This window comes from Melozone crissalis, unplaced genomic scaffold (assembly GCF_028551555.1).
Source record: "Melozone crissalis strain CALT ecotype California unplaced genomic scaffold, PUWL_Pcris_2 ptg000002l_1, whole genome shotgun sequence".
Taxonomy (NCBI): domain Eukaryota; kingdom Metazoa; phylum Chordata; class Aves; order Passeriformes; family Passerellidae; genus Melozone; species Melozone crissalis.
The window spans coordinates 21145741-21217084 of NW_026535780.1; the positions used below are offsets into that span (position 1 = coordinate 21145741).

Genomic DNA, 71344 nt, shown 5'->3' on the forward strand with positions numbered 1-71344 from the left:
ATTTCTGAGCAGATTTGCTAGGATCAGTCCACAGCAAACCCCTTCCTGCAGGGCTCATCTCTATGCAGCATGCCATAGCTCAGGTCTAAAGCTCTGAGACATGTCCACTCAGGCACAAGCAGAGACTCTTGTGGCTCTTGGTGTCAGCTGTGAACAGTGGATCTTCCTCTCTACAATTCCCCAAAAAGCTTTTATGTTGTTTCATTTGAGAACCAACCTCCCCTCCTCCATCTGACAGCTTATAATTACCCAGAGCAACTGATCAGCAACTACACCATTTGCAACATCTGGGAGATCTTAAGGCAGATCCCAGTCCAAGTTGCACTGATGTAATTGTTTTGCTGGGTGAAGGATGATAACTCTTCTCACTTAAGATTATACTCCTTCAAAATAATCCAATGGTTCTTTTGAGGCTCACTTATGTCAACACGTGCTTTATTGTGTCTTATGTGTTTTTAAAGTGCTGGGTGAATCAGCTGGAGGAGAAGTCCCCTTTCAAAGCACACTCCCTCTTGCTCTTTTTGAAGTAGCTTGTTGAATAAGGCTTTAATGGCTTTTTCGGACACGTTCAGGTGCACCACTGGGTTTGATATACTTATGAACAGCTAAGGATGGAAATTCATGAAGGAGACCTTCCAGAGCTCCAAAGGTGAAGGTGACTGCACCCCTCCTTTCCACGAGAAAGAGCAAGAGTCTGTGACCAGATAAAAATCAAAGCTGTACTTCTGAAAGAAAATGTGGTCTGTTACTTTTACTTTTCTCTAGAATTTTTTGTGTGTTGCTGCTATATAAAATATATAAATAAGGCATGTCTAGTTTCTGTCAGTGCAGCCCCATGTCCTGACTTTGCCCTGCCCTAGGTGCCCAGGTCCTCCTAGGCAGGGATGACTGCCTCCATAGAGCTCTGAAATGATGATCTCACCCCTCCTCTGGTACCTTGGCTTTTGCAGTGTGCAGAGCAGGGCTGAGCCAAGCCTCACCTGGCAGCAGGATGCATCTTGCTTTTTAGCAGAGCCACCTCTACCCTGCCATGACACTGTGGGGAGCTGCAGCAGGCTGGCTGAGTGCTGAGGGCTTGTTTGCACATTGATGGAGTTTTCACCCACCTTCTTGAGGATGAGACACTGCACTGAGAAACATGGAGAACTTGGAGAATTTTTTGTTAATTGAAGCAAACCAAACAGATCAAGCTGCTTTTATGACTATTTCATAATAGTATCTTTTTAAACTAATACTCCTCTGGGGAACACAACTTGCAGACAGAAAACCTTCTGCAGTGCCTTGAAGAGATCTGAGCTTTGGACTCCGAACTTTGCTGCTTATAAACAATCATTTCAAGCTGCTAGGCTGCAGTGGGAGTATGAGGCTTCATAAAAGGGCTTAGGTGTTGGAATACTGAGTGCAGCAGTGCTTAACTCCATGTCTCACTATGCAGCCGCCCCTTGAAATCCAGAAGATTTAGACACAAAGAGCCAGATCCATGCAGGCCAGTGGGGAACCACTTTAGGAAGGGCTGAGGAGAGCACAGCCCAGCTGTGCTGAGTTACCTCCTTCTGATCAGGTTTCAGGCTCCAGGTCCTTTCCCAGCACAGGAACCAAAGCAGCACACTCTCATAAAGCAGCAACAACAATTCCAGCGCTTACTTAGGCTTTGGAAGAGAAAGATCCAGTGCTCCTCTTTTGCAGCAGAGATGTGAGCATCCAAAACTCAGACCTACCCTGTAACTGTGGGGGCATCTTCTTGAAGATGTTCTGGTTTTCATGAAAGAAACAGATGAGGTTGGGCCACAGGAGATGGATGCTGAGATCATGTCTGGGCACCCTGGAGGCAGGGCGAGGACAGCTTGGGTTCCACTCACAGTAAGGTTCAGTGGATGATCTTTGAATATTCTTTAGGGAAAACTTAAGCCTCAAAGAGTGCCATGAACTTGGCATTCCCAAAGTTAGAACACACAGGTGTCACTCTCTGCAGTGGCCTGAAAAGCACTTTGCCTTCGTCAAACTACCTCATACCTCTCTCCACATGCTCGTACTCAGTGGTCCCATTTCCCAAAATTTATTAAACCACATGTTTGCACACAAATGCATCAACTCCACCTCATCCTCAGCATGCACCTCCAAAGCAGGCAAAGGGGATTGAGGACAACTTATATCCCTTATACTTCCTTCAGATCCCTGCACATGATTCCCTAATCCTGGGTCTACCTCAAGCCCTCACCCACCCTGCATTCCTCACTCAAGCCCTTGGCCTATCTCCCTGATCCAGTGCCAGGGCTCAAGTACTACAGGAGAGAGCAGGGCAGAAGCTGGTGGGCAGTAATTGCCCAGACAGGCAAGTGCCTCTAGGCAGGTGGAGTCAGGCATTGCCCTTGTTTTGAAGCACATCATTAACCAGCCTAGAGAAAAGCTCTAAGCAACTGATTTGAGTCCTCGTGTCTCCTGGTACAGTTTATCAGATTTTCATAGCAGAAGAGAGAGAGCCAAAAGGATTAATAGTCCCACTTGCACTCCCGAAAAGATGTAAATATTATGTAAAATATGTAAGCATTCACCAAGAAGGGAACTGTGAATCCACACCTTTTGTGAAGAAAAAGTAATTGAGCTGACAGGCTGCCAGCATAACCTAGCATTAAATCACCAGTGAGCAGAAGGCATTGAGGGCTCCTTCTCCAGACATGTCTTAACACATACCTTGCCAGGAAGGCAGAGGTGCAGATGCCTTCTGCACCTTGGGACAGCACACTTGCCTGTCACCTCATCCCAGTAACACCAGCAGAGGTTCTGGCTGAGTCAGGGACTTCTTGACACTGAAGGGAGCTTACAGCTCCACATGGCCTGCAGGGCAGTTTGAGGGAACAGTTTTGGGATCAGGCCCCATGGTATTTAGATGCTAACGCACTGTTTACAATAAAGTTTGTGGCCCACCATTTTTCAAGATGTTGGCCCTTTGGGCCCTAGATAGCCAAGAGAGGTTATGAGAAGTGAAGTCACTCTGGTGTCACCCTGGAGGGGCTGCCTCTGCCTGTTCTGCTGCCCAGGAACAGCCTTTGCCCTGCCCACAGTTTGAGTCCATGAAACCCGACCGCCAACACTGGAGAAATCCTGAAGGTCATCTTTGACCTTTGCTATCTAGAGAGAAAATGCCTCAAGTCACAATGTGTTTACCATACTAATGCTAAAACGCTTCCACTAAAATGACAAGCACTATGTTTCATCAAAATTCTTATGGGATTTGTATCTGCTGTAGCTCTCTTTCAGATGGAAGTTGGATGTAAAACAAGCATATGTTTCTTGTTACAGTGCTGAAAAAAATCCATTGTTTTGGGGTTGACCAATTCAAAATTTAAGGAAATCAGTCTGACATAGCAAACATGATCTTCAGCAATCAAAATGTATTCTTATATTTCATTATGTATTTAATAAAGAGAATTTCAAGTGAAGCACAGGTTTGCTCAAAAGTGATGAAGAATAATTTAAGCTAAAACTATCATCAAACTGCAGACTAGCAATGTCAGCTCAGACTCTTAAATTTTACACACATAATTTGGATGTGATGAACTACAAAAATACCTCAGTAATTTATGGAATCCCTACAAAATTTATATCCAAAAAACTACATTAACAAAGGTGAAGGTTTTGAAATCAGGAACAAGGAGATGCAAGATTTGCTGCTGCACTGTACATGATGATATTACCTTAAATTGCAGGTTCACATTTTAGGCACTCTTCTCATTCAGAAATTGTTTACAATCCTCTTCAGTGCACAACTCATCCTTCCTTTCTGAAAGTACCAGGTACAGGCCACCAATACATCATCTTTTATGCAAGTATTTTTGCACTTACCACCAGAGGAATGAGGATAGTGAGAATCCCTGTGAAATTTGCTCCTGCTACCACCACCTGTAGTAACCATTGTGTGTATGGATAAATAACAACACTTACCCCTAATATTTTCAGAACCAATTAACTGAACCCAGACATAGATGTGATTACTCTGCACTTCTGCAGATGTAGCTCCAAGCACAGATACATTAAGCACTTAGCATAATTCTCACAGAGCTTCTGTGAACCAAGTATCTTGCTTAGTATTACAGAAGAACCTTGCGATAGCAGAATAAAGAAATCCCAGTTCTCCAATGCAGAATGTCCTTTCCTTCCGCACCAGACTCTTTTCTCTTTCCTTTTCTTTTTTCCTTTCCTTTCTCCTTTCCTTTCTCCTTTCCCTCTCCTCTCCTCTCCTCTCCAGCTATCTGACTCCCTTTACTGTTACTAAGCTTTTCCTTAAAATGAGGCAGCTTTGCAGATAGCAAGCTGATGGCTGCACAGGCCAGGATGATTCAGAGGGCAGGATCCACAGAGAGATTCACAGGTGGGGTAGAATCAATACAGTGAAATTGCAGCTCTGAAACTCCATTTTTGCAAATGCATTCTTTCCCATCCCAGACATTTTTAAGCATTCAAAACTGGGAATCAGGTTGACCTTCCAACTTGTCACCAGCAGGATTCAAATCTTACATACAAGAAAACTCCCATTTTTTCTGGCTAAGATTAATGCTTGTCAACTCAGTGTGCACAGAGGGGAACACGAGAAGGTGAAACATGAAATGTCTCCCAAGCTACTCACTCATTAGCCAGTAGCAGAAGCATACACATCTCACACCACATACCCTAGAGAAGAGTTTGGTCTCTAACACAAAGCTGCTATAGCTCCCCATTCCCAGGCAACAGATGCCACTCTTTCACCAACTCCTCCCTATTCCTCATCATTTTTAGATACTCCTAAATACACATCCATCTCTGCCAAAAAATGGCAAATAACATTTTCCTTACTAATAGCCTTCCAAAATACAACTAAACAATAGTAAATTTTTCAAAATGCTTCAACAGACTACTTTGGACATTATGGAAATTTAAAGTTAAAAATTATCAATCCAAATCAGAAGCATCTGAAAACTCATCTAAATGAAGCCTCAGTGAATAGGAAAGCTCTTAACAGGATAGCTTCCTTTTTCCTCTTTCCCTTGAGCTGCCCAAAAGATCACTTGGAAAGATGCTTTTATTAACTTCTACTACTCACCTCTGACTCTTTAAGATGTTATATTTGAGAGTAAAGGGGGTCAGTGATTTCAGATGGTTTAGGCCAGCTGTGGTGTGGCTGCTTTGCACTTCCCTCAAAGGTCAGCCTATTTTTAAGCACCTTATGCCAACAAAGCCCTTTTGTATAAAGCAAGCAATTTTTGAGAGGCTTTTTTCTTAAGCAAAACCTGTGGTCAAATAAGCAGATAAGAGATAAGAGATAAGAGTAATTCCACAGAATTCTATCTTTAGTAGAAATTTGACCAGCTATGCTTTTAAAGTACTACTTTCACTATGTAATTAAGTCTTCTAATATAATTTTAAGAGATAATGAAATAGTTCTAATTTCATTAGAAAGCTATACTCTAATAATTCCATAAAGAGAAGTGTGAAACTTCATGCCCTATTTGTCTCTTGGAAGAAAATCATAAAGTTCCTAAAAACACATCAAGTTAGGTATGGTTCAATCATTAGATTTTACTACAGGAGAAAAATAAAACATCAAATTCTTAATATATTTTCCATGCAGACTTTAGAGGAATATTGGCAATGAAGGTATTTTTGCAAAATTTTGTTTTGCCACATCAGGCTATCAAGTTCTGAGGGATCACTGTATCCATCCTACAGATGTAAGGGACTTAAGCAAGCAAGAGAATGTTGGCAACAGAGTGATGAGCAAAGCTAAAAGCTTCTAATCCAGTATTTTATTATTTGGTCATACCAATTCAAAACTGCAGATGTGGTTTGCTCCTTTTTCTTTTGGTAAACTGAGTGTTGTGGTTGGCAGACAAGCATGCACAACAAAAGGAAAAAAGCAAACCTTGAGGCCATCATGCAAGATTCTGTACTTTATGCAGAAGGTTACACAACAGGCTCTGAATTTCATGCCTTATACCACTATCTGCCTCAAATTCACACCACCATTGAACTACAGAAGACTAAACTCCAGGTTTTCAGCCAGTAATGGCCAGTATTTTCTGGATACAAATCACTAAAAACTAGAGCATGCTTTAGGTGATGAAAAAACCCAGGAGAAGTTAACTATGTTAAGTGCTATGTTGTTTAAAGTACATCAGAATACCACTTTTACTCTTAAAAAGAATAAAAAGTCTCAAAAAGCTGAAGTGAGACAGTCATCATGCTTTACATGAAAATAGTTTTTAAGGCTTAACAATGTATATGGTATAAAAAGTTAGTGAAACATTTCCTATTTTATGATGAAGGAATCATCTACATTTTCCACTTTTACAATATATACCTGCTTGGGTACAGAGAATATTACATTCTGCTGTCTCACAATACCATTGTAACATCAATACTGGTTCAGTATGGTTGTCCACAGTGACAATTGATGAATGAATACCAAATCCTCTTTAACTTAAGAGAGCAACTAGCACTAACAGCCTTGAACATTTCTTACCTCATTCTACTACTGCAGAAAACAGCTGTACGATGAAAAGAGCAAGAATCAAAAGCTGGAATGAAGACTGCATACCACTAAGCTAATGTGTAATGTATATGCTCACAGGAAAGATATGAACATTAGCTTGTTAACATTTAGAAAGAACTCTTCCAAGATTTTTATAGTTTGACATGTTTATTTTAGTTGGATGATCAGACTCAATGAACAAGCTGAAACAGTATTCCTCAGCCCCACAACTGCCTCCCTATGGACTTCTACAACCAAATGTTTAAAATATCAGAAATATCTGGGTATTTGCATGAAGTGGTTCAATAGTTACTTCTTGTTCCATGCTTCCCTTTCTTGTCTTTCACGGATTACTTCTTTTAGGTATGGTTCAAGATAACGGTGATCCTGAAAAAGAAGAGATATATAGAAGAAATATATTTAAGCTTACAGTAAGGTCCAGAAACATCTCAAGACATTCCTACAGATTATTTCTTTCTCATTCATTCCCAGGTTTGCCTGAACACCAACCTATCAAGGAGAACAAACAAACAACCTGCCTTACTTGCTCTGAAAAGGTAAACTTTGTATCTGCCAAGACTGTGATGACAAGTTCTCAACTGCAGCAACCACTAATTCCCAATGCCTCATCAACATTAGCAGGCAAAGTGATGCTTCCAGCTGTGCCTTTAGAATCAGTGTTCCTTTTGGCAGATACTCAAATGTACTAGATCCACTTTAATTAGTTCAAAGTCCAATAATAATACTCCAGATAATCTCTTTTTGAGCTTAACTTCTACACAGCACTGTAAACTTGTATTTGATAGAACACCCTGAGCATATTTATCACTTACAAACCAAACTGCTGCTTGAGGAAATATGTTACCAATTATTCAAAGCAGCAGCTACCTAAATATGACCTGTAAGACCAAAAGAAACAGCCTCTGCTTATTCAGAGATGCATTAATACCTTTATACTCTCCTATAGTCAAAAGTTTGACGATAAAATTCCTGTCTGCCAGGTAATCTGGAGAAAGCTGAAGTGGACAGTGATGCGAAGTCTGTCAACCAATTCATTACCAAAAAATAAAATTTAGTTACATCTGATAAGGAAAGTGCAGTTTGTTTTTCTAAAGTACAAGGTGACACTTATTTTAATGCATTATTTCCCTTCATATTATTCTTCTTTGGCACCTTCATGAATAAAAGCTTTGGCTCAAGATTTTCTGCAAGATTAAGAAATTAATCAGAAAAGCAGGAGACCTTCTTTAAGAATTCCAAAGCTATTTACATTGTACCTCTTTATCCAACAGCTTAGAAGAAATATTTTGTCTGAACACAAACAATGTGCTGTGATTCTGAGGTGCAGCTTAAGCTTCTGTCTTCTTGAGAAAAATTTAGTAATTCAAACAGAAAACCAGATTTTTAAACTGCAATCAGAAGTGTTTTCCAGAGGTATTCCATGAGCTACTGACTCATTCACTACAGAGAACATGTGAATGTGTCTCCCCAGAGAATGCAAATCCCCATCACCAGTCCCAGCAGTGCCATTCAAGAGCTGCACCTTGGGAACACTGCATGCACATACCTCTTCATACTTCACCCACTGGTCTTTGGGAAGGATCTGATGTTTCAAGCTTAGGTCCAGCGCTCGCTTTATGCGGAACACTCTCTCGTTGTACAGGTGCTCTGGAAGTCTCTTCAGTGCCTCCTTCACATCATCATCTTCATACAATGTATCATCCCGCATTAACCCTGCGCCAAGGAGAACGGACAGCGCCACTGAATAAACGCTCTTCAGTGAGATTGAGGAGTGACACATGTACCCTGGGCAAAACACTTCCAGCACAAAATTATTAAGAAAAGTCAAACTAATCCAGGAGAGGCACTGATTGCTCAGAGAGAATGTGCAATCCTAACACAGACTCCGTTTACTTTTTTCACTCCTTTTCTTAAAGAGGAATAAGGAAAATGGGTATTTGATTCAATGTGTTTCATGAGAATATACACAGACAGAACAAAACTTCTCTGGATCTAAGGAGAGAATGTCTGTGCATTTAATTTTGTATCTCTGTTAAAGATGACTGTCCAGGTAAAGGGTTTTTGAGAGCTCTGAATCCATTAGAGTCAGTCAGCCACAGATGGGACTCTTTCAGTGCTGAAGAATTTTACTCTGAACTTGTTCATGATGACCAGATCTCTGCTGACTACACGAAGCTATGGAAACCCAAATCTCTATCTTGGTGTGTGAGCTCCAAATCAGAAGTTAAATCAGAGAGAAACACCCAGACTTCTCAAAGCTGAGCACACTCGCACACCTTCTGTGAAACAAAGGATTCTTGAAACTCAACCAACCTTTCTGTAAGGTTCAGTATTAAGAAAATAGGACAAAACATTACTTCTGTGGCATTCCAAGGTGATTACTACAACATACCTACTGACTTGTGGTTAAATGTTTTCATCTCATGTGACTGATTTGGCAGTAGTGTCTCAATAAAACAAAAATTTCTTTTGAGTCACATATTTTTAAATTCCATTTTGTAATTTAGTGCAAAGGCACAGAGAGTGCTGCTGCTAGTTTAATCACTATATTAAATTTGGTGCTTCTCTAGTTTTTTACTCGCATTTCCAGAGAAGCAGCAGAAGTAAGAATTTCAGCAGACAGGCATTATAAAAGAGGAACTAAAGAGGAATTAAGCACTGCATCTCTGGAGGAAGGATCTAAGCTACTTGTTTACAGTTTTCTTGTAATTCTTTTCTAACTTCTCCAGGGCAGATATGTTAACTTCCTTTAAGAGATTTGTTTGTATTGTGGTGAGCAATAAATTGCAGCATCTGAATATTCAGATTCTTGTCATATAGGAACTGTTTTGCCATCTAAATGGTTGAAATAAACTCAGTAAGAACTTTGAATAAACCAAAGGCAATACCATTTAGGGACCCTCTTCTCCTTAAAAAAGCCCTGTTTTGACACCTATTCCACCCTGTGCAGGCCAGAGTGATGCCAGCTGAAGTTATGGAGACGCAAAGGGCAGAACAACTACAACAATCCTTTCTGCACTTTGGATACTCTGCATAAGCACTGCAGATAGGCTGACTACTATCAGTGGGAACCTCTCCAGCTCCAAGGGCAGTCTGTGGGTTAGAAGACACTGGCCAGTGAAAGTGACTCAGTGGGGAAATGTAAATAATTGAGTTTTCAGGACTGCTTTGTGAAAGCTTTTTCAACTGCCCCAGCTTGGCCTTAGCTGTTATAAGTTAATTCTCTGAAACATGAGCAAACACAGAAATAATGGAAATAACAGAAATAACTGGAGTTATTGTCAACTTTTTTCGCTACAGAAGTAGTAGCTAGTTTTGATCAAAAGGACTTATGCCAACCTGCATGTACATATGCCAGCTATGAACCATAACTAGTTTCAGAACTGTTACATTTGCAATTTTTAAAACTCAATGAAACACTTACCATATTTGTTGAACCCAGCTGCATTATAGTACCACTTGCAAAGCCTCTCAAACAGGCGACCACCTCCTGCAACTGAACATGCAAATGAACATGAACATCAGTTGCACAGCAAGGTAAAATTCAACATTTACACAGTACTGTGCAGTACACAAATATCTGCTGGCCTCCACCACATGCAGCAATGTAACACTGCATCATGTTTGAATTTGACCATACATGACTTGGCCTCCACTTCTCAGTATCCCATAACTGACACTGAACTCATTACATACAACAGTTTAACCCATTTCACTTAATCTGAACGTTAGGCTGCTTTAAGACTTGGAAAAATGCTACCAATTCCTCATCAAAGACAGCAACAAAACTCTTAGACTCTGTAACACTTATATGAGCCAAACCCATAGTGTCTGCATAAAGCAAAACCATCAGGCTTTTCCAATATTTTATCTAGGTTCCTTGGTTGTCGCTATGTGACTTCAAGCTCAGCTATTATTATATTGCTAACCTTCTGCTCTCCTCTCCAGATACTTGAATGCTACTTCTTTTTCTAGGAGCTGCCGAAGTCAATCATGAAATCCACACTAAAACCTCAAAAAAATCCCAACCAAACAAAAGAAAATTAACCAGACAAAAAAACTCCCAGACCTCCATACCACATATAGCACGTTCCTGTGGTTTGGGACGGCAGAGGTGCTTTTACACATAATCAAATACCTCAACAAGGGGTCTAGAAGGCCACGAACGGCACGACACGGGCAACGCAGTGCGGCGAGCTGTTTTACGTGACTTTTAAGTAATCTGTCTTACCAGGTCATCCCCAAAACACCCCAAAAGAGCTCATTAGAGCACTGCCTCAGCAGGTTGCTTAGCTATCCCTTCGTCTTTCAGGGCCAGACAAGGAATAACCTTAGCCCGACTGCGCGCCGAGTGGGTACTCGCGCAGGACAGCAAATCCCGAGGCCCCGCAGGAGCAGCCCAAGGCTTCCCCCAGTGCTCCCGACCGCTCTCTGCACCCACACAGCTCAGCTGTGGGGGCCAGGCTCCCCCCCTGCCGCGGGAAGGCCGCCGAGGAGACTCGCCCGGCGGCTCTGGAACCGGCACTCGCTGTCCCTGTCAAGGGCACACGGTGCACACCGGCTCCCCCTCCCCCGGTCACGGCCCGCCTCGCTGCCCAGCACGGGCCGAGGTGAGCCCAGCACCGCAGGCGGGAGGGGGCCAGGGACAGACTCGGCCCCGCCGCCCCCTCAGCGCCCCTGCTGCCCCTCAGCGCCCCGCCGCCTCACCAGGCGCCCTCGCCGCCATCTTGACCTCGGCGCCGCGCGGCCTCTTGGGTACGGCGCGGGGGGGCGGGCCCGCCAATGCCGGCCCAGCGGCGGCGCCTGCGCTCTGGCCGCGGGGCAGGAATAAGTGACAGAGGAAAACCACAGAAAAATAAAAATTCGCCTTGTAAAGCACGATAAGCAAAGCAACAATGGGTCACGCCAAGGAACAGAAAGCTAGCTCTGCTCAGGTATCGCAGCCGCCAGGTGAGCGGGTGGCACAGAGCGCTGCATCTGCCCAGGCCTTCCTGCAGGAAGGGACCACTGCCGTCTGAAAGAGACAAAATACAGACGTGGGGGGAAGAAATAGGTAATAGGTAACGCAGTGGATAATTTCAGCCAGAAGTTTGTGGTTTATTTTTAATCTTAAAGCCATAAAGTTTTTGTCATGATCCTCAGAAAGTTCTTCGATCCCCTCTCTCCTTCCATTTTAGCACTCCCTTTAAATGTTTTGTGTCCATTCTTCATCGTGGTTCGGGGAAGCTATTTCGGTAGCAGCTTGTGAATTCAACAATTCAAAGAACCTGGTTTCGCTCTGGCAGCAATCATTCCTACATTTAAAATTATTAAAGGAAGTTAAAGCTCAACGTTTGAGACATTCAAAATATACAGACTCTGTAATACAACTTCTGTTCAATGGTTTGTCACATAGTAATAAGGCTAGTGGAGAAAGTCTGCAAAAGTTAACTCCAACATTATGAACCCACATATTTTCTATTAACATTTTTACTGTAAACATTATTTTTTACAATATTATTTGAAAATTACAGTTTATTATTAGCATTTAATACAGTCAAAAATCCAAGTAAGCATATTGGACTTTGGATACTTTTACTTAACAGGAGGAAATGGAGGGAAGTGCTTAGTCAGCACATTTCAGCCACCATGAAATGTGTTATGCATCTCCACCAAGAACAGTCTATTCAATAGAGTATTTCAAGCAATCTTTCCAGGCCAATGGAACAGAAAACATGAGAAAAAAGACAAAAGAGATCATCTCAGATATATATTGCAGACAATGAATGTGGTTTTTTCAATGTGTTTCAAGCATTTATTTTTCTAGTTCTTAATTTGTATGCATAAGAATTTATCCAAAGTATGTGGATTTAGGCAGCTTTTTTGTTTTGTTTGGAAATTTGTTTCACAAATACACTGTGAAGCATTTGATAATTCCATATTAACATGCTTTGTTTAATGATAAGTTTAAGTATTTTCAATATTCCCATGATGCCCAATGTCAGAATTTACTCCAGCTTTTACAACTGACCAACTCTTATCACGTTAATATATACTATAGCCTCTTTTCACATGGTTACTTGTGTATTAAAGCCACATGAATCTCCTTGGTGTGGGGGGGAGAAAAACTGAACACGGGGAAAAGAAAAGTAACTAAAATAAAGTTCTTCTAGATTTCAGGGATAGTAACATCTTTATTTTTTTTCTTTTTATAATTTTCCTAAATTCCATTTGCTGCGGGTTTTTTTGACTTTTCTAACCAGCTTTCAGGATTCCAATTTCAGCGGCCAGCTTTGGCAAGAAACACCTTTGTAACCTATTGATAAAATGCCTTTTTGTATGAGGAGCTTCACATATTAATGGTGTGATTCTTTCCACCATACAAGGGAAAGAATAACATTATTACTATTAGCTCAAGCAAGTAAACACATTACTTCACTATCACACTATCTTGCTATTCTAACTTTTGGGCAAGAGAGTGAAAGGAGAAGATAACAGAGGGCAAGACTGGAAAACTGGCTCGTGACTTATTCCCTATCTCCCAAAATTCTGCCATTATCAAAAGAAAAAAAGAGGAATTTGAATTTACCTTTCTGTTAATGTGCTGCATCATCCACTCTGAATTAAGTTGGTGATTAATTACAAGGCTTGCATTAGTAGCAATCAACATATTGGCTCAATCCTTCTGAAATACATTTTTAGGCTACTATAAGTATTACTGTAATCCTTTAAATCCTACACGCTTCATAAACAATGACTTCTTAAACCAGTAATTAAAAAGTTAAGAGACCTTAAAGGGAAGTAGTTTTATAAAGTATCTTTATTTTGCAACTTAATTCTATAATTTTTTACATGTGTTACTAATCAAAGTGTTTTTAAGAAATTTTCAAAGTCCTGCATAGAGGCTTTGGCAATCTCTGTACAAAACACCTCATCGGGCAGGGATACCAGCTGATCCAGGGAGATGTAGCTGGGCTGGGCTGGGTCATACTGGGCTCTTCCCAAGAAGGCAAGAAACATATGCCTCTCTCTGATTCGTAATAGCTTTGAGTTGAAAACCTAAGAAAGAAAAAAGGGAACCATTTTTTAGGTTGTCTAAATTTCAGACCCCGAGGCATCAAAAATTAGAGCTGTTTTTAGCCAAAATGAAGCTCTAGGAAGCAAACAAATAATATGCTTATTTTCCTTTAGTTTACGTCAAACACCAGGTAGGTTACATTTATATATAAATTATCTAAACTCTAAATAAATACTCCAATACAATATGCTGACATACACAATAAAACCCAGGGAGTGATACAAAAAACCTAATGTGCTTGAGAGTTGTTTCTATATAACAACTATAATACTTTGTAATTACTGTGTAATCACAGCCAAGACAGTGGAGACATTCAGTAACAGGGAGCACCTTCCCTCTAGCTTTAGACAGATTCAAATAACCACTGTTACAAGGAAAAAATGAAGAGGTGACCACAGGGCATAATGCAAATAAACTGGCACGGTGGCAAGGGCAGAGGTGAGTGGATGTGACTCCTGTCATGATAACGTGCCAAAAGGCACAGTGTGGTGGTTCAAAGCAACCATTTGTCTTCTGCTGCACAGCAATGCCTACCTTTGAAGATACCTGCCACAAAAAATAATCTAGACAGACAAAGATGAGAACAATGGTAGGGGAAACACAAAAGAAATCAGCAGAACATTTGAAAAGAGAAGGAAGTGGGGAAGATGAGACGCACAGTTACGTCGTAAAAGCAAAGATCGAAGTTCATTCCTGAGCAGTACAACTGAACAGAGAGAGATGCTATAGAGGCAATATTGATGAACATATGAATGCCACAGGAAGAAGAGATTTTACTAAAAAAGAGACTCCATTGATGGAAGAAGAGTTCCATGAGGATGCAAACTAATTTGAACAAGGAGGGAAAAACAAAACTACTGCTCCTCCTCTGCCTTCTTGAATTTTAAGAGGCAGTCAAAATACAGAAGAAATTAAAAAAAAACACTTAATCACCATTTGTAGCTGACAGAATGGCTACCAGAGCAACTGTAACATCAGATAGAAATTGACAAAAAAAAAAAAACCTGTATACTTCCTATTTTTAACATTACTGTCAATCAGGATAAAAGTGAGTACTGATGGAGATAAATATGTATTTGTGAAGGCACAAGTTAAGGCCCAACCATATGCAGACTGATGTGCACTACCTGTATCCTGGAATTCAGTTTTCAAGGGTGAAAGGGAAGAACAGGAAAGAGAGGGAGAGACTGTGCCAAGAATAAGGAATAGAGGAAACACCTTACCAAACAAAAGGAAGAAAAATAATGAGGTGAACCACCATAAAGCCAACAACAAGACAACTGAGAAGAAGTGAGCAAAACTTGTTGTCGTCATTTACAGATCAAGGAGGGCAAAGTAACAAAGTTGAGCATAAAAGCAAGCATCCTTGTTAAGTAAAGATAGATTAAATAGCAAGATAATAAAAATCCTGAATAGTTTTATTCCTCTGTGCAATTTTGGCTTTCTAGCCACTTAGGTTCTCTACTAGACTTGCTTTAGAAAGAAAATTACTGCAGTTCAGAAGTTGAAATTTCTGCTTTCATTTTTACCTTATAAGAAGATAGTGCAACTGCATGTAGGCATTGAATGAAGTGACTAACACTTTTAGCTTTCAATTTGTGAGGAAATGGCAGTAATGAGGAGGTAGGAAAAAACCCAAAATAGTAATCAAGAAACAAATCTATTTTCAATCCCGTGGTATTTTAGCAATTGCTGCAGCAATAAGAAGACCAAGGATAATCTAATTGTCTAATGGACAGAACTTCTCTTACCTTTACACTGTATTTTCAGATCCTACAATTTCTAAAGGTTATTTTTTAAGTAGACAAACCTGAAAGAAATGTTTATATTTATATATATAATGTTACCTAATGAACAGATCTTCTTCATAATCTGTCTTCTCTTGTGTCTCTTAGGTAAGATTTCAGGACAAGCAAATCCCTAAGCAGGCAGTAATCTCTCTTGCATGAACACAGAAGAGATTAGCATGACTACCTCTGTTAAAAACCTTAAATATCACAAGACTGGGGGTAGTGATGTCACATGTGCTAATGGAAAATAAGCAGCAGTTCCATTGGAAATCTTCAATAGTTTCTGGATTGCTAATAGAAGTTATCCCAATTAGAGTAAAAGCCACAGGCTAGCTGGAGAATTCACTTATGTTCTGCACAGAGCAAGGCTCCACCTTCAGCACATCAGTGAAGTGGCTGTGACAGGAGCACCTACAATTTATTCCCAGATCAATAGCTCACCTGAGGAAAGCGAGTAAGCATGTGGTGGGGAATGCCCATTATGTTGTGTAAGTAGTCAAATGTCTGTTTGAGTCTCTTTTTACTTGCAGTTAAAATCTTGGGAGTTTTACACACTATCTGTTGAATTTCATTACGTTGAAAACCAAGTTCAATTTGACAAACCTGAAAAAGAGCACAATTTTATCTTTGCAAGTCAGTTTATTTTACAAACAGCAAACTCAGCTTATTTTAATGTGCCACTGAAATAAACTAATGCAAAATTCTTCTATTCTTTTTTACACAGCAACAAGAATGAAAACCACAAAAATATCTGCCACTTCAGTTCTTTTCAAGTCAGACAATACAAATTATTTAGTGTTCTAGATTAAAGTGTAATTTTTTTATAAATTATCCCCAAAATAAGGATAACTTCTGTGAATATTATGTATTTTTCAGTTTGTCTGAGACATGAACAAAAAAGCCACGTCTCTATATGTATGGCAGTTAAAAGCATAAAGATTTTCCCCAAAGAGTCCTTTATCATTTTCAATACCAAGCTGTCAAGAGACTTTCTTCCTATGGAGCTACTGAGCTCTGTAAAACACAGCAATTGAATAGCTGGTGCCTACTTTTGCTAATGTATCCAAGGTACATTTTTTAAAATAGAGAGTATAATTTCTATAGTTTTCAACTTAAGACTGCTGAACTTAAAAGAGATGTGTAGAATACATAGGGTATTTGATTTATTCTACAGTTCAATAAAGTCTAAAGTAAGATGTCTTTTTCAGAGACTGACTTGACTTCAATTATGATTTCCCAAAAGGAAAACGAAACACATTTTTTCAATAAAATCATGAGCACTCCTCCCAAAGTGCAGAATGGCAAGCAATTCATTGAGTTGTTGAAAAAGAATTCAGCATACAAGAGTGTCTGTTAACTCAGTCATTTCTTCTATCCTCCAGTGACACTTACAAGCAGCTTGTTTGCAGTCATGAAGTGGGTGTGCTTGCCAGCTAACATAACCAGACTTTCATATCAAACTAAGGTACTTCAATTGGCAAGAAGGTGGTGTTTTTGTTTGCCCAGTTTGACGTGCCAAGACTGTGGCTTTTTTCCAGAACTGCTTGTCAAATATGAAGGGAAGGGCTTAGAATCCGGGTTTTGAATTTACCTTAGGACTTCCAAATCCTTACAGGGAACTGTTTCTAGAGGCAACTATAATCAGGTCTTTCAACTCCTCATTTTAGCTTTTCTGCTTTATAAATATTTGTGCACCACACAAAATACCAATCAACTGAGACAGCGTTCAAGTATGGAAATAGGTGTTTGCACATGAGTGGTACCTTCCACGGACCTGAGCTGGCAGGGGTAACCTCCTGCATCAAGATACACAACCGGAGTTAAGACCCTGTGTTAAATCAGTGCAGAGATAAAGCTGGGCCCACTATAGAGGTAACGGTGGCAAGAATCTTGAGCTTTTATTTTCTACTCTGTGACATGGAACAGCTCCCTCGACATGATCAGTGAGCTCAAGTGTAAGTTGCTTTGACTGCACTCAGTCTGACAGCAAACATGTTTAATATTCAATAACTCTCTAGGCCACACACGCTAATATCCTTATTGCGTAAGCCTCAGCAATAGTCAACAAAGTATGTATTATTCCCACAATACGCAGTGGTAATGAAAGCTTTGACAGGTTTTACCCTGTCAATGAATCTCTAATTGTGCTTGATTAAACCCTCAGAGGATGGACTAAGCAATCCTTCAGCACATTTAGTCCATGACTGGTATCTTACGACAACCAAGATCAGCTACTGTACTTGTTTCTAAATTACAGTCCATGCAGAATGAGGGATGCAACCTGATCACTTCAGAACTGTTGGTATGTGATTTCACTTTCCAAGTACTGTCCAGTTTAGGACATACAGGTCTGAACACAGATTCTGAATCCAACCTCCTGAAAAGCTTGAGCTTTTAAGAATTAGTAGATTCCAACAGTGGGGACCTAAAAATTGCTTCCTTTCTTTCCCTTTCTCACACATTTTAAAAATAGAGGTGCTATGCTGTATTTCTTGGTGGCTAAACAAGATAGTCACATAGAACTAAAGACCTCAAAAACACATTCATTATAATAATGGCTCCCCAGCCTGTGGAAACAATGTGTGTTTAAAAGAAAGCACTATTAATTAGAACAGTCTGCTACTTTCCAGTCTCCTCCCTTACCACACAAGCATTTCAGATTGCAAGACTTCCAGTGTTTAATAGTTTCAGAACAGTGAGTCTGTCTGAAAATTATACATTTTGATTTATAGTTATTTGTTATAGAATAATGGAATTTCACAAATTGTTACACTACATCATGCTGTTTGGCCTCAATGGCTTTACAGCACAGTAATTAAAGCAATACACTTACATTTTCAGAAGGGAAAGGAATCCCCATGGGTTTGAAGTTATTTACCCAACAGTTGTTAATAATGACCATCTGCTATCAGCCAATAGGTGTCAAATGCACATTTTGGCAGGCTAGTTACCTGCCAGGAGAAAAATAATCAACTGCACATTTCTTGCTCCTAAATACTCACGGACAATCCAAGTTAGCAAAAAACCATAATAATTAAGGGGAGGGAAAAAAAGACTTGAGTATTTTTCTACTCATTAAAAGTGGGCAACCATTTATGTCATCATATAGCAACTTTTGGCAGGAAGGCAATGCATCAGAGTAGAAAAGAGAATAAGGTAATGCTCCATGCATTGAGTGAGCTTACATGCTATAGAGGAAAAGATATGGTTTAACAGTTGCTTTATATCACCACCAAAATTATTTCATTAAATTCTTTCTACACAATCCCCTACAAGAATTTTATCTCCTGACAACTCTTCAACTATATAAAATACACTTTTAATATCTATTCATAAGCTCACCTGAAGATTTTCTTTTACAGGCTCTATTTTGCCAGTCAGTAGCCTTGGAAGACGAATTACCAGATCCTTTGTCTACAATCAGAAAAACACATAAATTAATGAGTTTTATGGAAGGCTTTGAAAGAAAGATCCTATATAAACTTTTTTTTTCATTTCGTGTTTCATTTTATCTCTACATCTAAGATGAATTTGCATGAAACAGCAGTATGTTAAGACGCAAAACATTACTCAAATATGTTCTTTTAGAAAACAAAAAATAATACAATGTAAAGCTGATAGGAAGAGGGAGTAAAAGCATGCATCAAAAGGAGGAAGTAAGCTCAAGTACTCAATTTCTCTCAGCCCTCAAGTTGTTTCTTCCTATCTTTTTAAAAAAAGTAAACAACACACCACCCAATGGAAGCTGTAAAAGGGTTTTTAGTGGCAGTGGAGCTAACTTCTGAATCTGGTTAGACCACAGTGTAACAGCACTACAAGAAATACTCCACATTCCCTGAAGTGTCTGATTACTTGCAGTCCACCCTGAGTACAAGGTGGTGGCTAAACCTTTTTCCGAGGAAATGTCTCACCTCAAATATGGAAAGGCCAGCAACAGAGCACTGTAGCAGCTATGACTGTTCATAGCAGCTAATAGAAGAACCCAAGATTCCACTTGGAATTTGGTATTCATTGCAATCCCCACCTACTGCAGGACACAACTAACACTGCCCACTTACTCCAGGCAAGTCCAGCTACTACCTGCCCTGAAGATCCAAAGCAAGGTGCTGAATACCCACTAAGTATGTAATATGGTATGCAACCATGAGCAAACACAGAGGTCACTCTTGGTGAGCTGAGTGTATGATTTGGCATTTATCTTTATAAGATACTCACAAATTAGACTATTTTTATAATTTTTAAGTATGTTGAAGTATCTTGAAGAGATGAAGAGCATCAAATAATTTTCCAGAAGTTAAAAGAGCTGCTTGCTGTTTCAGTAATTAATTCAGTCCTCTGACCCACCTCAAATAACAGAACTGGACATACACATGCTTATTTGATAATAAACTGTAGCAGGTCATCTTCAGAAGCTGTACTTCAGGTCCTCTGAATGTCAGGTGTCCATATCACTTCCACAGACAGTTAAAACCATGTTACCCTCCTATAACCCTCTAGTGACATTGCTGGTGTTAACATAATGTTTGTTGATAATCTCCAAACACTTTGGAGTATTCATATTGCAAGACCTTACAACTGTCACTAACAAAATACCTGAACACTTCAGTCTTTACCTTTTTTACACTGAGACCAAGTTCATTTTTGAAGAAACCCAGTCTGTTATCCAATCTTTCCACTGAAAACAACAGCAAATATGGAGCTCTTGAGACCATCTGAGCAATTTCTGACTTACCAAATTTTTTTGATTTTAGGTAAGCCACTCTAGAAAGAGAACAAAAACAAAATAAAATCCAGTGATGAAAATTATATTGCCTCCATTTATTCAGTGATAACTTAAATTCCTCAATGATATCTTATAAATGGACAGATGTTCTAGCATTAACATGCAACCTTGCCAAAAATAATTAAGGTGAAATCTGAAGTTATCGTAAAAGCAAAATACCCTCCCTTCCAATTAATTAGAAGTAAAATAAACCTCAGAGCAGAATGTCAATACTGAAGACAGATTTTAATTCCTTCCAGCTGTACTTAAGCAGATAACAATGTTAACCTACAGTTAACTACTAGTCTGTCTCCTAGACTGCAAACACATTAATAGGGTATGGACAAGAAGATATATACAGCCTTTTGCTATTTTAATGAATTCCATTTCTACTGCTGAAGGAACGGAGTCTATACCTCATACACTCCTGTTTTGCCAATAGCATCGGAGTAGAAATATCATACAAGGATGCTGTGTGTAGAGATATTGTCGAAAAAGACATTTCTACATCAGCTGAAGTTGTGTTTGCCCTATTTTCAGTCACTGGTCTAAGAAGCGAGCAACAAACATCTGGTTGTCAGAAAGCAAGAGGAGTTGACTAAGGTTTTGATATTTAACAGAGCTTGCTTTCCTTCCTTCTTTCCAAGTCAAAACTTTTTCCAAACTTTGATTTCAGTGAAAGTGAAATCCTATTTCAAGTCCCACTTGCAGTAGATGATTACCACAGCTCCCAGAAGAAAATGCTTGAAGAGGACAAATACAGCACACCAAGTAAAGAGACACAATTAATCCACATACGACCATGTACTAAACAACTAAATTACAATTTGGAGAGGCTTCTTCTGGTTATAGATGAAAGTAGTTGCAATATGAGAAGTATTTGCAGTCAGATCAACTTAGAGCATACAAGAATTGCCTTATCTGGTAGTAATTAAGATAATAAATGGGTTGCAGAATATTCTGCAGAAGCAGATATTCAGTAAAAAATGGGCTTTTTGTTAAACTATGTCTTGTGGAGAGGAAAAAAAATAAAATTACCTTCCAGTCACTCAACTTCCCTCTTTCCACAAATCCTCAGAAATTATCACAAGCCAAAAACTCCCAGATGGAAGATATAAAAACAAGCTCTAGAGGACCAATTCCTAACTGAGCAGGCACCCCAACACAGAAGGTAGCACCCTAGGCTCCAGACAATGACAACGGAATTGGCACAGCTTCCAAGCATCCCAGAAACAGCTAAATGAGCAGAATAAAAATCAAATCTTTTGGCTGTCCCAACTCCACTTCTTTCTGTTAACAAGCCATTAAGATTCACACTTGAAGTGTTTCTTCCTGGAAAGGCAAGAAACTTAAAAGAGGAATGGCAAGATTGTAGTAACTTGACTGTAGAAACTAAAATATTAAAGGAACACAACTATCCAACCTGGCCAAAGCCTGAGATACATCCGTGAGTGCTGGCACCAAGGTCAGCCCTCGTTCCACTACAGGGCTCAGCAGTTCTCTGTAGCATGTTAACAGTTTTAAGTCATCATTAACACCAGCATAAAACAAAGCATCTGGTGCAGCTGCAGTACAGACACTGATTTGCAACTGTCAAAATTGCTAGGAATTATGGAATGTTTTGACTTTTACAGTGTTTATCTGAAGTCAAATGCCAAACCTATTGAAATTTTGTTTTGTTTCCTGGCAACATGGGATCCATAGCAATAAAACATTCCAGAGTGATGTAACCAATACCACGTCCATCTGCACCGAACTGTTTATGCAAAGGTGATACTCAGCTTTCAAAAGACAGCTATTTGAGACACACTCACTTCACAGCCTTTACAGCACACACACTTACTTTAAAGCTTGCAGGAAAGCATTCACCAGTGTCAAACTTACAGAAGAATCATACTGCAGAAAATTAAGAAGAAATTGGATTGCTCTGTTTAGCCCCTTCTTTACTAATCAGCCAGTGCCACAGGAGTGTCACTGAAAAGAAAATCTGACTTAATGGAAGAGTTAGGATATTTATCACAAAAAAAACCCCAAGCGTCTCTTCAGAAGAGCAGTCTGGTCTGATACCTAAACTCAAAACTACTTCTGGAAAAATGACATAGGGTATTTTTTTGGATATTGTTTCTGAAAGGCCACTTATTGAACACAAGATTAGAAGAACAGAGGAGAAAGAAGTTAGGTCTATGTTATACAAGAGTCTACTCTTGTGCCTGTTTCTAAACATTGGTACTTTCAGATTTCTGTTTCAGATAGAAATGCTACTACATGCAAGAGCCAAGATGACAGACTTTTTCTCTGGAGTACTGGGAAGTTTTGAGTTCATTAAACATGCACATACATACACGAGTTGTTCTGGGAAACCAGATCTTCAAGCCAAGGGGCTTTAACACCCTGCTACTACTTGAAAGGCTTACCTGGTTTCTAAAGCTTCCAGATCTTCACCAAGAATGTATGGATTTTTGGTCAGGAATGGTCCTAGTTGATTGTCTTCTACACCCACATCCTTAAGAAACAGAAGTATTTTTTTTACATCTTTTTCAAAGTCCAAGGTCAGTAAGAGCTGACCTGCCTTTTGACGTTTCTCCACTTGGGATAAGTCAACTCCTACAATAAACAAAATTAGAAGTTGTTTTAATTAAACACAGACCCTGCTTTCTCTAACTGTTTCCCAAAGGCATGCTGGAATTTATAGGACTACTCAATTTTTTGCACTGATTTTGCATACTTTAATTACTCAACACAGCAAAGCTATACCTTGTATATTGTGGAAAGACTCCAGATAAAATAAGCAGTCATTTTAGAAGCTTTTGCTGAGTTTATTTTTTGAAGAAAGACCTTTGCAGTGAAACCTGCATGTGCCACATTTAGAGACCTGCTCTTGTTGCACAGAAGTATGTGCACATGAAATTTCCAAATCTGTTATAAAAGGGGAGATGACAATTTTGCAATGAAGGGCCTTTGTACACTGACTCACACATGACAATTTCTTACTATATGGGGACAGATTCCTCCTCTCAAGTATTAATTTCTCCAACCTCTTTCCAGTCTTCCTTGCACGTTTGGGGAACAAGGTGGTGAGAAAGCTTGAACTTGGGCATCTCTGTAGTCCAAGTTTTTTTGACACTTCCCTCTTGCCTCTCCAGTGTGCTGTGCCTCACTCCTAATGTTATGCATAGCAACCATTCTCTTTCTTTCCTTCCAAGGATGAAGAGCTGCAGCTTGTTTTGCAGCAAATCAAAGCATTTTTAACCAGCCCAAAAGAAGAAAGACCAATTAAATTAAATTACACAGTGATTGCCACCTCCTGAACCTGTGGGAGATGCCTCCTTCTAACAGAGCACTAAGGGACTAACACCAGCCAGCTTTGTTTCCCAGCAGTATGGCACTGTTAGTGACACAGTCCCCTCCTTTTGTCTGTTTACCCTGGATAACATTCTGCAGCTTTTCACCATGGGTCACTGTTCCCATTTTCAAGGTAACCAGTAAGAGCAAAGCACAAATGACAGGATCTGTAAAGCTCTGCATAGGCAGAGCACACAAACAAAATCACACATACCTAGGTGGACAAGTTTTGTAAGGGTTTCTGAGTGATCAACGTAATCTCGGAGCGTGGAAGACTGAATGGGGAGAAGTGGTTCTGCAATGATCTGTACAGCTTCTTCCTCAGAAATCACTTCCAGAGCAGATGAAGGTGGGATGTCATCCCAGTCTGAGAAACAAATATAGAAAACCCAAATGCATTTTGTGAAAGACAAAGCTGCTCCCACCAAATGCTATACAGATCTCTTAAAATCCTTTCCAAAATGCAGGAACACTGTGCCATGTGATAAACAGCCAACCTACTATTTGAAAACATGTAAACATAAACTCTGCTCCCAGTTTTTGCCTCTGTTCCATCTCCTGGTCACTGCCCATCAACTTTTACTCATATGGCCAAATCTGAGAGTAGTACCCAGCAAGCCTGCCAGTCTGCTGCCTAGACACTGCAGACAAGAGATCAAATCACCCTCTGTAAAAGGATCCTCTTTCATGTCTTCACAAATGCATCCTAGCCTGATCACAGCCAGATAAAAGGCTACTGCCAAGATTATTTTTCATAACCTGACCAGCCCACTACTTTGTGGCTCTCCTGAAAATGCAGCCTGGAATGCAGCTGTTTTAACTTTCAATGTATTTCACAGCCAACTCCAGCCAGGCTATTATGTCTTATCCATTACAGAAAGGCAGCTGACTGCCACTATCTCTAACAGCAAAAGGAATAACTTCCTACTCACTATGGTTTCAAAGGGAACATTATTATGCTTGTTTTCCCCCAAGTGTTCCAAGTCACAGAACTCAAGGTCTTTAAAGAACAAATTCTCTAAACAGATCTATTTTTCCATAGATATGACTTCACAGCAGCGAGATTAAGATTGCTGTTTGCAGGCTAGCTGCTAGGATCCACATCAATCATCAGTTTGATTACTGATCAGATGCCCTGATTATAACTCTTTGGGAAGGGGATTTTCAGTGCTCTATACCTTTGTATAATGGCCTCTGAGAGACCAGGGCAACACTCTTCCAAGTCAAGAAACAAAGGCACACTAGAACTCTACGTGTAGCTCCAAAGTAATTAGGATGTGCCTAATGCTCCAGGAAGAGTTGCACACACTAGCTTGATAGCTATTGAAGGTCTTGTCTTTTTCTCATAGCCTCAGAAACAAAAGCACAGTACAATGCTTTCAGCAACATTTACACATTGAACAGGAACCCTCTAGGAATATATAGGAATATCAAGTGGTTTTTTTCAACTTGTTGAGGACCAAAGCAATATACAATTAAGTCCATTCCACATGCATACAGGTATTTTATTGCCACTTTAAGGTCCTTACACTTCCTATTGGGAATCACACTTCAAGTTACCAAAACCTCCAAAAATTATCAATTATGTTTACTCCATTATACAGACTGACAACTGGGCAAAATGCTACACACACACATTCTCCAGTCAGTCTGCTGGCTGATAACAATCTGGCAAGTGGATAAACCACATCGCAGGTGCAGCCACAAACCAGCTGGCTGACCCATCACTTTGGTGCAGCACTGTTTCAGAACCAGCTACACACACAGATCTCTGCTGCAGGTCTGAGCCACCCCAAATAATAAGCTCTGTATAATCCAGGCTGGCTGGGCTCAAAGCAGAATCTGAACATACAAAGCTGCTCAGTAATTCAGAGCAGATTTCCTCAGCATACCTAAAGTAATTTGAAAGGATGGAAATATTATACTTTTTGTTTAGATATAAAAGTAGGGGTAAAAAGTGAGTAAATTTCCTCAGGGCAACAACACCAAGGCGCCGCTGCATTTATCTCCTTTCGTGTCCCTTCCTCAGAAGACAGTTGGGTGAGCATTTCTCATCAGAGCAGCGCTTGAGGAGGCTTCACACCACTGCCTCCTGTTGGTCCTTCCTGATCCCTCAAACCGTGGAGTGTGAGCTTCTCCCAGCCTCACTCAAAATAAAAAAAACCACCAAAACAAAAACCCCCACAAAAACAAAACAACGGACCAAACAAAAAAACCACCAAAACAAAAAAAAACTAAGACAAAAAAAAAAGGGCAAAAAACCCCCAAACCAAAAAAAAAAAAAAAATTAAAAAACATCAAAACCAAACGCCCAAAAACCCCCAAACCAAAACCCTTTAGTTGGTACATCTGCGAGGGAAAGGCAAACAGATGCAGGTAGGGTTATGAAAACTCCTTCAAAGAGCAGCTCCAGACCTACATTTCTACCCAAAACATTATACCTTTATCTCACTTTAAAGGTATTCTTTGCATGCCACATCGACCATAACTATCTGAATTAACTACGGAGCTAATCAGAAGTGAAAGTCAGGAAATCCAGACACATATTTTAGGCAAACAGGGCAAAAAAGGAGAACCCAGTTGGGGTTGAACCACAGCATACTTAAAACATAATTTGAGGATTCGGGAGAAATTGTATCCCTTAAAGCCTCTTACCTTCGTCCAGTATTTTTGCATTCAGATCAGGTAATATTTCTGGTTTTGCTTGTTCCTGTTGCACTGAAGGCAGGTTACTTTCGGGAGCAGAGAAGGCCGCATCCTTGGCGCTGTCGGGCGGGGAGCAGCTCCCTGCGGACAGCCGCCTGCGCCCCTGCAGTCCGCACAGAGCCGCCTCCCTTCCAGCGGGCGGCACAGCCCGACGGGCCAGCTCAGGGCAGGCCCGTGCGGGGCAGGCGGCAACCCCGAGCCGCCGAGGAAGCTGAGCAGCAGCACGGGCTGTGCTCAGCAGGCAGCCCCAGCGGGCGGCGTGCCGAGCCCACACGGCCATCACCCACCGCAGCACGGCATCCTACGGGCAGGAAAAAGCCGCGGGGTGATACGGGCGCTGCCCGCCTCGCCGTACAGCCGGGAGCGTGAATCCCCCGGCGTTACAGCAACCCCTCGCTACAAAGCGCCACCTACGGACTTCAGGCTTTAAACGCGCCACAAACGGAGGAGCCGGGTCTGAGGCCACCACCCGCCGCCCTCTAGGACAGCCGTTCCCTCGGGAGCATGGGGAAGCCCAGCCAGGACCTAAGCCCTCCCGGGGGCACGTGGCCCTCCGCGTAAAACCGCACAGGGCGGGGAGGCTGAGTCGGGCCGCGCCCGCCGTCCTCCCCTCGCAGAGCTCCCCACGCCGGTAGCCGCTGCGCGCAGCCTGCGGGAGAAGTGACAGTGCCACCCGGCCCGGGAACAGCGGGACCCACCGGGGGCTCACCTGCGCTGCGCGGCGCTGCGCGGCGCGGCACGGCGCGGCCCACGTGTGCGCCCCGCTCCCCGGCCCGGCCTGGGCGACACCACTCGGAAGGAAACAGGGGGGAGTAGGCAGCAGCGTCCTTCTCTCCGCGTGTTATAAAAGGGCGGTATGGCGCAGCCAACTCCCCTCCCGCGCTCCGTTTCTCTCTCCCTCCCTCGCCTCGTGGGCGCGGCCGGGCGAGCTCCGCCCCTCGGCGCGGCGGGCGAGCTCCGCCCCTCGGCGCGGCGGGCGCGGCGCTGCCCCGCTCGGCCCGCTCGGCTGCGCTCGGCGGGACGCGGCACGGGCGGGCGGCCGGGCTGGTTCGGGCCGCGCCGCCCCGCGCATCTACAGCCGCGCTGAGACGACAGGAGAGAGGGGGCGAGATGGCGTCGTGCGTGGGGAGCCGGACCCTGAGCAAGGACGACGTAAACTACCGCTTGCACTTCCGCATGATCAACGAGCAGCAGGTGGAGGACATCACGCTAGAGTTCTTCTACCGCCCGCACACCATCACCCTACTCAGCTTCACCATCCTCAGCCTCATGGCCTTCGCCTTCACCAGGTGCGCGGCCGCCGCGGGGAGCCGCAGCCCCGCCCCTGGGTGCCGGCAGCCCCGGCGTTCCCGGGCAGGGAATGGGGGGAAGGTCGGTGCCCGGCCCGGGGCGAGCAGGGGCAGCGCGGCTCCGGCCGGGCCGTGCCTGCGGTGCGCTCCCCGGGCGACTCCTGCAGCGCCCCACGCCCCCCGCTCGGCAGGCCCGTGCTGAATGGAGAGCGGGCATCCTGCCCTACTTTCCAGAGCGGGTATCATCCCCACTGGGTTTCCTGGGAACTTGGTCATCGTTCTGGGGATCTCTGCTAAAGTCTCTACTAAAATGTGTGTTTCAAAGAGTTGCCAGAAATGGTCTTTATTAGGCTATCGAGCAGCCCCGCGGTGACATCACTCGTGTAGATGGTTTCCCAAGCATGCGGTGCACGGCAGTGGCTGTTCTGTGGCACCGCTTCTGTACCCCACGCTGTCTGTGGCCAGTCTCGGGTGGGCTCAGGCCCTGGCACGGGGTGGGCTTAGCAGGGCTCAGGCCCTGGCACGGATGTGCTCAGCACGGGTGGGCTTGGCAGGGCTCAGGCCCTGGCACGGGTGAGCTTAGCACGGGTGCGCTTAGCAGGGCTCAGGCCCCTGGCACGGGTGTGCTCAGCACGGGTGCGCTTAGCAGGGCTCAGGCCCTGGCACGGGTGGGCTTGGCAGGGCTCAGGCCCTGGCACGGGTGAGCTTAGCACGGGTGCGCTTAGCAGGGCTCAGGCCCTGGCACGGGTGTGCTCGGCACGGGTGTGCTCAGCACGGGTGCGCTTAGCAGGGCTCAGGCCCTGGCACGGGTGGGCTTGGCAGGGCTCAGGCCCTGGCATGGGTCGGCTCAGCATGGGTGGGTTTAGCAGGGCTCAGGCCCTGGCACGGGTGGGTTTAGCAGGGCTCAGGCCCTGGCACGGGTGGGTTTAGCCACATCCTTGGTGCACCACAGGGAGGCAGGGTTCTGTGGGCATCACCCCTGCAGTCATCCGTGGCCATACTGCCAGGAACGGACAGGTTTTTCAGGAACGTTGCTTTGAAAACAAGGGGTATAGCAGTGCAGTCTGAGGGGTATCCTGCATGTTTTTTGAAGTTGTGTATACTTTTTATTGCCTCCCACTGGATGTGAAGATGATTGTATAATCCTCCTGCAGACTGTGTTGTATGTAGGCAGTGATTCCTGTGAGGTTTTGTCTAGGTAGTGCAGTGCGTTCTAGACTCATTTAAACTTTTGTGGCACGGTGTTTATGCAGTCATGGATTTCAGTGGTCTTGTGGCTTAAACTCTGATTGTGGCTAATCCCCCCTTGAAAGCAACCTTAAAACATTAATTTATGACAACTCTCCATTTGATGTTAGAAGATTATTATTTGTCACTAAGCCTGATACACAGTTCATTGTGTAATCTTGTCTTATTCTAAGAATCAAATGTTTAGTTTTCATCAGCTGTGAAATAATGGCCAAGCCTGGCTTGAGCTGAGACAGGGGCATAAGGAAAAGTAACATAGTGTAACTGCAGAGGGTCTGAGGTGTGCCTTTTCTTGTTTCAACATGTGTATGGCCCCAAGGGAGATACTTTTGGTGAGCACATCCCTTGTTCTACTTGGATCCCTTCTTAACTCCAAAATCAGAGATGTATTTCTGTGCTCTGTTACAATGTTTAATTACAGACCTTTGGTACAAGTGCTCCTCGTCCCTTTGCCTCATCACTTTTCCCCTGAAGGGCTAATTTAGGTCAAAGTTCTGACTCACTAAGAAATTTTCATCACAGTGTCATTCTGGAGGATTAATGGATTGCTCACCTTTGGGGAAGGAATTTTGCCATTAATTCTTTCAAGCAGAGGGTGAGCTAAGAAGCAATTTCAGTGCTTTGGAGTCTTCCAGGCCCAAATAAAATTGCTTCACTTCTGGGATGTTTGTTTGCATTTTTCCAAGAGGATTGCTGGTGTGTGTTTCTAACTGACTTCTTCAGTTTCATTTTCTTCCCTCTGTCTATCTCTGCCTCACTTCCTGTGTTTAAATACCAGTTGACTTCTGTTTAACTCTTCTCTATTTCTCCTCTTCTCAGGTTGTAGAAGGTACTCTGATTTTACTTTCTCCCCTCTCCTCCTTCTGCTATTTTCAACTATTGTAGGAGTTTCATAGATCTGATTGATATCAGAGTGCTGCCTCTGGGCCTCATTTGGGACACTATTCAAACCATATGCACTCTTTGAGAGACTGGGGGAGAGGAGATACTTTCTCACATGCTTTTACAGTCTGTGCTCCTTTCCATCAGCTTATTGCATTGAGTCTACACTGACTCATGCAATTAAGGTGATGTTTAAGTTCATTTTCACACTTCCTGGGCACAAGGCCCTGTAGACTTCCCTGTAAAGTGTCACAAGTGATTCTTTGCTTCCCCTGTGCTCTCAGTTGTTCCATAGCTCTCCTGGGCACTTTGTTGAGTGGGGGACTTTCTATGATTGATTCATGCTGATGTTGTGAAGTAAAATTTATTTTTTCAGGAACTTCGCCATAGACAGAGGAAATTCTGTGTTCCTTAAATTCTTGTCTCTTCTATAATTGCTTTGTGTCAGAATTATGTGGAGAGTTCTGAGGAACTTAGAAAATGCTTTTTCCTTGTGTGTAGCAAGCCATACATATCATGAAGTCCTCCTTAGGATCACTGAGAGCAGCTGCTACTGTCTTTGAGCTGACAGATAAGGGTGAAACTGAACTTCAGATAGCAGGAATCTTCAGGTATGATGATAATAATAATAATAATCCAAAACAAATGTGTTTTTTAATTTTTCTATGTTAAAGTGGGTAATAGAGAGTATTCTGTTCTTTAAAGCACATCCTTCTAGTGCTGCTGACAATGGCTGCAGCTTCCTTGGTTGTTTCCTGCTGAATGAGCCAGACAGAGGCTCCACTGCTTCCATCCTGTGCCTCGGGGCAGTGGTGGGGAGTGGCTTTAGCTTTCCCTGTCCTCTTCCACCCTAAATGGAGGAGTGTGGCCCTCTCTGAGCCCAGAGGCAGCCTGCAGGAGTGAGTCCTGGAGGGGATATTTTGTGGGACACAACAACAGGACTGAGGAGGGTGACAGACTAGTGGCTTCTGGGATGAAGCTGCCTGGGTTTGTGGAAGCATGAGTAGGACCTGTAGGATGTAGGGCTTTTGTCTTGCATGTCCCTTGATTAATGGGCTTGATTAAACTGGATTATTTAGTTGTATTTAGCTTTGGCTGAGTTTATGGAAGATGTTTTTCCTCTTTCTTCCACGTTCCAAATTTAGTGTCCTAGCTATTTTTTCCTCAATTGAGTTCCCTCTCCAGCTTTTTTTTTTGTGACATAACAACTCATTCGTTGACGTTTTTGTAATCTACTGCTCTGGAGAAGAACAGAAGAGTATAAAGATTATGCAGTTTTTATGCTCTTTGTTTTTTTAGATTTCTTCTCTAAAAAGCCACAGAATTGATAAATGCCCTTATAAAGTGGGTTAAAATTGAGAATTTTCATCTGTCCTCCCATGTAAGCATTAGAGACCTTGCTTCTGCTGCATGAATGCTTGTATTTCAAAATCAGAGTCAACAATTCTTGGGCTATGTAAGGAGATGATTTAGTACATTTTCCCAATTGCAGCTTGTTATGATTGCATCTTTCCCTTTGGCATTCCCCAGAATAGTTCTTCCAGGTAAACACTATAATTCTTATACCAGCTAGTGTGCAGCAGCAAGTTTCTTGCTCACACCAGTTCTTACCTGCTTCTGGCAAGAAGATTGGGTGTCTGTCCCTTGTGAAATGTATCTGTAAGCCAAAGCAAAATTTTTGCCACTCACTTGGAATTAATTGCAGCTTAACCCTGCCTACATCTTTGTTGATTTGGGGGGAAGTGGTGCCATCATGACTAGGAGAGCTTTTCTGAAGCTGAGTAGTACTCAGAATCCTGATATGCAAAGGGAGGACCTTTAGTCTCACCTGGTGCAGCAGTTAAGTGATGTGATCACAATGTCTTTCACTTCTTTGTTGGCTGTGATGAATTGATGTGATGCAACTGTACTTATTTGTTCTATCTAGAAGAAAAACAAACCAGTTCATCCTCTTGGTGGCAGCCATGACAATATTTCAGTGTGTTATTTACATGTGTTAAAAGAGGGATATGGTTCTGCTGTCTGGGGCATCAGAGCTGGAGGCTCTGGCCAGGAAGTGCACTGGATGGCATAAGTCTTGGGATTGCCAAGGGAGCCTGAGTTAAGCTCTGGGACCTGGAGTTTATGGCTAGTATAAAGTGTCAGCCTGTGCAGCATGGCTGCTGGAAAATGACTGGTAAGGCTGAACTCAGCTGGTTAAAAAAAATGCTGTGGGAAGTCCCTAAGGCCTGCAGAGAAACCATTTGTGTTTAATGCACTTTTTCCTTCCATACATTTAAACTAACACAGTGCTTAAATGCCTCACAGTGATGAAAGCCTGCTGTGAAGCTGTTAAGGTTCAGTTTTGAGGAAAAGAAAAATAATTTGGCTAAGTGAGAAATATTTTCTAACTGCAGCAAGTATCTAATGTGGAGAGCATTTATGCTGTCATGGATTCTTTACTGAACCACCCAGAAATGTGACAGATGCTCTTCCAGGAAGAGCTTTATACCTTCAAAGTTTGCTAGGAATTATTTTGTTATTGTGTTGTGGATAAATAAACAAATATACACAAATGAATAAACTGATCCTAAGTGCATGCTAACTACCCAGATAGTAAAACTGACTTTAGTTGTAGTGGATATTATGAAATATTCACTGTTTATACTATGATAGACTGAAGTTTGGTTTTTTGTATTACTGAAGTATCCCAGAAACTGTCTGCTGGTTAGTAAAGTTAGGGGAGAGTTATTTTGTCAATCTTCTACCTGCCTGAAAAGAAAGGGCTTTGTCAAGTTTGCCTCAGCATTCCAAACTGAATTCTTAGGTCTGTCTTCTGGCTATAATGTAACAGCAGCCCAACTGATGCATGATGCTACATTCAGAGCTTTGGCTTAATCGATCTTAAAGCAATTGATATTTTTCTTTGGGTCTTTCAAGTTGTGCTGTGTCTCTGTTACAGATTCTAAGCTGTACATTCATTATTTCTAAAGACTGATTATTATAATTATTTCTGCCCTCATCTCAGGCATTTGATGTTGAGGATAGGCAAAAGGAAGTGAAGGATATTGCAAGTAGCACCAAAACAGCAGAAAGAAACCTAGGAATTGCATCCAGGCTTCCAGAGGTTTTAGTTTAGGTGTAAAAGTAAAAGTTTCTGTGTAAAAGTAATTCAATGATGTTTCTGTAAGTATTAAAGCAGGAAGATTTTTTTTCACCTTATGTTAAATTTGATCATTATTTCTACACTCACTTCTAACAATGCTAATGGCTTGCATGTGTTTACTAAATACTTAACCCTCTTGTAAGAAAGAGACACCCAGAAGTGTAGTGTGAAAATCATTCAGTGCAATTACTGTCTTAACTTGTAACATAATGGGCATGCATATTTCTTATATTTAATTTCCTTATATTCTTTATTTAAATAATATATCTTGAGAGCCTTTTGACTTCATCCTTATAATGTACTTTAATACTGTGTTGTCTGTTTCTTTAGGGATGATTCTGTACCAGAGGATAATATTTGGAGGGGTATCCTCTCTGTGATTTTCTTCTTTCTAATCATCAGTGTTCTAGCTTTTCCTAATGGTGAGTAAGGTTTATACAGCTTGGTCTTCGTGTTTTTTAAATGTTTCTCTTTATTGCCACTATATTTACTTGGACTTTTATTGAAATACCAATTTTCAGTGTATTTTTCTTTACTCATTGGAATTCTTTTATGTTAAGGAACAGTCTAAAAATGGGTTGTTGTCATACTGAGCAGAGATAAGTGTTATTTATAGCTTGTTATTTATAGTCTGTGTTTAACAAGGAAGTTAAGTTCTCAAAAATCAGTGTCCTATTTGCAGATGTGCAGTTGCAGCTCAGATTGTAAGTAATGATGCTAACAGACCCTTAAATAGTGTTTAGGAGGACTTTGCCTCAGTGTGTTTCAACAGAAGTGTAATTCTAAAAGTTCTCAGACACAGCACCTTAGCAGAAGATAGTAATACAAATGGTTTAAGTTGCATTTACAGTGTAAATCCTCAGTTGCTCAGTAGAAATTAAAGTTGGACAAAAGTTTTGGTAGTTGCATGAGGAGCAGAAAGTATAAAAATGTAAGAACGTTTCTGTGTCACTTAATTCTGTGAAAGAAATGCTTATACATGGTTTGTCTGGTTTGGTTTTTTTAATTTTTGCTTATTCCTGTCAGCAAAATAGTGATTCTTGGGTTAAATCTAAACTGTATGACAGTTGGCAGTGTTCAGGAAAAAATAGTGATCATGTGCAGGGCAGTTTTGTACTGCAGAGTTGGGATGTGTTTTCCCCAGATGTTAAAGTTCTATATGCATGCTTTTCACAAAGTGCTGCCCAAAAAACTGAATGCCAGAGAAAAAGCAGCTTGATGCATACAGTGGTGGAAGAGTGGTCTGCAATGTGTGCTGAAAATATTTGTTGAGCCACTTCTTGCTACCTAAATGTCTGATTCATCTTTAGATGTTTTCCAGTTTCACCAGATTTACTTTGTCTGCTGTTCACATTAGCTGAGAGGTTTTTAGTCTAATAAATCAGTTTCATCCCTGGCTCTAAAGTAAATAATTTGACACCAGTAAAGAGCATAGGTGTCTTCCTTCTTGTCAGCTATATATGATGTTCAGTTTGGAAATTTCAGGAGGCCTGTTTGGTAACATTTCTTGTTGGTCTGAAGACTAAGGACCATGTTTCTTTGTTAACACAGACAAATTTGTATGGGATATCTTAACTGGGAGCAAGCTGCATTGTGGAAACCAGGTCAGGACATCCTCAGGTGACACCTGAGATGTGGTGTCTGCTGAACAAACAGCATGCTACTGTTTTGGACATGACTCCATAAAAACAGTGAAAAATTGTCTTCATGTTACCACCTGGCAGTCTCCTTTTTCCACTCTGAAATCTGCTGGAATTTTTTTTAACAGCATAGAGCTCCAGCTTTCAGGTGTATTACATAGTTTGATGAAGAACTGATCCATGCTCATGCCAAGTAGTCATATGCAATGACTCAAAAATAAATTTTGTGGTTTTTACTGACTGTCTCCTAATAAGCTTTTTGTTTGCTGTCTATAGGACCCTTTACACGTCCTCACCCTGCTCTATGGAGGATGGTTTTTGGTAAGTTTGTGTTTCCAACTTTTGCATTGATTTTGCAGGACCTGCCTTTTTAGCTTTCTGATGAACGGAATTGTCATGAAACATAATTGTGTGTCAAATTTGTGTGAATGTTACTTTCCTCCTGCTCCTGAGCAGTTGCTTATAATCTATTCTTAGTTATGTCTGGGAATTTCATTGTAGTCACTCTGTGTTGGGATGGTGTAAATGAAATCACAAAAAAGGGATCATTAATTCTGATACTAATCCTGTTTTGTGCTTCCCAATCTCCTTCCCCCACACCTTTCCTACTGTCAGCTCTTCCAACCCCAGCTACTGCATATGCTGTCTGATTTTTAAACACAGTTGAGTAGTTGGTTTCTTTTCATTATTGGCAAAATATGCTGTTACTTTATTTGTTTGCTAAATTGTAGCATTGCATAGGTTAACATTTATTAATATTCCGGACATGTATATATTCATATTCATAACTTATTTCATTAAAAGTACCTGTAAAAATCAGTTGCATTTACAGTTCCAAAAATAATTCTGTTAGCTACAAAACTCACAAGTGAAATCCTGCTCCTTAAGCATCTAAATTATACAGCAAAATCATGAAGATTTTTATTTTCAAATAATTCAGGGTTCACAGAGCATATGCTAGACTGCACATTTGCTTGTTTTTAGACAGACTGAATGTTCCGCTCTCCTGACACCTTATATCTAAAAATAAGTAGGTTCCCAAAGTAGCTGATTACTCATCTGTTGACATTGAGAGGATATTGCTGATTAGACAGTTCTCATTAAACAAACCTACTTCTTGGAAAGTTTGGGAAACACTACTCCTACTGCAAACACTAGATCCTACTGCTCACTTCAAGTTTCACCACATGTAGAGTGAAAGGTCATTCTCAATGTTGATGCTGTCAGAGCTTGACCCCTGTACTTTTGGGAAAAGGCTGCATGCAAAATCAGGAGCAGCATTTTTCCCTGTGTAATTCTCCTTCTGGTGTGGTTCATTTAGCTGTGTTTCAGTTCTCAGACCCCTTCAGTAGATGAAGGGCAGGACTGGGACATCCTCAACATTTCCAGGTGCACCCTGGCCTCCAGGCTGTGCTTCATTTAGCAGGGTGACATCTGTTGCCCTTGTGTTTCTGGGAGGGACTGCACAGGACCATGCAGGTACTTCCTGTGCATGTATGTGTCTCTGAACAAAAGTTGCTTTCTGGTGTACACTGTGGGCTATCAGCATGTGAGTCCTGGTTATAGTTTAAAAGGCCTTTTTAAAATTGCTGCAGTTTATTTTGAATGGCAGATCCTAAGTTTATTCACATTAATCTTTCTGCCTTCCGTGACATTGCTGCAGGATACATTTGAAGCTCTGGAAATGGTGTTTGTATGCCTCCTCCAAATGTGGTCTTGGATATCTGGGATCTTGTGAGTAATGTAAAGATATGGTCCCAACAAAAGCTTCATCTGCCCACAGTGCTACACCTAGGGCAGTAAGTTTTTCTTTTTTAAAAAAAAAAACCTTATTCAGACTGGAAGAGAGAAATGGTACTCCTAAATGCAGTTGTGTTCCATAATTTATAGTGATGTGAAAAGAAATAATAACAATATTTATCTTTAAAAGGTTCAAGCAGCAAATTTTCCAGCTCACAAAAGTAACTCAGACATGCATTAGTTTATAATTACTCTTTATTACCAGCACAGCTCAGAATTACCAGGTGGCATTATTAAGTTGATCTTTATGTTGAAATCTGTGTAAAGGCTTAGGGACTTACATTAGTGAGACCAAGAATACTTAAAGCAAAGGGGCAGAGCTGATGCAATCCTGGATCCTAATGTATCTCTTACTAAGGAGCTTCCTGATCACAGCCTTGTACTGCACATGTCTAGATTGATTAGACTGATTTGTTCATGCAGTTGAGCATGTGTTGTATCACTTGTCACAGGAGGGGATACGAAGGGCTGAGTGCTCAGACATTGCCATCTGACTGGGGTCTCTTCAGCTTTTCTGTATGTAGCTGCTGCATATAGAAATTCATTTGTAGAACAACTGTTTGAAAAGAGCTTTTTGAACTCTATGTTCCAAGCAGTTTTGAGCATGATTTTAAAACTGAGTCTTTTTGCAGGTCTCAGTGTGCTCTATTTTCTGTTCCTGGTGTTCGTGCTCTTCCTCAACTTTGAGCAGGTAAAAGCAGTGATGTACTGGCTGGACCCTAATCTTCGATATGCCACAAGGGAAGCAGATATTATGGTATGTATCCATGGCACTTTACTGTACATACTTTAGGCATGTTTTATGTGAGTGGGAATGGATAAATCTAAATTTGTTTCCATGACCAGTGCAAGTTTGTGCCTATACTTGACAGAGCCAACAAGTCCTTTGTGTCAACAATTTATTTACATTGAAATCTACTGGTGTGAAAAAGAGTCTTCTCAGTATTTTATTTTTTTTTTGCTAATGTAGATGTTTGGATGAGTGTGCGATTTGGAATAAGATATATGTTTGCAGTGGGGTAGCTTTGGATGCTTTTTGGTAATAGATATGAGGATGGATACTGAAAATAGACTTAGCAAGGTAGTGTCTAAATGAAGCCTGTATGGTATGTGTCCCAGATCGGGGTTTTTGATGCCACAGTGCTGCACTCAAAGAGCTTTGGTCTCATCTTGTTGCTCTGAGCTTAGTACATTGCTGTTGTGCTATGGAGCCTGTGGAGTATGTGTTTGTATGGCAACTGCAGGACTCTGCTCCCTTCCAGTCAGTCAGCAACTGAGCACTGATGCTGTTACCATTGGGAAATTATTTCCATAGACCATAATCTGGAGTGGCATAGAGAGCCAGACTTCTTGTTCTGCTCACTGAGCAGCTTGCAAAGAGTTTTCCTTACAGAGAACATTCCCCTTCAGGTGGGGACACGAACACAGAGAGCTGAGCTTGTAAAAGGAGGCCTGAGAGAAGGGTGAGAGTTATGCAGGGAGGCAGGCAGAACTGTGTGAGCAGTTGGGCACCAAGCAGAAGAGGAGGCTGTGTGGGGAGGCAAGAATCACTGATCTTGCCCTCCTCACTATCACATCAAATTACTCCTCACCATCTGACCAACATGCTCCCTTGACCTTGTGTTAGTGCATCTGTCCACCATGGTCATCTGTTGACTGCTAGGTGCTTCTATAGGGCTCATGCCTCATGAGTAGGGAAATTGACTGGCTGTCTTTCACACGTGGCAATTTATTGCTTATGCAGACCAAGGCACAGCACCTCATCAGCTGCAAACTCGTGCCCTGTAGCACACGGGGGAATGGAAATCTTCACAGGGCAGTAAGCTCATGTTGGCTGATTGATAGTGAGGGCTGCATGCAGGCTCCTTGCCTGGAAAACTGCATGCTTCAGGTACTGCACCTCAGCCTGTCAGCAGTACATGCTGTGCAGCTCTGGGCTGTGACTTTGGGTTCTGCAAGGAGCCTCCTGTGCTGCTGGAGAGGTGAGAGCAGCCTGCCCTTAGGATGGGGGTAGGACACATGGCTAAATGGACCCCCAGCACCAGTGTCAGTGGTGTTGCTGAGCAACAAAAGGGTGCTGAGACAAGGAGTCTGTTGGTTTGTCAGATTCACCTGGCTCTCCTGTCATTTAAATTAGAAATTGATTCTAGCTAGGGGAGGACTAGTATTACTACTGGCACAGAAGCACAGTACAGCAGATTCCCTGACTGTAGCAGTCAGTGGAAACTTGCCCTGGTCTGCTTTGCAATCCAGGTATTGTCATTTGAAGTTGGAGTAAATTTTTAAAATGCAGCTGTAATGAAGGCTGCAGCTTGGTCGCTTGCACAGTACAAGCAAAGTTGCTTGGGTATAAAAAAAAAAATTCAACACATTTCACTGTATGACTGGCACAACTGCAGCTGGAAAAATTAGATAGAGGGGAAAAGGAAAAATAAAAGAAAAAAGCAAGAGCCGTGGAAAAAATCTTACTTTTGAAATAGCCTCATTGTGCACTCATTATAGGTATCGTAGTGTAGCAAGGAGCCCGCACCTTCTGTGGTGTGTTCCATGCTTCTCATGCTGGCAAAGGAGCCAGTTTCAGTTCTCTTGGTGCACTAAAGCTGCAGGTTTACCATCCTTAGAACAGGTGGTGCACCTTTCTTTGGCCAGCAGCACAGGCACAAGAAAGCACCAGCAGTAAGGATGACTTGCAGTAACCTACACAACTCCTGTCATCCCACAGCAGGACTTAGCTGCCTGCTGCTAGACAGATTTATATGAAATTGTGCTTCTTCTCTTTGTGGTGGCCAGGATTTAAATCATTCTCTGCTATCTCATCTTCAACTTGATTAGTGTTCATTTGTGCAGGATTAGCAATAGTTCTGGCCTGAAAGAGAATTCTTGATTTAACAGCACTGAGCAGTGCTGAGTTGTCACCTGCAGGTGGCAATGTGTATTTTAGGAGGATTGAAGAGCAGAGATTTTTTAAAATGCGTGTTTCCTGTTAGGAATAGTTCAGTTTGTGCTCAGTGATGAGACAGAACCCCACATTTGCAGCCTCCTGATGGCATGCATTTTTTTCTTTCTGGGCAGTGATTTCTAGCACTTGCTGTACAACATGTTTTGAGAACCTGGTTCCTTTGTCATTGGTGACTAGAATATTAATTGGTGTTCTTAAGGAATCTGCTACTCATCTGTGAAAAAACGTTTGCAAGTTCCCTTTGATCTTCCCCTAAATTTTTTTTCAATCCAAGCCTATGGCTGAATGTCCTCAATATGAATGGGTTCTAGGAAATTGCTTTCATGAGGAAAATAAGACACAAAAGATACTCAAGTGAACATTGACATGAGTAACATTACATCAGAAACTGAGGAGGATTAGCCACTAATGAGCCCCATCTGAATACCAGACAGCATGAATGTGGAGAAAGGTGCTTATTTCAAATCAAGACTCCAAAGAAGGGCAAATAAATATTTTCTAGAGTATTGTTTGCTGGTTTTATGGATATGGATATTATTGGTTTCGTTGCTTCTCTGTCACTTAGGAAATACATGCTTCTTCAGGCACCAAGGTCCATTCTGTTTCCCTTTAAATTAGAGCTGTGATGGCAGTACTGAGTCTTAATACTGGAAGTTTTTTGCCACAGTTTAGAAGGATAAGAAAATTAAATAATGCTGATTTTAATACCTTATAATTCCAGGCTTAATGCACTGGATGGAAAGACGTTTCTTCTTTCTGAAGTTGTGTGTTGATGGAGTAATTTTGTTCTGGGTTTTTTCTTTTCCTAACAGGAATATGCAGTGAACTGTCATGTTATCACCTGGGAGAGAATCCTCAGCCATTTTGACATATTTGCTTTTGGACATTTCTGGGGCTGGGCCATGAAGGCTCTGCTGATCCGCAGCTATGGGCTCTGCTGGACTATCAGCATCACCTGGGAGCTCACTGAGGTAGGGCACTTCATCTTAACTATCTGCAAAGGGAAGAGATGCGCATTGGTCTTGGGGGAAGAGTGAATGTTACTAGAAGGATGGCTCTCTACTTCTCTTAGAGGTTTACGGTTTAAGTCTTATAAGCCAGATGAGTAATTTATGCAGCTGAATGAACAGACAACAGCAAGCTGGGCTTTTTGTAAGTGATTTATTACTGCTTGAATAGAAAGGAAGTCTCGCTCAGCCTATTTGTGCCATTCATAATTTATTTTCTGCTGTTATAAGGATCATGCTACTTTTTCTACTTCACATATTTCCTGATTCAGAGCAGCTGTTCTCCTATTTCACCTTGCAATATCTGTGATCTAGTCTCTTGGTCCCTCACATGTAACAATATCACACATTGTGTATAGTGATGCATAATGTACAAGTGAAATGGAGTTGAGGGATCTTCTTGATGTAAACACCTGAACTTAGTCTTTAAAATCAGTTTTCTTTAAAGCTTGCTGTCTTGAGAATGCTTGGCTTATCTGATAAAGCATTTGTAATTTAGAAGCATAGATAAGGATTTATTCGTCTAAAATTAAATTTTGGGTTTGAAAATCCTGGTGCTGTGAGTTCCTCTTCAAAATATGTTTTTGTTCTGTGGCATTGAAGGATACTATGTTTTCTAAGTGATTTTGAAATTGATGAAGATTTCAGAAGTACCCATTCACAGAAAATACCTCAGCTAGTTATTGTACTAATTTTTTCCCTCTGGAAAATAATGTATTTGGATTTGTTTCACTCATACTCTTGCTGTTCATCATACAACCCTTGTCTTCAATTTGATACAGCATCAGGTGTCTAGTATTCCCCTTGTTGGAAGGCACATTATTGGAACAGATAATATGTTGGACAAGGTTCAAAACACAGATATATTATCACCACTCAAATGGATTTTTGATAAATCAGATAATTTAGGAGAGTAATTAGAAACCTCCAGAAGTTATCAGGGCAGTTACTTAGGGATTTAGCTGAGTATTTCCTATTAGCATTCATGGATTGCAGCCAACTCCTTGGCTCATGCTCCATACTTTTGGATTAAAGTTGGAGAGCAGGCAGACCTTGGTCTCATTGTGAGAAAGCAGCTAGAGAACCTTAGAGGCTGTCAGGCTGTCAGACCTGTGCTCTGGTCTTGCTGCCTAATTATCTGTAACTTCTGGTGTCCTTGCCTGGATGTTACTGACATTTGTGGGCTATTGCCCCTCTCAGGCTAAATTAATTAAAAATATGAAAGGGAAACTTTACCAGGACAATGAACAACACTGTATCACTTGGTTCCTGAAGAGAAAGTCAAGTTTTCTTTTTTGTAAAGGTTCAAATCCACATAGCTTGGTCAAAGAAAAACAACTGCACTTGATACATTTTTGCAAGAGTTTTTACAGGAATTGTCATTGCAAGTATTAGTCACTGTAATGTACTGTAAATGAGTCAGCATTCATTCCTGTTGTATACAGAAAACATCCTTGTTCCTTTTCTCAGATCTGATATTTTTCAGTACTTTATGCTTACATCTCTGAACAAAAGATACTTTATTACAAAATCATACCAATAATCTTCCACAGCCACAGTGTACGTACATTAACTACAAGAATTGCAGTGTGTTTGTGGAGGTACATTCTTTGGTTTGCTGTGTATTTTGTTAATTATCTCCTTGAGTATTGCAGAGGGACTGCTTAACACATGGCTGTCTTGATTTCCTGTCCATAGGTAACTTCTCCAGTCTATTTTTTTTAATTGCAGTGATTTTTCTCATAGAATAAGAAAGTAAAATTATTTTTCTTAAAGGAGAGAGAGGCAGTGAACCTGTTTCTAGCTCTTGGTAAAATACATTTATATCTTGCCTTAACTCTGGCCAGTTGTTCCCCTCACTGCATCAGTGGAGTGAAATGTCCTCTTAACTTCTTGAGCCATTCTGTATTAAGTATAGCAGCAAAACTTGCTGATATGCTGTTGAACTCTTAATTTTTTTACAGTCACTAAATTTCCTGAAAATAGAGTTGAAATAAAGAAGTCCTATGTCCTGAACACCACTATGCTTTAGTACTGACATCCATTTCACTTGCTGCATCTTGTTGCTGGTTTAGAAAATATACTAGTTAAAACTATTTAGCAGAAATGAAAAAAAGATTCTCTTAATTTTATTTTTTAAAGCACGAACCACCTTATTTCCTCCAGGAAATGCAGTTGTTGTGCTTGTTTCATACATTTCTGTTAATGTATTGTGTATCATCTTTGAGAAGCCAAGGGCTGCATGATATCCTTATATACAGCATAGTCTCAACAGGGAACAGTGAGAAGGAAACCTCTGATGCCTTGTGTGATTCTGTTCAAGGCCTTCTGAAGTTCATGGAAGGATGTCCATCAAATTTCAGTGGCTGTGGCTCATGTCCTTTTGAAGTATGCTGTGTACTGAAAAGCTGATTTTTGAATGTGTACTTTAAAAGTGAATTTATATTAATTCTGTGCTGTTCCTGACCCAGAGTCTTTTTGCTGTATTCTGTAGCTCTTCTTCATGCACCTTCTGCCTAATTTTGCTGAATGCTGGTGGGATCAAGTCATTCTGGACATCCTGCTTTGTAACGGGGGTGGCATCTGGTTGGGCATGGTAGTTTGTCGTTTCTTGGAGATGAGGACCTATCACTGGGCAAGCTTCAAGTAGGTGTAAATTAAAGCTTGATAAGCATTGTTTTGCATGTAAAAAATAGCATGGAATCTTCCTGTGCTACCAGTGCTGTAATTTTATTTCAAATGTTAAATATCAGTGTCATAGTAATGTTCCTGTATGTAAATGTTTCTAAATGTGACTCTGTATATGATTTTCCTTTGCAATTTCAAGTTACAAGCATTGATGCCAATGGACAATACAAATAGTAAACTTATTTGAATTTTCAGTTTATTTTGTGCGCATAAAACTTTGAGGAAGTCAGGGAGCAAAACAAATTGTGATTGTTTTTTCATCATATATTTTTTAACTAGATTTGGGCTCACCTTGGTGCATCATTAGTGTGCACCAATCTGTCAGCAATAGTAATTGCAGTGAGGGCATGGGGCTGATGGTACCTGTGCTGTGAATTGCTTTACCTCATTGCTGACCTTCTAAAATAAATGGAGTAATTGTAAAATAAAGAGGCATTTGCTGTGTAAAAGGGCAGCAGCTTATGGCCTAGTATGTCAGTTCCTAGCTGTCCAGGTGTGGCTTCTTCCATAGCTTTTTGGCCCTGTCCTGCCTTCTGCCCTGCTAGCTGGTAACAAGCATGGATGTCTGCACATTACCAATGGTATGCATGAAACAGGGTCAAGTGCAGTGAATTGCCTTGAGAGAGGGAAAAGGAACTCAGATCTTGATTTCCAAATTTGTATCTTGTGTGAATTTCTGTACTGCTTTCTTTTTTTGCTCACAGATGTGTTAATTACTCTAAGAACCATCCAGCCTTTAGTCTGAATTCAGTTCTCCTGCATTTCTATTATAGTTGATGGTCCTTCTGTCTTTAGAGGGGCTCACTGAAAGTTTAAACAGCAGACTATCTATGGCACAACTAGTCTTTACTGTCTTTGTGAAATAATCTTTCCTCATATTCTTTTTAATGCATGAGTAGATTTTTCTGACCTTTAACATGAAGATGTTGCTTCATGAGAATGAGAAGCTTGTACTTGTGGCCTTTTAGTTTTTCTTTTTTTTTTCATTTAATAAATACAGATCTTAAAGTTTAGAAGATTCTCCCTAATCTAAGCTCTCTCTAGCCTAGAAGAACACAAATATTGGAATTATCAAATCTGAGAATTTTTTGGATTTTTTTTTTTTTGTCTAAAGGGCCAGAGAAATAACAGGGTGAAAAATGGCTTCTAGTCCTGCTAGTCTTCCTTCAGAAGAGGAAGCTCTGAGTTTTTCTTAGATTCTGTGTCCTTTGGATGCTGTTGCTCATCTGAATTAATATTATCAAAAGCAAGAATCAGTAACACGTCAGATGAGCCTACATTAAAATTCCCTTTTGAAATGGAATTTAAATGCTTTCTTGCTTTTAACAGTGTTATCACTCCTCTCCAGGAGGTCCACATGCATCTGCTATCAGAACAGCAGGACTTGTGTGTGCTGGAGGTGTAGTATTATCAAACCTGTGGAGCCCAGTCCCTGATACAAATAATGAATAATGAATCTTACAGATTCTTGAAGGATTGATGTCAGTGAGCTCTAGAACAAGGAGTGTTTGGGGGAAGAGCAGTAGCAACATAAACTAGGAAGAAATAACCTCTAGATTTTCCAAGGAAGTTGCAGAATTGCTGTCCTTTTTTCTTTGTGAAGAGAATGATAAATGTGTTTTGTAGTTAGTTACTGAGTTATTGACTGAGGATAGAGAAGGGCAGAATTTTCTAGCAGAATACACACCTTGACTGAAATGCTTAATAGATTATTTTTCTGAATCCCCCCCCTTGCCTGGTACATAGTTGTGTCTGAGAAGATCTCTGCTGACCAAAAAAATGTGGCTGTTCCTCAGAAGCATCAGTAACAGAGCTGTTGCTTTTTTGGTTTTTTCCTTCTGGCATATTCCTTGTATTTACTGCAGGCATTATTTTTCCCAGGGACATTCACACAACCACAGGGAAGATCAAAAGAGCTGTGTTACAGTTCACCCCAGCCAGCTGGACCTACGTCCGCTGGTTTGACCCAAAGTCTTCATTTCAGAGGGTGGCTGGAGTCTACCTTTTCATGATTATTTGGCAGGTAAGAAATCAATTCTGTGAAATCAGAGCTGCCATCAGCTCAGTTACTTGCTGCCTATGTTGGACTAAAAAATATTCTGATGGACTGTGTGTCTGTTACTGAAGTACACAGTTAAATGAAGTGATGATGAGGAATTGGACAGGGCACTTTCATGGGAGTTATGTGGTAGTTCAAGAGTGTAATTACAGAATCTGTGGAAAAAGCCAAATGTTACGGATTGCTGTATTGGCTTTTTGCAATTGACACAGATTTAAAAACTGCTAGTCAGTAGAGTTTAGGTGGTGGAGTTTTAATTTATTTTCATTTTGTTGTGTTGATGTGACAGGATTAAGTGTGGTTTGTGTGGGGGGTATGTTTGTTTCTTTTGCTTTGCTTTTCTTGGATTTTTTTTCCTTTCCCATTGACTGTTGAACAGATCAGTGATACTCAGAATACTGTCATTGGTCCAGCAAGACTCTATAGTGTGTCACAAATGCTTTAAAATCTTAAAACTAAAACTTTTGTGATTTTTAAAAAAAAATCTTAATTTAGTGTTTTAAAGGCGAACCATAAATATTTGATATAGTTGTTTGAGGTTTTTTTTCTAATGTATGATCTCTTCTGATTCTCTCCCAAAATTGCCTTGGTTATTTGTACTTGATTTAGGATGTGCAAGTTATCAGAAGATCTCTACAGGATGAATTAGTGTCTGGTCCCTTAAAGAGTTTTGGGAAAGAGAGCAAATACTTTGATAGAGGTTTCTAGGGGAGAATTCTTTGTTTTACTAGTATATTACTTGTTTGTCCTAGCAAAAGACACAGCAGGAATTCCTTGTTTTAGTTTCCATATTAATCTTTGCCCATTTTCTGTACTAATTCATTAGGAATTATGTAAGTTGAACATTATTAACTAGCTTTTTTTTTGATCTAGCTAACTGAGTTGAACACATTCTTTTTGAAACATATCTTTGTGTTCCAAGCAAGCCACCCTTTAAGCTGGGGGAGAATTCTCTTCATAGGAATCATTACAGCACCCACTGTAAGGTAATTTTTTTGCTTCAGTGTTTTTTTCAGTTTAAAGTAGCTTAACTTCTAGGCATCCAAGAACTGCATAAAGTTTGTGAATAAGTTTGGCACGTGTTTTCACAAATGTATGCTTTTGCCACCATAAAATGCAAAACAATAATCTCTTGTCAATAAAATGTATTTCCTCACAAATAAAATAGTGAGGTAAAATGTACATAACAACTGTGTTGCCATAGGTATGTAGAGCCAGTCTGTTCCTTCTCCTGTTTGTGTAGCATCTCCCTGTTTTGTGAGGGAGCTGCATATGTTATCCTTGAGGACTGCATGTGAAAGTATTCAAGTTAGTGAGTCAGGTGCTCCCAAAAGTGTAGATGAGGAAAACCAGAGCTGTTGATTTTTCTAACAGCTCCTGATTGTGATTGAGCAGTAGCTTATTGTGAGAACGGAGCAATATTTATGCAGTGTTGACAGCTGTATAGGAACATGAATCTGCTTTTGGTCATGCATGCTGTTTTACCTTGTTAGCAAAGTTCCTTAATTTTATTTTTTTCCCCATTCCGTAGTTGGAGGTAGACAGAATGCACACAGATCTGAATTTAGAAGCAGAGAATTCCCTGTTCATGTCCGAAGTGATGTTACCTTGGACAGTTAAATGACAGCTATGAATTGGTTTATTCCTCAAATAGTGTCTTAAGTTATGTGCAGTGATTTCACACTATTAATTAAATCACCCAAAATACCCTGTGACCTCTTGTATAGGTGAATTTGCATGGTTTTTTTTTTCCTATGTAGCACTTGCACTGCTGTAGAAGTCTTTATTCTTTAGCAGTGCTTGTATTGTTGGAGTAATAACACTTGTCTTCTCCATCTGTCAGTGGAAATCAGAAACTGAGAGCAGAAACTTTGATTCCACTTCTTTGGAATTCCCCTCTCAAAACTCCTAAATTTCTGGAGCATAGAGAGCAGAGCAGAATGGCCTCCATACTGTTTTCAGAATAGTGAAAAATTTTACTGTTCTTGAGAGGAAAATATGCCAGTGGTTAGACCATTCAAACATAATATGGAATAGCCATATTCTTTAAAGATTCAAGCCCACATTTCTCAAGAAAATGTGGTTTTTAATAAATAAAAGACAAACTGTGGAAAAAAATGAGGGATTCTCTAATTCTTTTGAAACTGTTGCAGTTTTTCTATAAGAATTGGAGACTCTGGAGAGGCAGGAGACAAATGTTGCTAGCCTACTAGTTTGGGTACTTTCCCAGTCCTTGCTCTCAGGATTGTTTTCTGTGTTGTCTCAAGCTATTTGATATATGTGATAATCTGTCCTGCTAGAATTGAAGCCATCTGGTAGACATCCAGAATGATTGCATGTGAATTTAACCATCACCACTTCATTTGCACTATAGATACATCTGTAACAATTTTTTTTCTAAATGTAAATATTCTGGGGACTTTCAACTTCACTGAAGAATTTTCTTTCTTTCCTTCTCAGGCAATACTATGCTTACCTCACAGACACACAGTGCAAGAGGGTGGGAACTCAGTGCTGGGTGTTTGGGTAAGTATTCTTGCTGCATTCCTGAAGCACTTGGACAATTGTCAAGGATGGGTCCAGCACAGGAACTGGCACTTCCCATGAAGCCTTGTCTTGTTTTGGTTTTGCAAGTTCAGAGGGAAGGGAAATTCTGAATTTGGAGGAAGAACATGGGAAGTAATGGAATGAGTAAGGACAACAGAAGGAATAACTAGGAACTGGTGGATAAAGCTAGGCTCTTTCAAAGCACCATTGGCCTTTCTGCCCATTCTTAGGTGAGAAGGAAAAAGCTCTTACCTCTACAGCTTGATGGCTGTGAGGGTGAAGTTTCCCTGGCTGCCAAGGTGGGCATTGCTGCTGTTAGCAGCATCACAGCAGAGGACAGTGAAACAAGGCATGGTTATCCACTCTGTCTGTGAGTGTGCTATGAACCATGGTGACCCTGACTGCAATCTCTTTTTCTCTTTGAGAATACCTTTAAATGAAGAGTTTGCATGCTTGCTTCTGAAGAATTGTTAAGGATACAGAACCCATCATCCTTGGTCTAAAGCTCTCACTGAACACATTAATGTAACATGTGTCAATAAATAGATACCCAGATATGTCTGCAGGATTGCTTCTGTGTCTACTGCAATAGAACATTGACCCACAGTCTGATCTCTACTTATTCCATACACACTTCCCACTTCCATAGTGAGAAGTGTGTATGGAATAAGTATTCTCCTTCCTACTGCTTACTTCTGTAATCTGCTAGAAACAACAGAGCATCACTAGGAGTTGCTGTTGATTGCAGAAAAAGATGAAATCTTCCAGTAATGTAACTATCTAGAATATAATTTCTGAAGCAATTAAAAGAAGTATATGGAACATTCATCTCTTTGGTAAACAAGACACTTCTAAAGGCACAAATGGAATTTTAAGCAGCCTAACTATGGGTATAATTAAAATTAGTGCCTTTCATTAGTACAAAACTGTTTCCTTTCAACTTGACATAACTATTGCATCACTCTTGATAGATATAAAGTGATGTAAAGCATGAACAAGGTCAGTGCAACAGTCTTGCTGAAATTGCACTATTTTCATTAAGATGAAGCCTTTCAAAAAGGAAAATCTGTTAGAATGTTACAAGACCATTTTGCTTGAAAGAAAACTTACCACATTTAGTTCTATGGAGTGCTCTCATCACCCTTCAGTAGGACACTAACACCCTTCACTGTTAGCATCCTTCTTTCTCTTTTCATCAGCTGTAATAGCTTTCCTATTGTAAAATGTGCTTAACCCAAGTATTCTTGACAGGAATAACAGAAAGAATGTATAAGTTCTTGACAGGAATAACAGAAAGAATGTATAAGTTATACAGGCAAACAGCTGTATTTTTGGAGTCCTTATTAAAAATAGCCTATTGTTTTGTTTATGCCTTTGAGTATATCATAACCCTGTGCTTGTTTCCTGATGGTGGTCTTTCTCTTCCCCCTCTGGCTTCATGATTTCTTACTCTGCAGCTGGATCAGTAAGAATAATATAAAACAAGAAGGAAAAATAATTACTAAAGAGAATAATACTGCTCTCAGTTTTTTGCTAATATGCATCTCATTGATTTGTGTATTGGTCAGTTGGGTGTTACTGCCACATTTTTAAGTTTTGGCCCCATTTATCATGCTGGAAGTCACATTGAATAGTACAGGGAAAGCTGTGATTTATTACTTATACCAGGACCATCTCTGCAATACCAGTGATTTAGTCAAGCACACATTTTCCTTCCTCTTTTGTGGGGGAAACTGGGTCTTCCCTGAAAGGCAGTAGTGCCATTTTTTGGTGAAATGGTTATTAACAGTGCTGATAGGGAATGGGTACTGCAGTGTCAAGCTTGGGAGACTAGAACACTTGATGTGATGTGAAGTGTGTCTGCACATAGGGGAGGAGGAGTTTTCATGCATTGCTCAGATGTACAACCTGAAAGCCTCTATTGAGCTAGCTAACTATTACACTTGAAATTTAATAGTGTTTTTCATTATTTGCTTCAGATTGAGATGAGTCAATTTCCTGCACTTTTAATGCAGGTTTTTAGTGTCACTTTTCTACACTTATATTGTTAAACCTACCTAATTTTCTCTTCAGGACCTATACAAACTAGATTTATTTTCATGGCAAACAATAGAAACTTTGGATTCATAAACAAGTAGTGGAAAAGCCTTCATAGCTTTTGATCCTGAAAAGATGTAAACGCCTGGTAGCAGACAGAGAGATTGAGATACTTTTTTTGATCCTTTTAATGTCAGAGAGGAAAGTAAAAGCTGCATTTTTTCCTCTCATATTTCTCCCCAAATCCTCTGAGGCTGTTGTGTGGACCTGAGTTACAGATAAACCAGAGCAAATGCGTGGGTTCTCAGAGAATTTGAAATGTTGTTTCATAGGAATTTTCTCATATGTGAAAATATGGGAAATACATGTGAAGCAAACAAACTAGACAATTTAGAATTGTAGTAAATTTACATCTAGTAGAGAAATAAACAAAGCTCAGTTCTAGTTCTTCCATCAAGGGAGTCTGTTGGGTGTTCAGCATGGAAAAGAAATTCATATATGGTGAGAACTGAAGTACAGGGGTAGGCACAATTGAAGATTCTCTGCTATTGACACACACTCCTTGTTCCCTTGAGCCCCATGAAACAGTGAACTGCCAGTCAGTCACTTTTTGTGTGCTGTTTATGCTGAGAAAAGTGTAGATAGAAAATGACATTTGTCAGAGCTTCAGTTAATGGTGGTGTCAGGGAGGTGAGTGCTCACTAGAGGGTAGTGCTTGTTTAGAGCCGACAGTCTGGGGTCTGAGTTGTGAAAATGTGAGTTAAATCCTTAGTGTTTTTAATCACTTTGCTTTCATTTACCCACAGGGTAATTGCCTTCCTTGAAGCTATTGTGTGCATCAAGTTTGGACAAGATCTTTTTTCCAAAACACAAATACTGTATGTTGTGTTTTGGCTTCTCTGTGTGGTAAGTGAAATTTCTCATGTGAAACATAAAGCCTGACAAAAGCATTGAAAGCATCTAAATAGCTTCCTCTCTGGAACGTTGGCAGCAGGGGATCATTGTGGGACAATGCTGGTTAAGAGCCTTATGCACGTCCTAGTAAAAACAAATGCTAGATGGCTTAGAACTCTCATTGAAGGGACTAGAATAACTTCTCATTTCTTGACATAGCAGATTACTGGTGCTTAACAATGAAACAAACAGTAGTTATAGGAGGCTTTATCTTTACGAGAGATGATGTCAGTTTGATTGAGCCTAGCTTTGGTGGAGCTTGCTGTAGTGCCTGCTGGAAATGGATAGTGTTAATAAGCAATGTGTGTTGTGCCACACTGAAGTCTTACAACTACATAAACAACCCTCATTTATCAAGCAAATCATTCTCACTAAGCCTGTAACTTTCTGTACTTCAGTGTGATTACTGCAAATGCAGCATGAAATGCCCATTTTATAACAGTAAATGGATGTTTGTCTTGCCAGACTTGTAACTCTGATGCCAAGCACATTTTTCACAGTCAGTGAAAAAGAAGGCATTTATAATGGGCTAAAATACTAAATACAGATAAATACTTCTCCCTTCTAATTGGGAACACAGTTTGAACAGGTGATGGGGAGTCAGAATTTATTGTTCTCTTATTTAGCCTGGTGATTTTATTCCTGCTACTTCAGAGGAGAGAAGTACTGAATTGCTTCTCAGGTCAGAGTACCACAAAACCAAGTATGTAACCTAGCCTGAAGCATGGGGCAGGGAAGGAGAATTTGGTTTTCTCCCAGTCTGGTGGTTCTTGATAATATACCTACAAGTGTCTACCAGCCCTTATGTGATGACTGTACAGAGTGTGGACAGAAATCCTGCTGGGAGTGTTTCCTGTGGGTAATCTGGATGTATTTTCGTGCTCCCATTGAGAATTGTTCTGCATACCCCATGGTGGCAAGCTCTGTGTGTAGCTTGAAGTTGACGCATGAGTCTTACTCATCCTGACAAAAGATGCAGGGAGAAACAGAGCATGAAAGTCTAAATGTGGCATCTCTAGGGACTCTGAGACCTTGAATCAGCAAGGAATTTGGAAAAAGTTTTACAGATTGTTTTTCTTGTTGTTCTTTTTCTTCTCCCCCCTTGTTTAGGCCTTTACAACTTTCCTGTGTTTATATGGAATGGTTTGGTATGCAGAGTACTACGGCCACCGAGAAAAGGTACTTATATAAAAGAAGCCTGGCTTTTTTTCATTCCAGAGTTAAAACTCCAAAGCTCCTAGATTTTGGAATTCTTGACCAGAGTTAGCATAAATAGGGATAAGGGGGGATGGTCTAGAGTGTAACTGAAGTCAAGAGAAAGAGCTCTGAATTCAGCAGGCCTTGGACAGATCCCAGATTACACTGTGGTTTCTAAAGAACGCTGTCCTCTTAGTTACTCAAAATGAGGCCGTAATTTTAGCACAGCGTTCAAGGATGAATGGTTAGCTAATGTTCCCATTGTACAGGTGGAATGCTAGGGGAATATTAAGAATACTTGGTTACACAACAGATCACGTGGCAAGTGGTGAGTTCTTACTGTATCATCTATGTGGTGCCTTCTAACTAGGAAGGGAAAAGTCCAAAGTACTGTCTGAATGTTTTATGAGGACTTCTGCTACGGTTTCTAAGTCCATTTGCAAATGGGAGGAGTACTGATAACATGAATCACCAGCATCTCAATGACATGTGTCCTTGTTTTGCAGACCTTATCAGAAAGTGAAGACAGTCCATACAGTCCAGATGCTTCCTGGCTTCATTCTAAATTCAGCAGAGGTATTGGTACTTCTGTAGCTGTATTCCTGAAAGGGTATAATTAAGGCTCAGCACTAGAAAATGAGGCTTAAGAAACTTACCTAGTTTCAGCTGGACTTGTTTTAACATCTCTGCAGGACCAATGCAGATAAATCATCTACAGAGCTATTTTTCTTTGCTCACTTTTAAATTCTGATTCTTGGAAATGTATTTTTTTTTTTTAATGTGTCAACTGATTTTTTTCTGTTGTTACTCCAGGCCACTATTGTAGGTGTTGGGCATTATGCATTTCATAACTGTTGTGAGCAGGTTTTCTCTCTGAACATTGCACGTTTGATTTGCTGTACTTTTATTTCTTCTTGCTAAGAAATAGTCAGCAATGGGCCCTGGAGCTTGTGTTCTTACTGACTTTTGCCTTGTCTGTGCAGTCCTGATGGTCATAAGCAGCTTTCTCTGCACTAAGCAAAGGCAGCTTCTTTCTGACTTCTTTTCCCTACACTAGAGGTCAATTATCTGCCTCCTCCATAGGCTTTTTGGTGTGGTCTTGCTTATTGAACATATATCAAAAATTCACACCTGGAAGTTATCTGTCAGAGTTTATGTTCCAGGTGTTTGTAAAATTAAAAATATTTCTTATTTATCGTAAGTTCGAAAAGCGCCTAAACCAGATCTTCTTTATATTTCATACATGATTTTTCTGGATGTTTATTCTCAGTTTAGTAAATTTGTGGACTTTTATATTTTGGAGAAAAATGATTTGCACTCAGAATGTTTTTTCCATTTATGCATGCTGGAGAAATTTGACTAAAAAGCCCCTTCTCTGTAACTTCCTGTTACTTCATTAATTACAGGCTTCAAGCTTCTTTCACATTTTGTTCTTGATTTCTTGTTTTGGTGCCCACTGCCTCCCATTTTTTCTCAGAATAAAACATATTCTGTCATTTGAAAGACTGAAGTCTAGACGTGTACTCTCAAAAGACTGCCTAAAGTCTTATTTAAGACTTTGCTTAAATAATTCTTTGCTCTTATTTAGGACTTTGCTTAAATAATTCTTAACTTCTGCCACTAAGAAAAATGAGGAGGCTTAATTATTGATATGATTTAAATTTGAAGATGTTTCACCACTGTACTCTGCTATAGCAAGCTTCATATTTTTTTGGGGGTAGGGGAGGGAGGAGAGGGAAGAATTTTACAGGAGTCTTAAGAATTGCTTTAAAAAAACTGGGCCACTAGATGGAGTACAAGTATCAACCAATTTGTATCAGCCTGAAATAATCCAAATTGTTAACACTCTAGCTCTAAAAAGCCTTACTGCCTTTCAGATAGGAGCCTGACAATGTCAACTAACTAACTAACTAAATAAATAAATATGAATTAAATAGATATTTATTTCTCAGCAGGTGCTGACAATAGTCCACCAAAACATTCAGCCAATAGTGAAAGCCATTCATCTAGAAGGAGGAATCGACACTCCAAATCAAAAGTATCAAATGGAATTGGCAAGAAATAAGAGTGGTATCTAAAGACATCCTACAGTGTGACCGGAAGTGACAAAGAAGATCAGACCTGGCTCTGAATTACCAAATGGAAGACCATTTTTAAATTAAAGTTTAAAAAAGGAGGTGTTGAAGAGAAGGATGATGAAGATGGAGCCACCAGTGTAGCGCAGATTGTTGCCTGATGACACTTGCCATTCACTGATATAAATCTAGTTTCTTCAGTAGGTGGCATCAAAAGTTCATGAGGGGTATACTGGAAAAAATGTTGTTTTATCATAGCAGGTTCTCCCTGTTTTGTGTTCAGGTGTTGCAAGGTCATTTTTAATAGATTAGTTGAGGACTTCAACCCAAAGGTTAGTAAACTGATAGTGAGTTGGTGTAGTTGACTGAATTTTTTGGTTTGGTTTATTGTGTTGTTTTCTAGAAGAGTATGCAACCCTTTGACTAAAAGCAGCTCTGCCTTTCCTTTTCAGTTTCACAACAAAACTTTCCCATGCAACTGTTAGTAAGTATTTAAAAATTTTATATTGCTTGCTTTTATTTAAAGGCTCTTTAGGCCTTATGTCAGGGTTTAACCAGGAAGGAAATGGGTCCAGGTTTCTTGTAAAGGATGTGAAATTGATTTTCAAACACAGGGATTTTTTTTTCTACATTGCCCTCCTGCTTGAGTCATACATATTCAATTTTTTAAAGTTTTTAAAATACACATATAAAAATTGCTTCATAGTAGAGGGCCATGCCTCCTGTCCTCAGTGACAAAGGTCATATTACTTCATTGTTTTTCCTCCTCTACTGTAGTGTGTTTTGCATTTTCAAGTGTAAATATGTCTTTTTTTCATGTGTGCCACATTGTGTGCAGTGTTTCTTCCTACTTCCTTCTATTTGCTCCCATCCTAGCTGGACCCAGAAATCAGTTTTCAGACTGATATCAGGAACTGCTTTGAAGGCTCAGATGCCCTGCTGAGCTTGGTGATAAGGCAGTTTTTTGCTGAAGCTGAGTTGCTTACTATCTCCATAAACAATTATTTGTGAAGACTTGTAGTAGCGTTTGGTGTCTGAGAGGCAGCATGATGTGATAGAGCTCATTGCTTTGGTGTTGCCTGTCATGCATCAGATACTCAAAAGCAAAGTCTCTCTTTTCTTTCTTGCAGTTTGTTTTTTTTTTGAGAAGGGTGATTTACTTTTTGTCTGAGTGTTCTTTTGGGTTTTTTTAATATATTAATTGTGACATCTAGCAAAGTGGATGATTCTCCAGCAGTGAATGTAATGATTAAGTCAAGAGGTAAGCAATCATGAGCAATCAGTTTCTGTATTAAGTTATCAAAATGTTTTAGTGCCAATTAAATTTTGAGATTCAAGGCATTCAGAGGGGTAGGTAGCTTAAGCAAGGATAAGTGATACCTATTAGTTACTTAGTCTTTATGAGAAAATAGGATTTGCTTTTTCTTTGACTAATATTACTGTGATTTGCCACAGGCTAGGTACTAAAGAAAAAATGCAGCGGAGATTTTATGCAAATGTATGATACTGTAAATAGAAGAAAGTATCCTGTGTAATCCATCAGTTCCTATGTGCCACAGATTATCAATGTTTTCAATGCACTTAAGTGTTGCTGCTGAGCTCTTCAGAGGCCTTTAATTTCCTACCCTGCTTTTCAATCAAACATGGAGCTTGGAAAGTAATGTAGTAGGAGCTGCTGTATCATCATTGCCACAGTGACATTTAATGTTACATGAAAAAATATGTTAGGAAGACTTTCAGGTTCTCCTACAACTACTTGGTTTTTATTCACACTATAGCAATTCCATATATTGCCTTTGTATTTGTAATGTACTACATATTGATGAATGTATTTGTAGATTTCTTTGGATACTGAGACATGTTATTTCTTTTATTTCCTTGGTTAAAAACTCAGTCTGTGTAAGACTGAAGAGTGGCATTGTAAATTTTCTATTGATTCAATACCAAAGCAAGAGATTTGAAATCTAATGGTTTGGGTATTTTAAGTACTGTGGATTTCCAGTGTGAGAGCCTATTTTGTACTTGCAAGGGGTATACACACCAACTATGTATACAAAGCTTACATGTGTAAACAGATGCTGAAGTACATCATCTACCTGCCTTGGGGACAAGCACATGTTGTGCAAATGTAGGCCCGGTGCTCACATTGCTGAACTGCACCCTAAAAATACTCGAAAGAGAAATATTGAAGTGTCATCTTGATGGAAGCTGACTTCTGTACACTATTACAACAGCTTTGTTCTGAAAAAATGTTGTTTGACAACACATTTAAGTTATTTCCAATTAAGTTTTTTTACTTTAAATGTTCGTGTTTGGTTGGGTTTTTTTGGTTGTTGTGTGGTGTTTCATTTGGGGAGGGGTTGGGAGGGTGTTGGTTGTTTGGGTTTTTTTGTTATTTGTTTTCAGGGTGTTTTGGGGGTTTTTTGGTTTTTTTTTTAGTTGGTGGTTTGGTTTTTTTCTTGTGTTTTTGGGGTTTTTTCTTTCTTTACTTTAAAAGAGAGATTGCTAGGGAAAAGGGAAACTTAAGTAAACTATTCAAGTGCTGCTTGGTAAATGGCACTTTGTCTCCTGTATCAGCAGTTCTGGCTGGAATTCTCATGTGTTCTCACAAGTCCTCCACTGACTGACAACTGTATTTTCAGCCCATTTCTTTGGATGTGAGCTTTGCACTGGAAGGCATCGGAAAGGTGCTTTTGATCACTGCTGTAAAATTAGTGATCTCAGTTTTATCGGCTACTATGCTGTTGCTGAATTCTGTACGTGTGTAACACCTATAAATGACAAATCACTGAACTGTTTAGCAACAAGCATCCATGTGTGAGTTCTGCTGCTTGAACAGTGTTTTGTAACAGTCACGGATGTGCTGTCCTGTTTTAAACTACTTGTTCTGCCACAACCTCTCATTCCTGCTTCCCTGCTTCTGATGTTCTTTCCTTTCTCTGTCCTCCAGTGATCTCCCGTGCTGCTGTGGAGAGATTGGAGTTGGCCCTCCAGAGGCTGTCCATCAATGTCAGTCATTGAAGGGAGGCTAATTTGAGGCAGCGTGGTGTAAGCAGAGGGTGGTGGCAAGAACCTGAAGTAGATTAAATAAAAATGGAGAGTTTAAAAACAGATTTATACAATGAATCAGAGCTCGTGTTGAGTACTGAGTTGCAATATTAAGGTTGCTGCATGGATCATACACCACATCTTGTTAAATATTTTGAGCGTGGTTTCGACCAATTCTTTTGTTACTCTTCTGTGAAGATCATCATTTTATGTTCCAGCTGTTAAAACTTTTTTTTTTACTTTGTTATCACAAGAGGACACAGATGATACCACATGTTTAATAATTTTTGAATAGAATTGCTTTGTATTGATTGCAAAGTATTGTATTTAGCAATAATTGTGTAAATCAAGCCATGTCACTGGAGTGTGTGTTTGTCTGTACCTGTAAGGCATAGGAAATTGACATACTGCCTTTAGAAGCTCTTATGTTTTATTCTAAGTGAATGAATTTTCAATGCGGTGGTTCCTGGGCAGCCTACAGTGAACTCTCAGGTTTTGCTGTAATTTATTATTTTGGGGCAGCAGATCTGATAACAAGAACAGTTACATTATCCCTTCTGAAGTTTTTCTAGTATACAGGATCAGTTCTTGTCTTACTAGTTCTTTTTGGGTTTTATTTATTGTTGGATGGGAGAGCTGAGTTGCAAGATGGTCGCATGGCAGACCTTCAGGGAAGGAACGAGGCCTCCTGTACAGGGACTGCAGGACAGGCTGTCACCAAGTAAACAGCCAGTACAAAGTGCCACTGAGTGCCTAAATCACTTTGCTTTGCCTTCCACTGCTGAGAGTTCCCACAACAGGTCTTTACCTAAGACCTGTTGTGAGCTGTTGATTGCTCTTCAGAGCCAGATGTGTAGTTTGTGAAGCAGCATAGCTTTCCTTTTCTTCTTCAGTTCCTTCTCTTATACAGACATTGAATACTGGGACTTTCTGATTTGCTGGGAAGGGCTTTCCTTCAACATCTTTTTGAATTCTGGTTTACAGAGAGGCCGTAGTTTCTGAGATAGTAGTAAAGTTAGGGATAGCCTAACTTAAGGACTTAAGCTTGTTCATAGTGTGGGAAGAACAGTTGAAGTCAAGCATTCAGTTTGTAAACCTCTTCTGAAGAGTGGGAAAATACCTGATTAAAAATTTATAGGAGCCACCTCTCTCAGAACACTGCTTACTACATTAGAGAAGGGGAGGGTGTTTATCTTTTCATACTTCATTAAAACATTAAAAATACTGGGGAAAATATGGAACAATGGAATAAACTTTGTGTAAGAAGCAACACTTCAAAAATGTGCTCCTTGATGAGCATGGTGCTCTACTGCATTTGAACAATCAATCTTTGTTTTATGTCTTGGTAGTTGCTGTTGAGGGTGGAGCTTAATCAGCAGTGTCAGATGGGCCTAGTGGCTTCATTTGTGCGCAGTCCCCCTGTGACATAACTTGCACACTATTAAGATCATATGATTTGGCCCAGACTAGAAGCTGGAGCCAGAAGCTGGCAGCATGATTGAAATAGGTGTTGGTGTGCCTAATTGAGTATCTGAGTGCTCACATTCAGCTCTGTCCTGTTAATGTCTGCATGGGCCTAAGCACTACTCTCCTGAGCCACCTGTTCCCTCTGGTATATGCTGGAGCACTCTAAGGTACACACAATTAATTTTAACCAGAGGTTTCTGAGCTGCTTGGATGCTCAAAGTACCTCCTGCAGTACCCTGGCTCCCTTTGTCTGCAGATGTGATCTGCCTTCTTATCCACACCACAGTTTTGTTCTCTGGAGCTGTGGCAGGCCCTGGTCCTAATACAGGAAATAATTGTAGTTCCCTCAAGGTGCAGTTTCCCAGTTTAGTGGAAATGTGTTTTGGACAAACACCCTGCCCATGTTACTCACTTTTGCTTTAGTGTGGCTGGTCAGGAATTGGGCACTTACATATTACTCAAAGAAAGTAGGACTAGAAAACCATAAGCACTTCGTGCAGTGGGCTGAAAGGTACAAGGACACCCAGACTCCTGGCTTCTGCCCAGCAGGGCACATGGTCTGTTACCTTTATGCCTGCTCACTCCTCTGTCAGTGCTGTGGCTGCAGGTGCACCTCAGGTGCCTTCCTGTGCTGCTTTCATGTGCATGAGCCCCCCTGAAGCCAGCTGATAGTCAGGCTCTGCTGCTTCCAGCTTTTTTTGGACTGAGTAACACGCCTTTCAGACATGTCAGCACAGAGGGCTTCCCACTGGCAGTGTGAAGATAATACATAGGCTTTCAGGCTTTCTCCCATTTTCTATTGTACCAATGAAGCCAGTTACCTGCCTGTACATGAGAGCCATATGCATAAACCATGAGGGTGACCCTAGGAACCCAGTTTGGGTCTGGAGAAAGTACTTTGGTTTGGTTGGTTTGTTTGTTTCTGGATGATTCTAGATCTGCTGTTGCTTTTTTGCAATGGTGCTATCCATCTGAAGAACATCACAAAGAGTAGATCCTGCACAAGTCTCCTGTTGTATGTTTGAGACCTGTCTGTTCACTTTGGGCAGCTGCTCAGCAAAATGTATCAAATTCCTTTGTACTCTGAGTCCAAGTCATGATTATCTCAAAGAACTTTGGAAATTTGAGGTGTTAATTTTTATTTCCAGCTCCTTCCTGTGTCTTTAATTTGGACTGTATCTTTTCCTGTTACTGTCATTTCTCAGTGAAAGACAAGAATTGGTCTCTCATGCTTGGATTTTGTTTTTCTCACAAAGGAGCAGTCTTGCCCTCAACAGTCTAAATTGTATTATGGTAAGACCAAGTGAGTTTTTACTTCAGTGCAGAAAAAAAAAGCAAGTGTGGGAAAGAATGCAAATTATAAACATTGAATTCCTATAATCAGCAACAGTGTGAGTGCCAGACTATACTAAGGACACACATGGGTTCAATTTTCATCGTTTTTGAGGATCTCAGTTTTCAGATGATCATGAAATAGCTGCATGGCTTATTTAATGTTTTTAGAGTAGGGGAATTTACAGCAGCAGCATTCCTGTGGCTCTGATCCAAAGTATGTTCTACAACTGCTGTGCCCTCCAGTTCAGTATTTTAGTGGTTCTTGCTCAAAAAACAATGCATAAAATAGTTGTGTGTGTTTGTATATGTACATATAAATCTACCAGATGAACTTTCTCATCGAAATGCTTAGAGCCCGGTTCAGTACAGTCTCTGTGACAATGACTACAGCACACCTGAGCATTTGGAAGCATCCAAGTCTGTCTGTACCCCTGGAAGCTCCAGGAGCAGTAGGCATTGATCTCAGTTGCAGCCCCTAGGTGATGCTGTAACACAAACACACAAAGAATATTGACCTGCATTTTCAAATGCTGCTTCTAATTTTGGGCTACTGGCTTGAGCCACCCAGGCTTGGTTTTAAAGGTTTCATAACTCCCGTTGACTTTAATTACAAGTGCATGCACACAGTCCTGCAAAGTGCCCTTGTTGTCAAACTTGCTGCAGAATAACCAAAGCAAAATAAAATCAAATGAGTAGCTTTGAGAAGACTTTTATTTAAAGCATTAAATGATAGCTCTAGGCTTTGGAGAGCAAGAGACTTCTCTTCTGGTTTCCACCATACAAAGACTACCAATTTCTTGTCTGAAGACCTTGCTGATTTGAAGGGAGGACTACTATCTCCCAAGGATCTTTGGCATGAAGCTCTGTGCAGGGCTCTTATGGCTTTCCTCCTATTCCCCCTGGGCTTTGTGTAGGGCACTGGGAGGGATAGGATGACTGCTGTTTGAAAAGGTGGTTTGGTGTTTGCTCCCAGGAGCTCAGCTGAACCAGGGCATGATCTCCAGTGCTGCCCATTCCCTTGAGTTTGTGGCTGTAGCTATGGAGTTGTGAATGTACCTCCTTGCTTGGATGAGCCTGTCCCTCATCTCTGCTAATCTCTATGGGACAGGGAAGTCACTGGGTGCAGATTGTTATTACTTCATGTGTTTATGAGGCTCAGAGTTTTTGATGACTCTGAGTATTATCAGCAAGCATTCAAAACTTCATACCATCTTCAAAATATTCCCATTTTTCCTTTAAGTGTCTTTTTTCCCAAAGTTTTGGAAAATCCTTCTGGTCACAAACCTCAACAAGGCACCCAACTTGTACCAATTACTATGACTTCTAAGATGGCTACTGGGGAAAAAGCTCATTTAACTTTTATATGGTCAGCTGGAAGAAGAAATTGTAGTCGTCATTCCTTGCAGGAGGAAACAGTGTCCTTGCTCTTCTCAATCTCGTTCTGCATAGGGAAGCCAGTAATATAGGTAGGCCTGTATTAGGTTTTTGTTGTAGCCTGACTTCAGTACTTAATGGAGAGGAAAAAGAATACAGTGAAAAATATTGCTGAAGAGTCATATTTTTCCATTAATCAAATAAATAATCTGGAAGAAAACCAAGACCTTTTATTATATTAGCTGAGACATTTAGGTTTGTGTTTTTTCTTATTTATGTGCTGTAAGGGTTGTAGGTGATGCAAAATGATGTTTGTAACATTTTAAATACTATTATTTCTGCCCTTTTGCTGACTTTGCCATATTTGGCTCCCAAATCCACATCTATGCATTCCATTTGCCCACATTTAAAATGTATCTGGAATAGCAGGACAGAGGTTGGGGTGGAGAAACCAGATAGAGCTGAATTGCAATTTCCTGGTGACATGTTCTCTAAACATCTCAAAATATCTCAGGGTGAAATGTTCCACTTGGTGACTTTGGGTTTCAGCAGCACACGCTGTTCATTCAGTCCCAGTGCTTCTCACGGGGATGGTAACATGATTAACAGTAATGATCTTTCATGCTGCAGAGTTTTTTTTCTTGTACCACTTCCATGTTGAAGAAATCTCTTTGGAACAATGCATAGGTCATTGCAAACTTGATGGGGGGAGTGGCCAGTAAGTTCATGTTAAAGAATAGAAATGGGGACAAAGGGTAAGTCATTTGTCTACACTTCCTCAGGAAGCTGAAGACAAAGAGAAGAGTAAAATCCCAGAACTTTGGGTTCCATGCTGTTATCTGAAAATTACCATGGGACTTCCTAATAAAGGGCTTGTGTAGTAACTCCAGGAATATTATCCACATCTCTTAGTCCTTAAAAATGAAAATATAATGTAAGATGGAACAGGAGTAAGGTGATACCCCCTCCATTCTTATATTTTGATCTTCATTTCATTTTGTTTCCCTAGCTTACTTCAGTTTACCTACCTTTTCCAGTGAGCTTTCATGACCAATACCTTGGCTGTTGATGTAAAATTAGGCTTTGCTAAAATTAGATCAACACACACAGGGCAAAGCAGAAGATCCTGCATACAAAACTGGGAGGGCTCATTGAGAGCCCTGTGGAGGAGGACTTGGGGGTTCTGGTGGGTGAAAAACTGGACATGACCCAGCAATGTGTGCTCCCAGCCCCGATGTGTCCTGGGCTGCACCCAAGGCAGCATGGCCAGCAGGGCAAGGGAGGGGATTCAGCCCCTCTGCTGTGCTCTGTGAGACCCCACCTGCAGTGCTGTGCACAGTTCTTGGCTGGACAACTCCCGAGAAACCTGTTTGCTGTGGGCTTTTTGCCCAGGCGTGCAATGCCTTCCTGCATGAAGAAACTGATTTGTGAAAGCTGACAATTTGGTAAAGGCCTGCCACTAACACCAGGACCTTAAGGCCCTCATGGTTTTTGTTTTGCATTTATTGCAATTGCTGAGTGAGCTGATCTTTGCATGAGGGCGTTTTCCCTGTTTTGTTATAGCAAGAATTAAAGAGATAATGACCCAAGTGCCTTTGTACCCAGTTAAAAAGTTTCAATTTCTGCTTTTTAAATACTGTTCTTGAGCCTGTCAGACCCTGGTGTTTGTTTCCATCAGCTATGCTCTTCTGCCTTGACACATCAGAGGTCTTTCACTAAGGACTAATTACTTTTTGAACTTGATAAGAGGATAACAGCCATTTTAAAGTGAAAAGGAAAAGGAACTAAAATAAAGCCTTTGTTTCTGAGCTGGTTCCTGGCTCATCTCTATCCTTCCACCTAATATGGTCCCACAGGGCTTCAGCTTTGAGCAGGTGACAGTCTGGATCAGCCTCTGTTCTGCTCCCCTAACAATGACTTCTCACTCTTCTCCCTCAGCAGCCACGTCACTTTCTGTCATGCAGCAGTCAGCCCCTCCCAGCAGCAGGATGGGATGCTTGGATTCATCTCCACTTAAGACAATTGACAGAAGAGCCATAATTAGGTGCAGAGGCCCCATAGGCTTCCTTGCCAGTCAAGAATATTCTTTAGGCACCTTCAAAGAGCAAGGGAGGTTGTAGATGGTTTAATCATTCTCTGGGGTTGCAGGTGGTCTCCAAAGGAGCCTTCACTGCTGAGAGCAGGCATGTAGCTACACCAGCCTTTGTCACAATGCATCACCTCCTACAGGCACCCAAATTACAAGGGATGAGTCCAGGTACATGCTCCCAGTGCTCCACTGATTTGAGGCATCCATCTGTTTTCCCCATTGATCCTCACAGCATGATGCTGTTTTCTAGATGCAGGAATACTGTACTTCAGCAGTGGATAATTCCATCTGATGAGATGGGAATTACATGTTACCCCTCTTCCTGATGGTGTGCTTTTGGGATGCTGCTGATACTCTGAGCCTACTGCAGCATAAAAAAGAAAACTAAGGGTTCCATGCTGGAATGACATTCACCTGCTTTCTTACAGGACCTGCTAAATCTGAGGCTGTATTCCTACCAGTGTGATAAGCAGTATTCAGCATGGCAAAAGATAAGAAACAAACGTTTATTTCTTTCTGCTTTCAACTCTCCCAAACTGTAACTCATCTTCTCCAGCTTCCTTCAGCTGTTAGAAGAGGGTTAAACAACCTCACTAGGAAGCAGAGAACTTTATCATAGCTAAAGAGGATTAACGCATGCATAATCCCCTTACAAAGCCACTTGCCTTCCAACTCCAGTGTGTAAAAATAAGAAAATTATTGGATCAGTGTTATTTTTCTTATATCTAATTCAAGAACAATAGAGCACATTAAGTAATTAAAATGTTCACCTGTAAGGTGCTTAAAAGCAAGGCTGCTGGCAGATATATAATTAGCTCCAGTTAGCTGCTTGCTTGTTTACTTCTCTTAATTTACCCAGAGTGGAGTCTTTGGGCTTGGAGCTTTATTTAGAAAACATTTTATTATTGCATGAAGCAGTGCTGTGGACAGGCAGGGACCAAAGATAGAAAAACAGAAATTAGATAATTTACTGAGCCAACATACATGCTGAAATAGGATATTTCAGGTTCTCTTTGTTATGCCATCTTCAGTTATTGGCAATTTATCTTTTGTTAGAATTACAGTTCTTAATAGGTTAGGTAAAATTACCCCAAATGTTAGTAATTTTTACGTGTTGTCTTTCTTCTGCAGAGGACCCAGTCTGTTCTGCTTGTCTCTGCACATGATATGCAAAACAGCAGGCTTTCAACTTTCTTTAAAGGAAGGATGACTTAGAAAGATGCAGAGCTGTGCATTCCCAGACCATGACAGCATTCTGAAAACAAGGAACATATCAGGACTACTATCTGTACCATTTTTGTGGATGTCTGTGAAGGGGTGAAGAGCAGGATTTTTGCCTGGTTTCCCATGCCACCTCTGCCAGACTCCTGACTGCCCAAAAGCCAGGAGCTGTGGGTTGACAGACCACAGCAGGACAGACAGACAGAGACCTTGGTGGATGGAATAGGAGAGGAGAGAATGGCAGGCTGCAGCTAACAGCTCCCTTGCCATGAGCTACAGGCATTGCTGCCCATGGGTCAGGACAAGGCATTTTGCATGGTTTTATAAAATGTCTTGAAAAAATCTGGCAGCACTGGGAAAACAAACCTTGGGAATGATTTGCAGTTATTTGTTGTTTGTCCATGTGTAAGGGTGACTGCAGAAGAGCCCACAAACAGTGTTTGTGATCTGAGTAAGACATATGGGAGACTGGAAGATAATGACTGACACCGGGGAGGAGGGGGAAATAATATTATACTGATGTTGTGTGAGCACTGTAGAGGAAGTGAGTCTTTAAAGTGTGAAACCTCCAGCACTGGAAAAGATAAGCAGTGCCTGCAGAAATCAGCTTGTGGGATCTGTTTCTCTTGCTAAGCTGCCTTTGAAGATTGAGGGGCTGTTTTGCTTTCAATACCCCCAGGGAAGTTTTCCCTCCTTTCTAGTCTTGCCATTGATCTGAACTACACTCCCAGATCTGTAGGTGTCTGTACTCCTGTGGCAGGCTGTGATAAAGCCCAGTGGTTTTTTGAACAATATAAATGATTGTACTTCACCTCCCTGTAGGTCTCGAGTTCAATGGCCACAGGAGACTGAGCCTGTCAGCAAATGAGCCCTTCACAGCTTCTGCTTTCTCAGTGAAGTGTTGGTTTCATGGCTCCTGACAAGTTCATCTCGATATAAAAATGTGTGCAAGTTGACTCTTCCCCCTCCCTTTTTCCTTTTCCTGTGGAAAACTTTTCTTTGCTGTCCTGTATTTACTCTCTTGCTTAGGGATCAAGGACTAAACATGTGCCTGCCAGCTCCCCTGCCGAGTCCAGGGCTCCACCTTCCCTCCAGGGACTGCATGTACTTTAAGAAATTGGTTGATGTTGAAGTGGCCTTGAGCAGACTAAAAATCTGGAGAAGCTCCTCCATCACAGAATATTCTGAGTTGGAAGTGACCCACAAGGATCATCCAGTCCAACCCTTAGGTGAATCACAGCCTGTGTCAGCCTTTCCAGCTGTCAGCAAGCAGGAACCAGATGTGCACAGCTGCTGATCTAGTACCAGGCCACCAAGGCTGGGGGAGCTTTATCAAAGGTGGATCCATCCATCCATCCCTCCATCCATCCATCTGAATTCTAAGGCCAAGTTACTCAGGTTACCTATTTACACCCACAGTTGACTAGCTTTGATTCAAAGGATGAGCTAGAAGATGTACTATCCTGAAGATGTTCTCTTTTAAACCTGTTTCTCACAGAGGGGCAGAAGTTGCTTACATGCAAGGTTGTCATCTGGTGCCTGTGACTGGTGTCACAGCTTGATATCTCCAGCAACATCAGACCTACCAGCCCAACAGGGATGGCTGCATCAGCTCCCCCAGCCTACAGCCACAGAAACACCTTTCCTTGTAGAGCAGCTGCTGCCTTCCTGAGTGGGCCCAGCCAGAGCCATGCCTGGAAGGCTTGGGACTTCTTGTCCTGCTCTGCTCTGGAGCTTGCACACCCTCAGCACTGCAGAATGTCACAGCCCACCTGCTGCTCCTGCTCTCAGCTGCCAGCCAGGCACATGTACAAGGCCTTGAAACTCAACTCAGGCAACATGCATGGGGTGGAAAGAGGACAAATCCCAGATATATTTTTCCCCCTTCTTTTCTATCCCTTAATCTTTTCTCTGGCAGCCTGTGTTTCATAGTGAATCCACATCAGCTAATCACAGTGTGTCTTGAGTGTCTCCAGCTGTTCCTTGACAAATGATGAAGTGGCAGAGCTCGACCCTCATCAGAGACACCCCTGGTGTCCTCTGGGTTTCCCCACAGGGCATGGAGGCAGCAAGTGGCACACTCAGCCACTGTCACATGCAGACATCCTCTCTCCAGCCTGCACACACAGCTCCACATCAGCAATGGGGAGTCCTACCAGGGAGCCCCAAGCCAGGCTTGAGTGGGAGGCTGCAGGAGTGAAACAGGGTCTTGTTGACCAAGCAACAGAGCTGGCTGCCTCAGGGAGGACAGAGGTGCTGTGAGTGCTACAGCAGGCCAACAAACCAGCCAGCTCCATCAGAAACACCTGTGGGAACAGCTGGGTCAGAGCAGGAACTTGAAGCCACAACTCTAGATGAGAAACTACAGACCTTGAGAGACTGGCTCGGAAATGGGACAAAAGGTAGCAACTGTGTTTGTTTGCCTCGCCCTCTGACTTCACCCTTCCTGTTTCAGATGGGTCACCCTGACTTCATTTTCAGACCTCATGGAACCACAATGCAGTCTGGATAAGTAGGAGCACTGAGGGCTTTACTGGTAGGTTTGCAAATGCATTTGGGCTTGGATTTGATGGGGTGGAAAAAAAATCTTCGACTGTATCTCTTTCCCCTGGTCCTGCAGTATGGTGTTTCACTTACAAGTCGTTCAGGCTGCTGGCAGGTTGCAGTGGTGACCAAAAGGGCCAGTATAGGAGTGCATGGGGCTGTGGCTGGAGAAATCTGATGTGGGGTTTTCCAGTTAAGCTAAATCTCTTCCTCCCCAGCAGGGTTAAAGTTAACTCAGCTGTACAAACTCATTTATATTCAGCCACACGTGGCTATAAATGGTACTTTTTGTTCCTGACAAATATGAATATAGTATTTGCTCTGAAAACTCACCATTTCTCATGAAAAATCTTTCCCCCTTGCCATTTGTCTCCAAGATGTTGAATTTTACTTGGCAGATGGACAGTGCAGGAGGGTGGCCATGCTGCGTGGGAAAGAGTGAGTGTCTGGGATATGGGGCATCCTCTTTTCTTCTGAACTCTTGTGCAAGTTTTACTCATTTAATATGGTGAAATGCAAATGGCAAAAAAAAAGTGTACATCCAAACTGTTGAGGACAAAGGGAAGATATCCTCCACTGAGAGGATGGATAGAATAGTGGGTGATACCATCCCTGACAGAAAACTTGTTTCATCTTATTTTCCAGCTTGGAGATTGGATTTAAATAAGGGAGCTGGCAGGACTCAGAGCTGTTATTCAAAAGTATAGTGTATTTTTTCAGCTGCCCTTTTTGTACTGCTGGGTCTGTACTCTGGATATAACGGCCTGGCACACAAACTTTCTAAACTAACTGGAAGAGAGCACACACATTCACTTGACTGGTGGTTGTTACCAAAGAACATCCATCATGGCCAGTATGTCACAGGACCCATTATATAATTTTTGATAGCATTTAGAGAGCCATATCTAACACATCTCTCAGTTACTCAGGCAGTCTTGCCACTTCATAACAGAGCTAGTTGGACATGGTCTGTCTCAGTCTGAAAGTTACTCAATTAAGAGTTTTCCAAGGATTTGAAAATTTAACTTTTAAAACTTTCCCACCCTCAAAATCAGCAGACTGTTGGTTTTTTTTTTTTCATTTTGTTCTGGAATTATCATCTCGATCCTTAAAAAAAAACTCTAACATTATCTACATAATGACAGTCGGACAAACCCATCTAAGAAATTTCTGCTTGAGCTTGGGAAATAATGGAAAAACTCTCCATATGAAAATTTCATGTTGTAATGTCAGAAAATACATGTATATATATATGTGTGTGTGTATATATATGTGAACAATTGCATATCATTTCCCTTGCTCTGTGAAAATAATGAAGAAACATTATTAGATAATATTATGTTGTTGGCCACAGAGCTGTTGTTGTCAGCAGAGAAGGGCTGACTTTACACTCTGCCTGTTTACAAACCCAACACATTAACTACAGGCACAGAGGAGCACAGGAGAAATGGAAAAGCTATTCAAGAAGCTGGCAGTTGACAACGGGATCTTGAAAAATTATTTCCTTGGATTCAACTAAATTTCTTCTTCCCCCTTTCCAGACAGGGCTCTGCTAGGAGACAGTTTGGTTCTCTGTGGTTGAACCAGCTGTTGAAATCCCAGCCAGCTCCTGAGTAAGCGAAAAACTAATCAGAAGCTGCCTTCAGCAAGCTTTGCTTTCTGGGCACCGCCGTCTCCTCACTCAGGCCGTGTGCTGCCCATCACCAAATCAACAGGCATCTTACTCCTGTCTGGCTCCTGAGCAGGTGCCTCTGCCTCCTGGCCCCCTGGCACTCCCTGTCCCCCATTCGGTCCCCTCAAGCCATCTACAGCAGTGAAAAGTTCCTTATGCTCTGATGGCTGAGACTCCAGACTTCTGCCAGCACAACACTGTTGGTCTAGACCAGGGGTACTTGCAGCCCTGACAAACAGGACATCTTTGACCAAGGGGCCAGGAGTCAGAGCCCTCCTGATGGGCTGTTCAGAGCCTGGGCAAGGAGGTGCTCAGGGATGCAGAGCTTACTGAAGGCAGTTTCTGATTAGTTTATAACTTATTCAGGAGTTGGCTGGGATTTCAACAGTAGGTTACAAATCCTATTCAAAGACCTCAATTCTGTCTGCTCCTTCACCTTAGAGTTAAGTGCATCTGTGCACCTCGAAGACCAGAGCCAGCCCTGGATTCAAAGGCTGAGGCAGAATTCAAGCTCTGAAAGTGCAGGCTGTCATTCCCATTATTATTTTTGGAAGTCCTATTCACATATACTAACCTTTAACCAAATGGAGGATACTCCAAGGCAGCAGTACAACACTGCACGCTCCCTCTCCATGCCATTTCTTGCAAGACCAATCTACATTAAAAGGGGCTGGTGTTTCCCTGCCTGGCTGCCCAGCCTCACTCACTGTGGGACACTGGGTGTCCCCACACGACTGAATGGGGCACTGTGAAGCCACCCCACCTCTTCCAGCTGCCATATGGTTCTGCTGCTAATTGTGTGGAAACTGCAGAGATGCTAAGGCTGGATGCACAGATTTAGCAGTTTAAACATAAGCCTTGCACTGAGGTCCTGGCCCTGATGTAGCACCAGACACGAGGACACCTGTGGCTCTGTACCTGGGTCCTCCTGCTGCAGAGGTGGCCCCAGCTGGATCTCTCCAGTGGTCCTTCTCACTCACATGTGCTGCAAACTCTTCTCCAGTGATTAGGTAAGAGGAATTGCCCACTGACTTTCATTTCAGTTGTTCGTGACTGGATCAAAGGATGTGTGCTCTCTTTGCTTCAGTTATGCAGTTTGGGCTAATGTAGTCCAGATGGCTATTTCATCTCAGCCTTTATATTTATTCATGGCCTTTCTATTTAACTTTCCTAAAACAAATACTCACTTGTAGGCATATATTAATTCAGGGAAAAGAACTGCCTCAATCAATATGTTGAGGTTAAGTTTCTACACCACAATAGGTCCTATGTACATAATTTCTATTTTTATTACCCCACTTCTAGCCTCAGATATATGAGCAATTTCTTTAACGTGTTTACTTTGGCTTTTTTACAAATTTACACAAATTACATCTTCTCTGATTATTAGATTTACAATATGCAGATATTCTTTCATTGACCTTTTAGCTAAACCCTTCTGCAAACTTTGGCTGAATATTAATAAATTTACAAAAATACCAAGGAGCCCAAATGTTTGCCAACATGATATTGCACCATCTCTGACTGCAGCATGCCTGTCCAGCTGAGGATAAAATTTGTTGTTGAATTTATGTGCTATCTTGCAACCAATGTGTGAACACAAAGAGTGGAAAAGCTCAAGAGGCCAACGAGACAAAAAGTTTTCAGTTGGCATTTACATCATCTTTTAAAGTGGATCTGCAGGTTGGGTGTTGTGAGTTGGCTCAGGGGCTGCTGGTGGAGAGCCCAAGGCAGTGCCTGGCAGGAGGTGTCCAAGGAGGGGCAGTGCCTGGCTCTGGGCTCGGCAGGAGGGAGGGGACATGGGAAGCCTCAGTTTAATCTGTCTGGTATTTGATTTGGGCTTTTGGCCCTTGTCTGGATAACAGGGTTGTGATTCCTCTTGGTACACTTACAATAACAGCATCTGAAACTCAGCTGCAGCCAGGCAAGATTTTCATTTTGGGTAATCTGATTTTACCTTAGGTGATTAGCTGCTCCATAGTCAATGGCCAAATCTAATTGTCATTGTAGTTTTTCTTCTGGAACCAACAACTGTTAATGTTTTACAAGCTGAGTTTTACTTCACACCTTTTCTTCTTAAGCAACTTCTCCCAAAGCATTTGTAAACAGAGGAGGTGATTTCAGACCGAAGCATGAGGAAAATAGTAGCAATGGCTTATCGATTTTTCTGTTGTGTGAAAATGACACAGTGGGCCAGCTTTTAGCATTCTGGGTATTAATATTGCCCTGAAAATATTATATATATATTTATATTTAGTATTTGCAATATAAACATACTTTTCATGACATAGGCTAGATGAAGTTTTCCAGAACCAGATCCTCTTCAGCATTTTACACGCATATTTTTATGTGTAAATGACTGCTCCAGAAATCAGTGTGAAACTGGGACAAGACAGCTCTCCAAGTTTCATTAAAGATAATTTTTTTGGTTTATAAAACAGTTTCCTCCAAAGTTTGTTTGATTTAGAATAATAATTAAAAAAAGGATGGTGAAACAATTTATGACAGCTCTTCCCTATTCCTGCCAACCCTGTTAAATCAAAAAGACAGTTAGAAATGTAGAGTTAACCTAAGTACAAATCCTAGCCTGAGAAGAAAAGGAAACCGAAATGAAGACAAGTTTTCTGTAATGCCACTTTCCTTTTGGTTGGATTTCTACACCAAATGAAGCTAAGGTTTAGATCCATAACCTGGTTGCTCTCAGAGAAATTATACCAATCTTTTCTAAGGCTAAAAGTAGAAAAAAAAATGTTGTGATGGCTTGGAAAGGCAGATGAAAGACAGCCTGCCCTGCTGTGTGCGGAGGGATAGCCTTGCTAACACCACATGTATGTAAAACAGCATCCACACAGTGATGCTCACCAGCCTTCAGACTCTCTGCCCA

General features: G+C 41.1%; 3 protein-coding genes across 4 annotated transcripts; 1 reads left to right on the forward strand and 2 right to left on the reverse strand.

Annotated features, from left to right (window-relative positions):
- Nucleotides 1-5765: 5765 nt before the first annotated feature.
- On the reverse strand, nt 5766-11423 carry LOC128933495 (cytochrome b-c1 complex subunit 7; the record flags this gene model as incomplete). The annotated part of the gene is made up of 4 exons (XM_054270846.1): nt 5766-6892; nt 8073-8239; nt 9951-10022; nt 11234-11423. Coding segments are annotated over 4 exons (507 nt in total), but the record flags the coding sequence as incomplete, so codon positions are not given.
- A 950-nt stretch (nt 11424-12373) lies between these two features.
- On the reverse strand, nt 12374-26910 carry MTERF3 (mitochondrial transcription termination factor 3). The gene is made up of 8 exons (XM_054269538.1): nt 26893-26910; nt 26133-26484; nt 23692-23844; nt 22550-22739; nt 19987-20134; nt 18716-18787; nt 15815-15976; nt 12374-13564 (listed from the first exon to the last, which is right to left on the reverse strand). The coding sequence occupies exons 2-8, from the start codon at nt 26461-26463 to the stop codon at nt 13370-13372; spliced, it is 1251 nt and encodes a 416-aa protein (XP_054125513.1). The 5' UTR covers nt 26464-26484; nt 26893-26910; the 3' UTR covers nt 12374-13369.
- A 315-nt stretch (nt 26911-27225) lies between these two features.
- Nucleotides 27226-56013, forward strand: PTDSS1 (phosphatidylserine synthase 1). 2 transcript variants are annotated; one of them, XM_054269759.1, is made up of 13 exons: nt 27226-27472; nt 33078-33169; nt 34664-34708; nt 36820-36944; nt 39959-40117; nt 42648-42799; nt 44723-44864; nt 45774-45886; nt 47361-47426; nt 50291-50390; nt 51549-51617; nt 52142-52211; nt 53588-56013. In XM_054269759.1, the coding sequence occupies exons 1-13, from the start codon at nt 27294-27296 to the stop codon at nt 53698-53700; spliced, it is 1425 nt and encodes a 474-aa protein (XP_054125734.1). In that variant the 5' UTR covers nt 27226-27293; the 3' UTR covers nt 53701-56013. The 2 variants fall into 2 exon arrangements, with proteins under 2 accessions (XP_054125734.1, XP_054125823.1); XM_054269848.1 differs by having other exon boundaries at nt 53591-56013.
- Nucleotides 56014-71344: the final 15331 nt, after the last annotated feature.

Bases quoted from the DNA above. Each gene is read 5' to 3' on its own strand.
- MTERF3 (XM_054269538.1), bottom strand. From the start codon at position 26,463: ATGGCCGTGTGGGCTCGGCACGCCGCCCGCTGGGGCTGCCTGCTGAGC. The intron at 23,845-26,132 runs GTAAGAGGCTTT...TTTGTTTCTCAG, and splicing joins TGCAAAAATACTGGACGAAG to ACTGGGATGACATCCCACCT. The intron at 22,740-23,691 runs GTATGTGTGATT...TGTTTATTGTAG, and splicing joins TACAAAACTTGTCCACCTAG to GAGTTGACTTATCCCAAGTG.
- PTDSS1 (XM_054269759.1), top strand. From the start codon at position 27,294: ATGGCGTCGTGCGTGGGGAGCCGGACCCTGAGCAAGGACGACGTAAAC. The intron at 27,473-33,077 runs GTGCGCGGCCGC...CTGTTTCTTTAG, and splicing joins ATGGCCTTCGCCTTCACCAG to GGATGATTCTGTACCAGAGG. The intron at 33,170-34,663 runs GTGAGTAAGGTT...TGCTGTCTATAG, and splicing joins TGTTCTAGCTTTTCCTAATG to GACCCTTTACACGTCCTCAC.